This window comes from Vulpes lagopus, chromosome 2, assembly GCF_018345385.1.
Source record: "Vulpes lagopus strain Blue_001 chromosome 2, ASM1834538v1, whole genome shotgun sequence".
Taxonomy (NCBI): Eukaryota; Metazoa; Chordata; class Mammalia; order Carnivora; family Canidae; genus Vulpes; species Vulpes lagopus.
The window spans coordinates 112123468-112194986 of NC_054825.1; the positions used below are offsets into that span (position 1 = coordinate 112123468).

The 71519-nt window shown below is 48.2% G+C and overlaps 2 protein-coding genes across 3 annotated transcripts; one reads left to right on the plus strand and one right to left on the minus strand.

Moving 5' to 3' along the window:
* Positions 1-5238: 5238 nt before the first annotated feature.
* CCR6 (C-C motif chemokine receptor 6) lies at positions 5239-32677 on the plus strand. Of its 2 annotated transcripts, none has more exons than XM_041744587.1 (4): positions 5239-5391; positions 16444-16539; positions 29883-29983; positions 30082-32677. In XM_041744587.1, the coding sequence occupies exons 3-4, from the start codon at positions 29975-29977 to the stop codon at positions 31486-31488; spliced, it is 1416 nt and encodes a 471-aa protein (XP_041600521.1). In that variant the 5' UTR covers positions 5239-5391; positions 16444-16539; positions 29883-29974; the 3' UTR covers positions 31489-32677. The 2 variants fall into 2 exon arrangements, with proteins under 2 accessions (XP_041600521.1, XP_041600522.1); XM_041744588.1 differs by lacking the exon at positions 5239-5391 and adding an exon at positions 14172-14258.
* A 13740-nt stretch (positions 32678-46417) lies between these two features.
* Positions 46418-49046, minus strand: GPR31 (G protein-coupled receptor 31). Its single transcript, XM_041744832.1, has one exon. It carries the CDS (start codon positions 48957-48959, stop codon positions 48009-48011), a length of 951 nt encoding a protein of 316 aa, XP_041600766.1. The 5' UTR covers positions 48960-49046; the 3' UTR covers positions 46418-48008.
* Between the last annotated feature and the right edge of the window lie 22473 nt (positions 49047-71519).

Consider the following 71519-nt stretch of genomic DNA (forward strand, 5'->3'; position numbering starts at 1 on the left):
TTCGTTTCTTCCCGAGATTTAACTTTCTGTTCCATCGGACCCTGTATTGGTTCCAAGGCACTATGACAAACAGGAGACAGCGCCGAAAGGCTGAACGCCCAGGTGTGACACGTGTTTAGAGGTTTAATCTTGGCAGGTATGGAGGTGATGTTGGGGAATAGGATGGCAATGCTCAGCTTGTTCAGGGTTTAACTCAGACTTTGCATCAGCCCTTTTCTCTTAGGAGATGTGGGAGGGCAAAAGGGCACATGAAAGTTTGAGTCTTTTGGTTCTAATCACTGGAACTTTCTTTTAGGCAATAATTATGTCAACTCAATATGCAACGATGGGTGCTGGGAGGCAACAGTTCTAAATAATGAGACCTTAATGCACATGAAGGGAAGCTGTTACCTTGAGGATCAGAAGAGCCTTCATTCTTCACTCTCATGCTGAATCTCCAAATCCCCACACACAGCAGCACGCCCCTCTCCTTGCAACACAAGTGTTGTTTATCACTGATAGGGTTGTTGAAAAAGAGGTGGGTGGGACAATCGGGTAACTGGGTGACGGGCACTGAGGGGGGCACTTGATAGGATGGGCGCTGGGTGTTATACTATATGTTGGCAAATTGAATTTAAATAAAAAATGTAAAAAAAATAAAAATAATGGCATCCTACGACATTGCTCGGTTTGGCTGTAGGAGGCAGAAATTGGGCCCATTTTATTCTTTCAGAATAAATGGATGTTGTGACCAGCACTGGTCTCCTCAGAAACACTAAGGAAGCTCACTGCCACGGGGCTCTGTGGCTCACTCTGTCAGAGTCCCATTTGGCATCCTTATAGTTATGTATTTCAACAAAGCAAAACAAAATGTTTAACTGGAAATATTATTGTATGTATTGAAAAAAACAATGTAGATATTAAAGCAATAAAAGCATACATTTCTCAGGACATTGTTTATGAGTTTGTACGATCTTAGTCTGGGGTTTGCTAGAAGTGGGCTTTGGGTTTCGGGTGAGACTAGTTCTGCTAATTTCCATGTGCTCAGATAACCCTATTATTCCAGGCAGTAAAAAGTCAAGTAAGCCATCCCAGTGGAGAAGAACTCAAAATCACCTTCCAACTTCTCGCCTATCTGTAGCGCATGGTGGTTCTCACTGTGATGCGGGCCGTGGCAGGACACGTCCAGGGGATGCTCAGAGCCTTGCTGTGCTCATGTCTCTGGGTTTCTAATGTTGCTCTTGGCCCCCAGCCACAGTAATTTTGGTTTCAGTGCTGAATTCTCAAGACCATTTCTTTGCTTCATCTCCATCAAGCACTTTTAATGTATGTCTAATGTATCTAGCAATGTTATCCCTAAGGTTTGAGGATTCTGGAGTGCTGGCTACATCACAGAAAAAGCCAGGGCAACCTAAAATCAGATACTGGAAGTTTCTGCTCCCAAATTCATGTTATTTTATCAGAATAATGTCTCCCAAAGCCCAGCCCAGGTAAGTCTCTGGGCCTATATTTGAGGTCTAAAAGCGGCCATTAGCAAGCTTTCCATATCAATAAGGGCAGGCAACCCCAAGATTGCTAGTATAAGCAATCTATTTACTGCCTAAGAATGAATAAGCAATTTCAGATAGCTTTTGCTAAAGTAGCTTTTTTCCCCTTTCTGAAATATATATGCAGTATAAACTGTCTGACGGGTAATTATTATCATCAAGGATATCACTATATTGCACACAGGTTTGTTTGCTAAATATCAGAGTATTAGAATGTACTAGATGCATAAGAAAAGTAAGTTAGGGTGAAAAAAGGTGTTGCTTTTATAGATGACAGCAAAATTCAATAATCAGTGACCCTGAGAATTTTGGCAGGGCCAAAATTAATAAAAGGTAAAACAATATTGAAATGTTTTTGGTGTTAGAGCCCATCACAGATTTTTTTTAAAGATTTATTTATTTATTAGAGAGAGAGAGAGCACGAGCAGGAGGGAGAGGGAGAGAGAATCTCAAGCAGACTCCATGCTGAGCAAGGAGCCCGATGTCGGGGCTCGATCTCACACCCTGAGGTCGTGACCTGAGCTGAAACCAAGAGTCAGACGCTCAACCAAATGCACCGCCCAAGTGCCCCCATCATTGGTTTTTAAAGGAGCCAAGATGGAATTACCATGTTTTTCAACTAGTCTGTCTTTGGGCCGTCCCTAGGGTGTTCTGGGTGCAGTGGTTAGGAGGCAGTATAATAGTTTTATTGCACACATTCTCCACCAACTGGCACATTCTCTGTCTTACTCAGTTGGCTAAACCACAGCTCCACTTGAATTAAACTCTCCTCCCACATAACGGAATATGTCTAGAAAAAAGGTAGCAAACAATGGTGGTGGCTGGTGTCACTTCAAATGTATGACTGCAGGCTGGTGGTGCCTGGCAACAGAGGATCTTCTATCCTTTCCCCTAAATGGCTGCCTCATCCCTTTTCCTCTCTTGTCAAAGTCCTGACATCTCTTTTTCCATCTTTGTTCTCAGGGGATGACGTGGTTTCCTATTCACTGAGAACAGAGGAACAGTCAGGAAGAAGCCTGAACAAGCACGTCTGCACCCCCACCCCCACCTGCTCCCTGCCTTGTTGCCTGTGATTCCCGGGTGGGAAAGCTGCCCCCTCCCCCGCCCCAGTCCAGCCCCTCCCTCCACTCTTGCCCAGCTGCCTTGGTCTACTCGATGATGGAGAGCAAGCACTTCTCCCTCCCTCTCTCTTGCAGAGTCAACATTTTCTTCTCTACTGGGCTATTCCCACCAATATGCAAACCCATCCTGTATTTCTTGGATCTTAACAAATATTTTTGACTCTGATACCATCTCCAGCTACTGCCTAGCTCTTTCCCTCATGCAAATTTCCTGAGATAAATGTATTCTCTCCTGTCTTTAACTCTCTTATAGTCAGTTTTTTTTTTTTCTCTACACCACTCAACAAAAACTGTGTCAGGGCTGCAATGATTTGCATGCTGCTAAATGGTCTAGTGGTCAATTTTTTCAGTTTTGCGTTGCTTGATCTGCCAGCATTGACATGGTTGATTCTTCTCTCCTTCTTGAAACACATTTGCACTTGTCTTCCAGATCTCAGGCCCTGGGGCTCTTCTCCTGACCATCTACACCCACTCCTTGGGTGACCTCATAAGCTCATGACTGCCCCCCCCCCCAAAGTATACCTCCAGCCCAGTACTCTCTCTGAACTGCAGATTCAAATAAACACCTGTGTGCTAGATGTCGCCCCTGGGATGGTCTACTTGTTACCTAACTTCTCAAGTCCCTAACCAACTTTCTGATAGTCTCCCTTGCCCCTATCCTGCATTTTCTTCAACATTTCCCACTGTACTGATGAACGCCATCTCTCCATCGTTCCTATCAAGCACCTTGGAGTTATCCTTTGTGCTTTCCTTTCTCTCAAGACACTATGTCCAGTCTGTCAGAAAATCCCGTTGACTTTATCTCCAAAATAGACCCATCATATCTCACTGGGACAGTTGTCCTCATCCCTACGCCCCCCCACCCTCCTGCCCCGGTTGTCCCTCATCTATTTTTAACATGGCCACCAGAATAATCTCCTTACAATATAAGTGAGATCCTCTCACTCAGAATCTCCCACTAGCCTCCCATCTCACCCCGACAGGAAGGTAAAGTCATCACCATGAACCTCACAGCTCCATGACCTGTGTCCTATCACCGCTTTGCCTCTTTGACTCCATTCCCAGTGCCCTCTCCTGGCTCACTGAAGCTACACGAGCTCTGAACATGTCAAGTAGGTGTCTGCCTCAGGGGACACGACCCTTGCTGTTCTTTCATCCTGAAATCCTCCTTCCCCTGGTAAACACATGGCTCACTTGCACCCTTCTCAGAGCTCCGTTCAAGTGTTGTCTCATCAGTGAATCTTTCCCTGTTTATTCTACTTATAATTTCTCAGCCATATCTCTATCTGACCTCCCTCCTGGATGTGTCTCCAAGGCACTTGTAACCCTCTATCATACTATATATCTTTTTATTGATTTTGTTTATTGTCCAGCTCCCATGATTGGAATGTGAATCCCATGAGGTCAAGGATTTTGTCTGTTTTATTCACTGCTACAACTCTTTTGCCTATAAACTAAGTGCCAAGCACACAGTAGGTGCTCAGTGAGGGTTTGCTGAAGGAACAAATAAATTGGGGTCTGGTGTAAGGAGGACTTAGAAGAGCCAGGTCTTACGTTTTGAATCCACTATTTCTTACTTATATGCTCTCATGCAAATCACTTAACATTTCTATGTGCTAGTTTCTTTCCATCTGTGAAATATTTCTACTTGTAAAATACTTTACCAAAATGACTTCCCAGGATTAAACAAAATGATAAATGTGAAAATACCTTCTGATGTGTATTACACAAATGTTAATTAATATTAACAGTACTATTTATGATCCCATGAAAAAGAAAGGAAATGGACAAACCAGAGATGTATGTTGTCACTTTTCCCAACAGTCTTGTGTTTTGTATCAAGGGCCAATTTGAGACCTTTCTTGGGGCATTTGTAGCTTGAATATTGCTTATTTTAGAGAGGTGGAGAAGGTAACTCAGATTACCCCTCAAACAAGGGGCTATTCCCAAACTGAATTTTGACAGTTGCACTAGGGCTAAGAAAACCCAGGTTTCTGCTGCTCCTAAATAGGTCAGGTTATGATATAATAGCCACATGCTGTAGAAAAAAGGTTAGTGAAACAAATTGGGTGGGATTTCTCCTTTACAACTGGGTTATGCCTTCTTTCGGAGATGGTCACAGGCCCACAGTATTTGTGACATGCAGGTTCTCTAGTTATATTTTTACCATAAAAGCATTAGTCATTTTTTTTTTTGGGTTTTTTACTCTTTTAAGAATAGGAATGTGGGTAGTTGATCATAAAGTTCATTCAGTATTGTGTGGAGCTTTTCAGAGAACCTTAGAATCATTCTAATTGATTTGGAATTTCCGAGAAGAATAAAAAAATATTCCACAGACCAATAATTCTGAAACAAAAAGAATTTATATCTAAAATTGAAATTATCAAGTGACCTACTTGCATAAACTTGTCTTCCTTCCTCCACTTTATTTGTTACCCTTATACAATCTGAAGTATGTGCTGGAGGAATAAAACTTGTGGTGAGGCAGTTCACCACACCACCCAGCCTGTGGGCAAAGAATGAGAGAGCATTCACTTGAGAAGGTTCCTGAGCAATGAGCATAAGGACATCCAAAGTGCGGAGCCCTTGGAGTGGCACAGCATCTATCTACACTCTCACACAGCAAGGAGCAGGCCAGGGCATTTACACGGCTGAAGGGAAATCCAAAGATTTAGGAAATCTGAAAATTAAAGGAAAAACTCAGTGGCTGCTCATTTGTGGAACAAAAAGCTATTTCTTTATTGGTAAGTTTTTTTGTTTTGGAATTTAGAAAGCATTGTACCTGTGTGATCTTAATAACGGTTTCATGCCTTGAGGGTAAAAGAAATACTGCAATGTTCATATTATCAAGCCAGATGTTTATGGAACACTTATTTAGACAGCTCTGATCATGCCTTGGGGAGAGAGAAGAACGCTTTTATTGAGTCAGTTAGGTGCTGCATGCAGTTCTAGAGACTTCTCGTGTGTTATTTTAGGGGGTTCTGATGGCAGTCCTGGGAGGCAGGTGTGATTCAGGAGCTAGACAAAGTCACACCATCAGTGCATGGCAGGGGAGGGATGTGAGTTCCAGTTTTGTCTGATTCCAGAGTTTGTGCTCTTTCCGTCTCACACAGATGAGAGGACCTTCATCTAAATATGACCTTCAGGCTTGTGACCTGACGCATGGTGGCTCGTATGTTGAAAGGCCTGTAGCATTTGCAAGGAACCTAGTAAAGCATAGTAAAAATAGCCACCTTTGAAAGAGCAATCATCTGTATAGAGCAGTCATCTATAACTGTAATGGAGAGATCCGGATTCTCTAAACCCAAGCCAAGCACCGTCTGTCCACCTTACTGCACGTGCCATGGGATCAGCTGTGTTACAGGACAGTGTGCTGGTGCATCTACACATGGATGGGGTACAGAGGAGGTGGGGGGCTGAGTGAGAGAGGGGCTGATGTGGAAGTGCAGGGAAGGGTCAGGGGGCAGGGCAGGAGCAAGCCCATGTGGATGGAGAAGAGAGCCGGGTGCTGGCCAGCAGGGTGATGGTGGGCGAGCCTGGAGCCAGCTCCGGGGAGCTGAGCGTGTGAGGCTGTGTGTGAGCACGTATCCACAGTGCCGTACTCCTGGGTCTGGGTCAAGAGAACTCACCGTGCTGTAATTCATGGGAAGATGCTCTTGTGATAACATCATCTTCCAAGTGAAAGTGATAAATGGGTGGCAATGAGTTTCACTGCGCTGTGGGTTAATGAATCGAAGCCATTTAAAAAATAATGTTACCACATTTACGTGACAATATTGACACAGCTGTGACAGTACTGGAGATACTGGCTTTAGTCGTGTGTTATGTTTGCTGTTATTAAATATCTTACACCTTATGAGCCTTCCCTCATATGGAGGTTTCTTATCTAATAATACAAACTCTCTAAGATGCACTGAGAAAGGAAATGAACCCCAAAAGAGATTGCGACCAAAATAAAGACCACAAAGCCTATACCCTGAGCCTTGTGAGTTTTGCTCCCAGGGGAGACCCTCAGGTGCACACTCAGAGGTACTGGCTCTGATTTTGGGTGCGATTCTAATAAGTGGGGCTGCTTGGTTCCTCAGCCCAGAGCTTATTGGAAGCCGAAGCCTCACCTGCTGTTGTCTGACGCTGAGTGCACTAGGTGGATGGACAGGCTGCCATTAAAAGTTGGGATGGAAGGATAGAGTTAGGAGGACTCAATATGCTGGACCTGGGGTCACTTAATGCAGATGAGCAAGGGGCCCCAAGTATGTGAGCCATGCCCACTCCCCATCTGGGACATCACCGGTGCAGAGGAGAAATGCTCGCGTCTGTAGCTGGGACCACAGAGGGCATCAGAGGCAGGGCTGGACGATGGCGATTTCACCAGAAGGCCTGTTTGGGGATTTCATGGATTGGGTCTCAAACTTTAAAATATAAATCTGCACCCGATCACTCCTGGCTCTTAGCTGAAAATTGATGGAGAGTAGCTTTCCCTGGGCTGCCGAGCTGCGGGGTGAAGCAGGCTCAGCCTCCAGGGCCTCGTTCCGTGCTCAGGCCACTTGACCACCGGACACAGGCTGGAAGGGACTCCACACCGGAGGGGACCGAGGGTTCCTGAAATGGATACAATCCTTTTAACCTCTCCAGCTTTCTCTGTTTGGGAAGTAGAATGAGGAGATGGAAATATGAAGAGACAGAGAGAACCGCAAGAAGAGAGAGCGTGGGTGTGAAAGAGGGTGGGCAGGAGAGGGGACATTCAGGGAAGAAGTGCTGAGGTGACAAGCAGGGGCTGTGGCTGGGGAGGTGCAGCTGCCAGGGAGCTGGGTGATGGTTGCCCTGGGTGCCCTAGGGCCTCATCCAGCAAAGGGTCCCCGTCACAGAGCAGGGCTTGCCCATGTGGGGTCTGGGGTGTCCTGCATGGAGGTGGGTGTGGCCCCTGGGTCCCCCCTCCCCCAGCACCCCTCTCCTTCGACAGCTTCGGGATTGTGAGCCCTCCAGGCTCCTGCCAGCCCCGACCTGCGCCCCCCTCCTCCCTGTGCCCCACCATCTGAGACTCCAGAGGAGAGCGGACGGTGAGCAGATGGTGAGTTTCATGAACCTCGAACTCTGAGCATCGTTCGTGCTCAAGTGCAGTGCTGGGAATGCAGGATCCCAGGCCCCAGCCAGCCTGCCAGTCAGGATCCGCATTTTCACCCCTGGAGCTTCACAGGTGACAGTGCACAGGGAGTGGCAGGTGTCACGGGGTGGCTGCGGCTGCTGCCCACACTGTGAACACAAGGCAGAGATGAGCAAGGCCCTTGTCAGGCCCAAACCACCGAAGCAGCTGCCTGCTGTGCTCCCGGAGGGGCTGGGGTGTGTGTGTGTGGGGGGTGGTGTATTCATGTGAGGTGTGTGTGTGTGGGTGTCTGTGTGAAGTATGTGTGCAGGGCTGTGTGGGGGCATGTGGGCAACTGTCTGTGCAGTGTCTGTGGGGGTGTATGTGTAGAAGGTGAGTGTGGTAAATGGGTGTCTGTGCAGGATGTGTGTGTGGGGGGGGTGTATGTGTATGTGGTGTGTGTGGGGGGTATATGGGTGTGTCTGTGCAGGGTGTGTGTGTAGGGGGTGTCTGCAGGGTGTGTGTGGGGGGTATATGGGTGTGTCTGTGCAGGGTGTGTGTGTAGGGGGTGTCTGCAGGGTGTGTGTGTGGGGTATATGGGTGTGTCTGTGCAGGGTGTGTGTGTAGGGGGTGTCTGCAGGGTGTGTGTGGGGGGTGTATGTGTATGTGGTGTGTGTGTGGGGTATATGGGTGTGTCTGTGCAGGGTGTGTGTGTAGGGGGTGTCTGCAGGGTGTGTGTGTGGGTGGGTGTATGTGCAGGGCATGTGTGTGTGTGGGGTGTATATATGTATGTGGTGTGTGTGGGGGGTATATGGGGATGTCTGTGCAGGGTGTGTGTGTGGGGTATATGGGGGTGTCTGTGTAGGGTGTGTGTGTGGGGTATATGGGGGAGTGTCTGTATAGGGTGTGTGTGTAGGGGGTGTCTGTGCAGGGTCTGTGGGAGGGTATATGGGGGTGTGTGTGCAGGGTGTGTGTGTGTGTAGGGGGTGTCTGTGCAGGGTGTGTGTGGGTGTGGGGGGTGCAGGGAGCCACCTGTGACCATCTGTCCTGATGTCATCCTTTGTCATTTCTGTAGCTCCTTTATCTGTCAGCCTGGTGCTGCCCTCAGAGCGGGAATGCAGGCAGTGAATCTGGGGCACCGGGGAGCACACTGACTCCGTGAGGTCCCCAGGCCTGTGCTGGGCACCCGGCTCCTATCACACGCCGTGAGCGCCACGAGGAGCTGAGGCAGTGACGTCTTCCCAGGGTCAGGGAAGGCACCTTGAGAGTTGATGGGGGGCTTATCGAGCACCAAGATCATTTGAGCGGACGTCCCAATTTGCTTTCCCACGTTTCTTTCTGGGGATGCAGAGATGTTTGGGAAGTCACCGTCCACCGTTTTGTGTGTATAATTAAGTGCAAATACGGTAAAACCAGTCAGTCTTCTTCGGTCTTTTTGTCAGCTTGAGCTTTTTCAGATTCTGTGAACCCAGCTGAAATGAGTCACCACCCTCGGCCCCCAGTGCTTCTGGGCCCTGCGTGTCTTCCCCCGGGCTCGCGGGGTGGCTCGCGGGGTGGCTGGGGGATCGGAGCCGGGCCTCCCAGGCCTCGCCGTCCTTCCAGGCCTGGACCTGCTGGAGCAGGTGCTAGGAGGCCCTCTGTCATCCTCGCTCTGTATTTTGCTGAAACCAGCTGAGCCCTCCTGGAAGACGTTTGTGGTATTTTCAAGCCCGAGAGAGACCAGTGCTTAGAGTTGGAAGTTAGTTTTAGAGCTTCTTACAGCTATTTGGTTGATTGTCTCATTGGATCAAAAATCCAATGTTCTCTAGCTGCCCCGTGCTGAGCTGGGGGGGGCGGGGGGTTGGCCAGCCATCCCGGCATTTCCTGCGACTCGAAGCCAGGCAGCCCGTTCTCCGTCCTGGACACCGACAAAGAAACTAAGATGACAGGATCACTCACTCAGCGAGGATGGGCAGGAAATAGCTAGAAGGCGTGATTTTTCCAGCAGTGGTATCTGTAGTAGTTGCTACAATAGACATTTCCCTGTTCTTAGAAATTGTTTTATTTTTGTTAAATGTGTGGAAAGCACAAAGCGTCTGAAGCAAAATGACATTTCTTCTATTTCTAACTTTTCCAGCAACCAGTACCCCCATTTCAGTGTCTTCCATCCCAGGCTGTGTTCCCAACACAGTTTTGTCATAGTTTCTCACTTTTACTTATGAAAACTCATAACTTTTCACACTGAACTCTAGATGTTGTGGTTGGAGTCTGAGCTTTAAACCCCATTTTTTTTTAGGTCACATTAATCTTGTGAGTTTAGCCCTCCTTTTCTTAGGCACAGGATGCAGGAGACTCTTTCTGCCCAGTCTCCTGACTCCACTGCATGGGATGTCTGGGGATGTGCTCCGTGACCGGGCAGCCTGATAACCTCAGAACTGCTCCTGTTTCTCAGCAGAACCATCTTCATATCTTTTGGCCCAAGTTTTCCATTGGTAACTCTGAGGACGAGGCCAGCCATGAGTCCTTGGGGCTGTGACTTCAATCACACTTGGGATGACCACCCTTCCTGGTTTGCCTAGGACGGTGCTGGTCTCAGCACTGACATTTCCACTCCCTGGGAAACCAGGGTGGCCGGCCACCCCGATCCCAGTAGCCCCACAGGGAGAGCCAGGAGGTCGAGGCTGGTGTGAAAGGCTGAGCCCCATCCCTGTGGGCTCAGGGGTCCTCTGCTGGTTCACCCTGGCCTGGAGATCCTCTGCACTTGTGGGCTGTGCCTGACGGCTGAGCAGACAGTGACTTGAGTCAGAGCTGCGGGTGCTGGAGGGGGGAGCTGTGCCAGAGGCCTGTATCTGTACCCAGCGCTGCTGGGAACCCAGAACTGGGTCCCATGGGTCCCGTGTGGGGGTTAGAGGTGCTTGTCTGCTCACCACTAGGGTGAATAATGAAAACTTTTTAAAAAGACTTATTTATTTGAGAGAGAGAGAGAGAGAGAGAGAGAGAAAGCACATGGGGAGAAGGGCAGAGGGAGAGGGAGAGGGAATCTTAAGCAGACTCTCTATTGAGCATGGAGTCCAATGCAGGGCTCTATCCCACCACCTTGAGATCATGACCTGAGCCCAAACCAAGAGTTGGATGCTCAACCAACTCTTGCTCTGAGTTCAATTATAACCTCTCTGTGCAGAACTATCATTGCATCTGTGCTATAGCTCCTCATTTAGGACTCAACAACATCATCACCACCATCACCACCATCACCACCATCACCACCATCACCAACACCACCATCACCATCACCATCACCACCATCACCACCATCAGCTATTATTATGGGCCAAATACTGTAGGTGATATGCACTTTCTGTGCCTTCAGCTCGCAATAGTCCTTCATAAATCTCTGATCTTTATCTTATCACTGAAGAGACAGACCCCAGAGATTAACTTGAAAAACAGCTAATATGTGGCTGAGATGGATCTGAAGTCATGTCAAGAATCTCCAGTTACACAGGCCTTCATTTCCTCACATTCTGTGTACCTTAAGTGAAACTCCTTTCCTCGCCCTCAGCCAGTGTCTGTGACTTCTCCACAGGAGTATGTTAGAAACTTAGAAATAACCTTCCAGTTCTTATCTGTCCCATTGAGATGAAAAATTTGGCATCATTTTACTTCCTTCTTTGTCTTGTTTCTTACTAATTTTTCAAAACATCTCCCTGACATGCATGAACTTTGGGATCAGATGATATGACTTTGAGCCTTGACTCTCCAAGCGTATGAATTTGAGGAAGTTGCTTTATTTCTCTGAGTTTCAGTTTGACAACACCTCACCTATCTTTTGTGAGGATTAATTTCACAGAATAAGGGAAATGTCAAGGTATGTGCCAAAGCACCGAGGTACTCATCTTTAGACTACCATTCCTCCCTCTGCTCTGTGACTCTGGCATCGTATAGCTTCTTCTCCAGTCAATTCCGTGAACTTGCTCCTCCACAACTCACAAAGCTCCCCTGCTGTCCCATCCCTCCATTTATTCTCACGTTCCAACCCATGTCTGTGCTTTTCTTGCTGTTTGCCTCTTGAGGCTACCTGGCTACATATTCCTTATCCCTCCTGCTTGAGCACCAGCCCTCCCTTTTTCACAAAGACTGCTCAGACTGGTGCAGTAGCAGGAGCATGTGCTCCCTCCCTCCTCTGAACTCTCCACCTCTCAATACCATCTTCTCAGTGATGAATCACATTCAGCCTTGGCACACCCGTTAGTGCTGGTGTCACCAGGGATTTGTCTCTGCATTCCACCTGTGTAAGTTTCTTAAAAGCTGAAAATAAATTGCATCCTGTACCTGTACATAGTATCCCACATGTGGTAGTTATCTGAAAATATGAACTTATAAGAGGCAAATTAAGTTGGGGTGGCTTTAGGAGTATGATTTTCAGGCCAGATACTTCAGGGCATAGAGAGTAATAGAGTGTCAAAACTCTGCAGGCCCAAAGCTATAGCGGGCAGTGAACATGAAGGACATACAGCTTGAAATCTTTGTAAATTCTAAAATTTGAGATGTCAGCAAAGCTGGTAATTCCCCATATAAAATGCACTTTTATTCTAACTGGGGAACTTGCTGACCTAATTTGATGAGTAGCATTTTCTTATTTTTGTATGGAAGAAAAGAGGTATGTCAAGGTGGCTTGGATCAAACCACTGCCACGTTGGATGTCCTATTTTCAATGTCTCCCACTCCTACCTTTCCAACAACATTACCATTTTAGATTTCTCCCTCCCTCCCCTTCCCATCCCCCCACTTCCAACACCTGTTCTAACTGCTGCCTTTCTTGGGTATGGGAGTTTCTCTTTCTTTCTTTCTTTCTTTCTTTCTTTCTTTCTTTCTTTCTTTCTTTCTTTCTTTCTTTCTTTCTTTTCTTTCTTTCTTTCTTTCTTTCTTTCTTTCTTTCTTTCTTTCTTCTTTCAAATTGTATGTTTTGTTATAATTTTTAACCATTTTTAATATAACTTTATGATTTCAGAAGAGGTATAGGGTGATGAAAAGTAGTGAACCATTCCAGTTATTTGCTTATTTGCTAGTAAGCCATTTGCAGTTGTGGCTCAAACACAATGATTTATTACTATTATTACTATCATCATCATCCTCATCCTCATCAGCTTTTGTGGCCTGGGGGTTGACTGGCTCAGGTGAGTGGTTCTGGTGCAGTTTCTGTCAGAGGGTAGCTGCTACCCAATTCATCTGAAGGCTCCACCGGGCTGGCTGGTGTCAGAGATCCCTGCCAGAACTCTCTGCCAGGCTGTCTACATCTGGCCTCCTCTTTTGTGGTTTCCACTGGGTCCCCAAAGGAAGCATGCATCCCAGGAGGCCCAGTGGGGAGGTGCATTTCTGTGACTAGAATCAGATAAATTCTATTCTATCCTATTGGTCAAGCGAGCCACCAAGTCCAATCTAGTTTCAAGAAGATGGAAATTAGATTTTACCTTTTGACATGTGAACCGTATACCATATCAGGCGTAAACAAAAAGAAAGTGGCCTCCTTCCTGTCTAGCACCATCACAGGATGTACACCAGGACTGGCTAGATTTCAGACATTCCAGCACACTGGCCACCTGAAACAAGACTCAGGCGTGTTTCTCAGGAATATTGCAGATGCCTGTGTCGTGGACCTGCACAGTGGCTAGTGGAATGGTTTAATGGGAATTGCTAAATCAAAAAGGGCCAAGAGCCTCCCCAACTGTTGAAGGGGCATCAACTCTTACAGCCCCAGGGTCTTCGGCAGATGCTGACCGTCTGTGTGTCAATCATCTTTGGAAATTATCCACAAAGCTGAAAGCATACTGAATCCTGTGTCATCATTTTAAGGAAACACCATGAGGAACTCAATTTGACTAGGAAACTTCCTTTACCCAATTGTTGCTTGCCATTGCTGAGATGTTTATGATCTTATCGCTCCTCTAATTTAAGAAATTGTTTATTCATAATTAGACACATTTCCCAAGTACCTTTTTGTCCTTTTAACTTTTTCCTTCCTAAGGGAGCCAGTTTGTAGACTCTGCTGTGTCTGCCTGGCCAAAGCCTTGCTTCTGTATTTCATTTTGGGGCGGGGGTGGGGGGATCCTCCGGCCAAAACATCCAGCAGTTGGGACAAATCGTCCCCGGTCAGCTCAGACCTCACCCATCATCTTCATACCATGGCAGACAGAGCCCCACAATCGAACACAATTCTTTATGGACAGGATATTCATTTGCCAAACTGCAATCGGACTTTGTTCTCAATAAACTTTCACAGTTACTGACAAGATTGTTTCTATGGCCTGCATAACCGCATACTGTATTTTTTGCTTTTGCGTAGCTCACAATGTCTATGCAAATGAGCAACACAATTTTAAATTTGAAGATCACGTGAGGGTGAGACTCCACGGGGTTTTTGATAAGGGCCAGTTTCTAGAGAGATGAACACAAAATGGGTCTGAGCTGCCTAAGGACACCGTATCATTTGGATTTGCTCCGACATACGGAAGGAACACTGGGCAAGGAGCACAGCATGCACCGTGCAGGCCAGTGAGTTCCCCGGGCGGTGGCCCGAGAGCTGGAGTGGTTGAAGGAGAAGGTGACAGGCTGGGCCCCGAGCTGTTCAGCGGCTGCACCTAATGCTCTGCTGATCCGTGTCTCCTCGGGGGCAGAAGAGGAGGCCAGGGGAGGAGGCCAGGCCCCGGAGGCTTCTCCCACCTTGGCCTCCCTGCTCTCTGCTTCTGAAAGGTGCCCGTGCACTGGCCACAGGTGCACAAGGCTGCTTTCCTGGTTCCCGGCTCATTGCAGGGAGGGGGCATTCTTAGCACAGTCAGATCTGTTTTTTTTTTTTTTTTCCCTTTCTTTTCCTTTCCTTTCCTTTTTTTTTTTTTTTCCTTTTTTTTTTCTTTAGGGCAGACCAGGTCCAGGGCTGTAATCGCTACCAAAGGGCTTACTTTCCAACCTGCCTGTTGAACCAGACCATCAAAGGAGATGTTAGCGAGGTGGGGTGGTGAGGGCAGGATACATGCATTCCTCAGGTCCCCAGGGGGCCTGCATCTTCCCCTGTGAGGGTTTTGGGGCCCCCCAGTCTGCAGCCCTTCCAGCAGCTTCCACCCACCGCAAGAAGCAGAACCTCAGAGGTCGAGGAGGTGGTGAAGAGGGGGGATGATGATGAAGTGAGGGAGGGCAGACGCGGACGGAGGTGTTCCCCTTTTCTCTGCACCCAACCCTCCACCTGCCACAGGGCAGGGGTGATGGGGGAAGTCACACGGAGGTGTTCCCCTCAAACAGAACATGGGACAGGGCACCCTGCATCCATAGACACTGTGAGCTCTGCCAAAGAGCAATACCTCAGGATTAGTACAGAGGAGGGATTTTTATTCAAAAGGACTCTTGTCAGGTAGGGACCATGACGTGGGGATCCCTGTGACCACAAGGTCTGTGAGTGGCTCAGGATCACACAGAAAAAGACTTTTCTTCTATAGGCTAAGGGGAAAAAAAAAACAGAATAAGCAGATTGTTGGAGGAGGGGATGGAGCTGGACGAAGGGAATGAGCAGTTTTGCCAGGAAAAGACCTGCTGCGGCCGGCCTGTCCCCAAGGGAAGCCGCCAAGGGGACAGGCTCCATGTTTCATACTCACCCAGGCACAGGGACAGTCAGGGTTGGGGTCCAGAGGAAGGCATGAGGGCTGATGAGCATCTGTGCAGGCAGTGCAGGGTGAGGCCCGAGTGGCTGTGGGTGCCCAGGGAGCTCAGGAAGGAAGCAGAGATGCAGGCTCCACGGCCTGGCTGTGTCAGCTGTCCCGGGCCTGGGTGCTATGGATCTTTGGGTCCCTTTGCTATAAAGCCTTTGGTATTTCCTAAGACTAGATTCACAGCAACACACTGTATGATGATCAACATCTTTAACACCTTTAACACCTTTATGGTTCCAGAACTCTTTCTCCTTTTTAACTTTTTTTTTTTTTTTTTTTTTTTTGCAGTTTTTGCTGTTTTTTAAATCACCTGCACCTAAAAATGAGTTCCCCAAGTGAATCATCAGTTGTTACATCTAACATCAGGGCACTCAAATCTGTCACCTGCCATCTCATAAAGATCACTTGCCCAGCTATTAGGGACTTGTATTTTTTACCTCCAATCACATAATAATAGTTAATAATTGTCGAGAGCATGCTCTCTCTGCTTGAGCACTGTTCTCACTGCTTCACAGTGACGGACCCTGTATTTCTCAGGATATGCTGAGGCAAGAACCACGTGGCTGTTATCTTACAGAGGAAGGAACTGTGGCATCCCCACAGGGTCAAAAGCCTATCTGTGGGTGCACAGATTTTGGGGGAAATCCAGGCACAGGGGCTCCAGGGGCTGCCCTAACCACAGTCTCATGTACCTGCTCCCAAACATGTCCACGCGGTTTGCAAAGTGTCCTCATTCATGGGAAATGATTAGGCAAAGGAGTGAGAAGATTTGAGCACAAATCATTGCCACGAGTAGAAAAGCAGCTCAAAGTCACTCTGAGGAGCACTGCCACCCAGAATTCTGGCCTCTGCTCAGCTCCCCCATGGGTGTGACTCCGCTTCCAGGGAGTCATATGATTATTTTATACCCTACAGGATATATATAGTTAACCTTCTGCATTTGGACAAATAGGCGTTACTTTTAAGTAGGAAGTGGTAGTTCAGCAATTTGCGTCTGGCCAATTCTAGTCTCTCACTGCTTTTTTCTTAATGACTATCAGAAATTGCATCTTGTAAAGAGAATCACAGTAGTGACGTGAAGCATCTCCAGGAGGAGCACAGCAGGACAACTCCCGTCGGAGCACAACGTTTCTAAGGTGAGCATGGCCCAGCCCCTCGCTTCTTTCACAAGCATCTTCATTTCTGGGATACCCTTGTCCAAGGGGGTGTCAGAAGTAGAGGTGCTTGACTCTTAGGAATTCCAGAATGCAGGCCTGATGAATGCACTTGATAAAACAGTCTTGCTTCTGCAAAGACATTGTCCTTCTGGCTTTAGGAACAGGAACAGTACTGTGCTTTCAAGAATCTCGCTTTTCCTCCAAGTGTGCAGTGAGTGATTTTATCCTCACCATCTTGCACTAGAGCTTGGGGGATGGTTTTTGGGCATTGTCTCTTCATACAGTTAAATACCCACAGGGCAGTGGTCTTGAATGAAATGCAATCATTTATTTAACTAAGTATACATAATAAAAACTAGGCTGAGAAATGTTTTGAAACCAACGCAAAAAATGGTCTTGTGCAATGGTAGATAGCAAGTGCGCATCTTGAGTAGCTGGGGGTTGAATGGAAAGGAGCTTGTAAGGTGTTATTTAAGAGAAATTGATGAGGTGGAGATTTTTATGAGACTCAGGGCAATACAGAAAATGCTCTGATAATGGTTGCAAATGCCATAATGATCAGGATCTCATGGCCACAAAAGAAGACGTAATTATCTTAAGAGAGTCTGCAGTAGATTTCCCCCAAAGCAGAAACAGAGGTTGCGGAGATTAGCATCTTCAAGAGATAAATGCAAAGTCTGAATTAAAAATATGATTTCTGCAAACAAAAATAGAAAATGTAAAAGTGAGCTTCCAAAGAAGCAATAAAAACCAAAAGAAAAAAAAATTACAAACCTATATACAAATCACTGGAAAAAACCTTCTGGCTTCTCTCTTAACTGCTCTTATTCGAAAGCAGAAGGAAGCCAGCCTAGAGTTTCAGCTTGGCTGATGTATAGCTAAAAAAGGATAAAACACTGTGCGCCTATAATTCAAATGAACTGAGAAAACATCCATTTATTGAATGTCTGCCGTGGCAGTATAAGAGACTCTGATACCGATTATAAGGTTTTAATATGTGTATGTTATTTACGATCTTCTGGGAATTCACAGCCGCTTCAGGAAGATCCCACGGCGACAAAGTGAATTAGGATGGTAAGAGCGAACAGTCCTCTAGTCTTCCATCTGTGAAATGGGTAGAGCGTCTACTGTAACGGGTTTTTGTTAAGAGAGATAACAGATGTCAAGCAGCGACCTCGGTGTCCAGGAGGCAATGACAGCTTAATTTACAGCACACCCCCACAGTGCTCTCACACACGAGTGCATGCACACACGCCTATGTGCACACACCAATATACCAATATACCAATATACACACAAGCACATTTGCACACAACATACACACACACCACACACATTCATACAACACACACACACATAGCAATACATGCATGCACTGATACACACATAACCTATTTACACATACACGTATTCACACAGGTGTATATGCACACATGACACACATGAACACTCATATTTGTTCTTGTTCAGAATAGGGTTGTCACTATTTATGAAAGTAAGCACAGATCTAAAATCCTCTGCTTTCATTTAATTTTTAACAAACTGCTAAACTTGTTATCAACTTTAAAATTTTAACTGTTTTCCTTGCTGATAGTACTTTGGTAAGTCTTCTCAATGTTTTTGGCATACTTGGTTTTCTTGGGTAGAATCTGTTATTGGCCAAAGGACAAACGATTGAAGTTGGTCTGTTGGCCGCCCCTTCTGCTTTCTCAGCACCTCGTCTCTTCTCTAGGGGCTCCTACTTCCCTCTTGCTGCCCCTTTGGCTGACGCCACCCACTCCAGGTCCCGGCAGAGCACAGCTGGCCTGAGCCTGGATCAGTTAACTCTTCCCGGCTAGGACCCTTGCTCCTAAGAACTTGAAATGTTTCTCATCTGCCTCTGGTCAAGACTGAAGAATTCCCAAAGCCCTCAGAATTCAGAAACAGAGGTGCTGAACCCACTTGCATTTGGGGTGAATGGACCACTGTCTGGCTTCTCCTAAACTGTAGAGGGTGGGCTGGCACCCTTTCCATGGCTTCCTAGGCTGGGTCTGGTTTTTAGGGCATGTATTACCAGATGTTCATTTCATTTTTTTAAAGGAGTTATTTATTTATTTGAGAGACAGAGAGAGTGTGGAGGGGAGGGGCAGAATGAGAGAGACAGAGAGACAGACAGACAGACAGACAGACAGGATTTCAGGCTGACTTTGCACTGAGTACTGAGCCTGACATGGGGCTTGATCCCATGACCCCGAGATCATGACCTGAGCTGAAACCAAGAGTTGGGTACCCAACCAACTGAGCCACTCTGGTGCTCCTGTTCATTTCATTTTTGAATGACTCAATTGATAAGCTGTTAATTTCTGAGACTCTTTTGCCTGTGGTATCTAAGAAAAATTGTATTAGGAAATCACATTATTTCATTGCAATAAAAGTATAAGTGAACATTTTAAACACTATTTTAAAAGTGTCATTCTAAGTAATATTCATTTTTTTCTTAAAAGTAATGCTCTTATTTATGTGTGGCAACAACATCTTTGAAATGTTAACGAAAAGCAGGGTGTTCACATTTACCACATGTGCACATGTAATCTTGGGGTTTGGCACATTTGCTTTTCCTTTAGAAGCCTAATATGTTCATAAGGCTTCAAACTTTATTTATTGTTTTTTAAGATTTTATTTATTTATTCATGACAGGCACAGAGAGAGAGGCAGAGACACAGGCAGGGGGAGAAGCCAGTTCCCCTCAGCCTGATGCAAGACTTGGTCCCAGGACCCCAGAATTATGACCTGAGCCAAAGGCAGATGTTCAATCACTGAGTCATCCAGGTGCCCAGCTTCAAACCCTAAATGCAAAAGTCACAAGAGATTTAACTTATCATTAATGTGCCTCTAAAACAGGAAGGAAGCCCACGAAGGCATGATTGGACTTTCATTTCCAAGCATGCCTGCTATGAGAAGAGAATCACTCAGGAGTTAGTTGCAGGCCTGCATCCTTCTGTTTCCCGTCATTTCTGAGTGATTAGGTACACGCCAGGCTAGGCACTGAGGACACCAGCATGCGTGACTTCATCTTAAGATGGGTTACCCACTCACCTCAGGGCACCCTTGCATGCTGGCCCTGACCGGGACTGAGCTATCACAGGGAAGAGTGTCTGCACCTGGCACCTAGCCCTCTCTTGAGATGAATGAATTAATGGATATCTCCTCTGGGTCAGCTTTTCTAGAAGTGTTTTCCAAAGAACACCTTATTCTCTTATTCTGTGGGTGAATGGATCTGGGAAGTTGGGATTGCTCAAGCAAGCAGGGCTCCGAAGAGCCACTGTTAAGAAACTGCTGTGTCAGTATCCAAGAGGAGGATGCGGTAATGGCATTTCTCAAACATATGTAACCACGGAGCAATATCCCTCCCTTCTTTCTACCCAAAGCCTTCCTAGAAACTCACTTTTAAATGCTGGTCTATACCGATGCTCTGAGATTTGCTCAGGACAGCAGTTTCCACACATGAATGTGGGCCACAGTAATGTGGACAGTGTGTGGACTCCAAGAGCTGAGTGGTCAGAGCAGATGCCCACAGGACCTACACATCTCACTTGACATCAGACCTGTCTGAGGATTCAGAAGACGCAGGCGGGCACCAGGCACAGGGAAACATACCTCCCCTGGAGGAGCCCCAAACCACAAGACAGGGTTCACTGCCAGTGGGTTTTAGTTACAAATTAACACGAAGTGTTGTGGAGAGTGTATGTGAGAACGTTGTTCTCAAAGGTCCCCAGTTTATACCCACCCATCATAAAAGTAGAAGGTCCCTGGGTCCCTAATTCCTATCCGACAGTGGCCAGCGCTCCTACTCCATAAAATCCAGTTTCTATGCAGTTGATTGTGGGTGCATAGGTATAGTCTGCTGAAAAGCATGGTTAGACATTTACATAGGGACCTTCAGGTTTCCGTCCCACGGCAAATGCCATTAGCATCTTTCCAAGGAGGGCTGGTCCGGGGTTGAAGGTCCCTTGGGCCCCAGCTGGGAGGAGGGACGTGCAGCCTCCTGGTAAGCCTTCCTTTCCAAAGGGCTCTATTGCTAGAAATTCTGGTTCAGTGGGTCTGATCCACCTCACAGCCACATTTTCAGTAAAGACTCATCTACCCGTGCTTGACAGAGAAGCCTCTCCCAAGGGGAGGGGAGCCAGTGCCATTCTTGCTAAACGGTCCACTTGTTCTTCTGCTGTTAGGTCACAATCTGTCTATGTAAATTCTGCTCATGGGAGTGTAAGGCTAGACCCTTCATCACATGATAAACCTTGCAGGTTAGTTGATGACCTCATTCCTTCCTGACTTTCATTCTTTTTTAGGCAAGATGACTGGCAGTTGGATGCAAAGTGAGTAAGTGGTGGCTTCTCCACCTGGCCCTTGGGCCTCACCTGATTCCAGTTGCTCATGTTTCCCATAGCACAATCAACATTACTGAGTACGTCTGACCAGAGCAGAGTCAGTGGAACTACCATCTATCTCATTCTAAACCTTATGGTTTTACTGATTTGGCCTAAAAAGAAAGGAAGTTAATTTTGACAGGATGCATTTACCGAGCGCTGTTTGAGTTTTGCATTGCTGTCATAACAAAGTCAGCGGCTTCAATGACACAGACCGAGTGCCCTACAGCTCTGTAGGTCAGAAGTCCAGGCAGGTCTTGACCAGGCTGGAATGGGGGCTTTGGCAGGGCTGCGTTCCTTTTAGAGTTTCTGAAGGAGGATCCGTCTCCTTGCTCAAATTGTGGCCAGAATTCAGCTCTGGGGCTGTCGGGCTGAGATTCCCACTTTTCATGTTGGCTGTCTGTGGGGGCCATTCCCAGCTCGCAGAGGCCACCCACTGCTTGGTCTTCAAAGCAATGATGGACTGAGTCCATCCATGCTTCGAATCTCTTCCCTTCCCTCCTCCATCTCGACTGGGAAAGATCCCCCACTTGTAAGGACTCAGAGCTACACTAGACCCACCTGGATAATCCAGGGTTATCTCCCCATCTCAAGGTTCAGATGCTCAGTCCCATCTGCAGAGTCCCTTTTGGTGTGTAAAGGCATGTCTTCTCGGGTTCTGGGGCGAGGGTATGGACATCCCTGGGGCCCTGATTCTGCAGACTGCACGCTCTGACCCTGTCATGTACAGTGTGTCTGTTAGTAAGTGCGCAAACAATACGTGCTCCAGGTGGGGAGATATGACGTACATGAAGGGGACCTTTCATTAGACACTTGGTTAGCGGGTGCTGCACCTGCTGTAGAGATTCAGTCGTCTTTCAGTGAAATGACTATCAAATAAAACTCTTAACATCTATCCTGCTGCTAAGCTTTCATTTTGTATCTGTGTAACTGACCATTCAAATCCAGGTGTAGAACCTCCAATTTCCACACTGAATTCTATCGCATTACATTCGACCCATTGTTTCTGTCCAGAATTTTCTCATATTGATTCTGCTGTCCAGTATAATAATTATAGTTGTAGGCATCTTATCATCTTCAGACCTAATGAGCCTGCCTCCTCTATTTTTGTCCTTAACATTAATACAAATAACAGGTAGCACAGGGCTGAGGACAAAGCACAGCATGGTGCCAGTAAGCGTCTTCTACTGGGCTGTCACCCAACCAGTAAACCACCTAATTGTCTTTCCCCTCGATCATACTTGCACATCTTGATGACTTAAAAATCTCAGATTTAATCATAGATTTGCAATGTCTACAATGCCTTCCTGCTCTGCAGGCTAGTGACCGTGACAAACAGGCTTGGAGTGTTGGCGGGCCACGCCCACCGAGCGCTCAGCACTTCCATCTTGGGCTCTCCGAGCACCCTTCCTAACCCACGTCAGCATCCGGCTTGGCATCAACACCAGATGTGTGGCTCCACCAGAGGCCTCAATCTTCTCTCTTTCTGCAAACGAGTTCTGAGAGTTTTTACACAGTCTGTTCTCCGGTGGGACCCCACACACATCAGTCACCAGATCTGGGCCTCCTGGCTCCTGTGTCTCACTTGGTATAATGGCAAGTTGGGCTGTCTGCGAGACCCCATGGGCCCCAGGGGGCCAGAAGTCTATGAGGGTATAAAGCTCAGGCAGGCAGTGATCGTGGGGCCCTGAGGCAGCAACAGTCAACACTTGACTCAAGGCAGCTGAGTAGACGGAAAGAAGGCTCTTCTCTGCAAAACCAGGTTGAATAGAGCAGTATTTCTCAGCTGTCCTCATGGTTTCCCTTCAGAGGCTTCGACACTTCCTCCCCAGGACAATTCAGGACAGTTCGTCCCACAGATTCTCTTCATACCAACTGGTTCTGTAGACGTGTTTGTATTCCCGTCTGTGGGAAATAGTTGACTTTCAAAGATAAGCAAGTTCAATTTTAAGAATCAGTTGAGCCCAGTGCCTTTATATGTGATCGAATGACTGCAAAATAGGACCTGGTAAGATTGGTGGTGATAATAAAGATATAAGAGAGAGAGAGAGAGAGAGAGAGAGGAGGGAGATTGATGAGCTTTAAAAACAAGGTGGGGCAAGCTTCATGACTGTGGGTTTGTTGGCTTAGCCAGGAGCGGACAGGCTTGACGTTTCCCTGAGGCTCCTGCCAACTCTGGGAGATAAGACATAGCACATCTCACCTCTGTTCCATGAAGAAGGTCTTCAAAAATGCCTTCATGACTTTTCCATCTCAGTTTTTGTAGAAAAAAAAAAAAGTCCAGAATTTATTTTTTCTCCAAAAAGTGGTATTTGCTACTCAAGATCTGAGGTAATTTCTTTGAGCTAAACATGTACGGTTGTGGTGGCCCAGATGCCGATATAATTTCCTTAACACAATTGGGATGATTTTTGTGGTAACAGTGGTGGTCTGGGGCAGGTTGAATCACTTCCAATAACTGGTATCCACGTAAACTTGACAACAGTATTTTATATTGAGAACGCTGACTCTTAACCACAACAGCGTTAAGTTGACCACCATCCAGATTCGTAGATTGTTCATAGTGAGCAGGTGCAGAGACCATGTGCCTTCCAACCTGGCCAGTGTGCCCCGCCCCCACCCCTGCCCAGGGCTGCCCCCAGCTCCTCAGGCCAACACCTAATACGAAGCCTATCTGGACGCTGGTCTTCTCTTCGCCAGGAGCCAGTCACTTGCTTTTCTGGACCTCTCAGGATTGCTGCTCGCGTTACATGGTTTTATGACGATCGGTCTACCCGAGAGCTTCTTGATGCTGGAGCTTACATTTGACTCATCTTTGTACCCCCAGTGTCATCCTCAACAGACAGTTCGTAAATGCTTGTTGAACGGAATTAAATTTGAATTCAGAAGCCGTCATACGTCACAGGATGTCTAAAGAAATCATCTTTCTGAAGTGAGGTTCCAGCTGGGGGCTGAGGACACAGCTCACAGGGGTATCTCCTTTCCACAGCTGGGGCCAGCTCCTTCATCAGCCACCTGCCTCCGTGTGATCGAATGTCGCCGTGTCCCACACACCTAACTGTCTCTCACTGGGAAGCCCGTATGGCCCCCGAGGCTTGGCATGTGGTCCGTCCATCAGGAGCCACAGCCCCTGAGACATGTCTTCCCTGGCCACTCTGTTCCCACCCCCGCCCTTCACCTGCACCCCTCTTACCCCAGTCAGTGCCTTCCCTCCTTCAGAGGCTGTGCCAGGTCCTGCCCTCCTCATGAACCTGCCACAACCCCTCAGTCCCTGGTGAGGACTCTGACCTATGGCACCTGTTCTCTGAACCGGCACGTTCGTATGAACTGTATGCAGTCACTTCATTAACTCTAACAGGGTATGATTTACATACAATGGATGTCACCACCTTGAAGTGTACGATTCGATAGGTCTTGACCAATGCTCACCAATATCACAATCCTGTTATGGAACGTCTCCATCACCACGGAAACGTCCTCCTGTCCCCTTCAGCCAGACTCTTTTCATCCCTGACCCATGACGATCATTGACTTGATTTCCACCACTCTTGTTTTGCCTTTTCTAGAATTTCACATAAATGGAATAACGCAGTACATGGTCTTCTATGTCTGGATTCTTGACCCAGCAAAATGCTTTTGTGAATCACCCACACTGGAGTGCACATCTGTACTGTGTTCCTTTTGGTTGGCGGGCAGTGTTCTATCATACGGAGATGGTACAATTCGCTTATCTATTCACTGGCTAATAGAAGCTTCGGTCCTTTCCAATCCGGGGCCATTAAGTATAAACCTGCTGTGAACATTCAAGTACCAGTCTTTCAATCTCATTTCTCTTGGCTAAATACGTAAGAATCAGTTGCTGGTTCACATGGTTAAGTGCATGTTTGATGTAATACGACATCGCCCTGTTGTCTTCTCAACGTGGCTGCGTGACTGTATTCCCACCGTGGGAGCGTGAGTGCTTCGATGGTTCCAGTCTTCATCAGTGACTCTTGTCTGCCTCTGACTTTCAGCCATTGAGTGGGTGAGAAACAACATCTCACTGCAGTTTTAATTTGCATTTCCCTAATGACTAATCTCATTGAACATGTTTTTTTCTGCATAATTGCCACTCATGGATTTCCTTTGATGAACTGACCTCAGATTTTTTGCCTGTTTCTCACCGAGTTGTGTCTTCTTGACGTTGAATTGTAAGTTCTTTGTATAGTCTAGATACAATCAGGATTGGATTCAAGTTTTCAAAAAATTTCCCCCCTTCTATGGTCTGTTTTCCATTTTCTTAAGTGTCTTTCAAACAGCATAAGTTTATTCTGATCAATTACAATTTATCAATTTTTTATTGTTCTTTTTTACATGTTGCCTTTTGCAATTTAGATAAGAAATCTCTACCATTCAAAGGCACAATGATTTCCTCTTCTGTTCTCCTTAGACTGTTTTGGTTCTCATATTCAGATCTAGAATTCATTTCGAGGTTTTTTTTTTTTTTTTTTTTTGTCACATGAGTAAAAAGGATCAACTGTGAACATCCAGTTGTTCTGGCATCATTTATTGAACAGACTGTTTTTTCCCTATTGGACTACCCTAGCACCTGAGTTAAGAATCAGTTGGCCATTAATGTGTAGGTCTATTTTTGGACTCTACTCTTTTCCATTGATTTATGTATTTATTCCTTTACCAATACCACACCCTCATGATTCTGGTGGCTTCATAGTGTGTCTCTAAAATCAGATGGTACGAATCTTATAATTTGGTCTTCTTTTTCAAAATTGTTTTGGTTCTTCTAAATGCCTTGGATTTCTTTTTTTTTAAGCTTTATTTACTTATTTATTTATGATAGACACACAGAGAGAGAGAAAGGCAGAGACACAGGAGGAGGGAGAAGCAGGCTCCATGCCGGGAGCCCGATGTGGGACCCGATCCCGGGTCTCCAGGATCACGCCCTGGGCCAAAGGCAGGCGCTAAACCACTGAGCCACCCAGGGATCCCCATGCCTTGGATTTCTATATCAATTTCAGGATCAGTTTGTCAGTTTCTTCCAAAAATCCTGCCACAATTTTGATTTGGATCGTGTTGTATCTGTAGATCAATTTGGAGAGAACCAACATCTTAATGTTGAATTACCCTGAACCTGATATACCTTTGCTTTATTTTTAGACCCTAATTTCTCTTGGCAATGTTTTATACTTTTCAAGATTCATGGGAATCTTATATCGATTTTTTTTTTAGATTTTTAAAATTTATTTATTCATGAGAGACACACACAGAGAGAGAGAGAGAGAGAGAGAGAGGCAGAGACACAGGCAGAGGGAGAAGCAGGCTCCATGCAAGGAGCCCGATGCAGGACTCGATCCCGGGTCTCCAGGCTCACTCCTTGGGTGGAAGGTGGCGCTAAACCACTGAGCCACCTAGGCTGCCCTCTTGTATTGATTTTTAAGAGGTGGTTCTAAGTAGTTTGCTTCTTTTGTTTTTGATGCTATTATAATTTTTTTCCAGTTTCAATTCAAAATGTCCCAAATATTGCTAGAATGTAGAATTAAAATTGATGTGTGTATGTTAATCCTCATCAGTGTATTTTTCATCTTATGTATATTCTACATTTCATCTACAGAACATTTATTTGTCTTTATTATTATATCGTGCATCATTTTCTTCATTGTATTTATGCTTTCCTCTACCCTCTTGAGCATCTGGAGCATACTGATGGTAGCTACCAGGGCAGATTTTCTGTCATCTGCCATTCTTCTGTTTCTTTGTGTACATTATGGGTTATATTTTCCAGTTTCTTCAAACATCTGTATCATGGCCTGTGTGAGTGACCGTAGTAGATTACATCAAACAGGGGAGCTTGAACAGGACACATTTATGTCTCACAGTCCTGGAGGCTGGGAAGTACAAGATCTAGGTGCCAGCAGACCCAGTGTCTGGCAAGGACCCCTCCCCCCACCCGCCACAGTTCAGTCTTCTTGTCCTCAGGAGGGCAGGGGGCAGACAGAGAGGAAACAAGCTCTCCATGTCTCTTCTTATGAGAACATTTACAAGGGGAGGTGTCCCCACTTTGGGGATTAGGCTTTAGGATATGAATTTCAGGGAGACACATTCAGCCTCCAGTGTCTAGAAATTTTTGTTTGGGTGCCTGACATGAATTTTACATGGCTTAAGCCTGGATTTGGTTGCATGTCTTTGAATGATTTGGGGCTGGGATGCCTGGGTGGCTCAGGGGCTGAGTGTTTGCCTTTGGCTCAGGGCATGATCCTGGGGTCTTGGGATCAAGTCCTGTATCAGGCTCCCTGCAAGGAGCCTGCTTCTCCCTCTGCCTATGTCTCTGCCTCTCTCTCTGCATCTCTCATGAATAAATAAATAAAATCTTTAAAAAGAAATAAATAAATGATTTTGGGCTTTGTCCTGGAGTGTTAGTTATGTTATTGGAATCCAATGGAGCATCTGAAACTTCCTTTCAAGCTTATGGTGGGCCCAGAGTAGCATTTCGTGTAGGGTTATTTTAGGTGTATCACTCCCAAAATGATATTGTTCTAAGGATGCTGTCCAGTGTCCTGTGACTTAGAAGATGCTGCTGCTCTTTTTGTGGGAGGTAACTCTTTCTGTCTGTGCTTCCTTGCACTATTCCTGCATTGCCTCCACTCAAGGACACCTCTCTGCTGCTCCGCTCCTTTCTCTGTGTTTAGCCCCTCTTCTACCATATCTCACCTTGCCCTGACCTCCCTGGCCCTGTGTCCTTGTGGAAACTGCTTCCATGTAAGCTGGGGGCTTCCCAGAGCTCACGTGATAGCCCACATCACCTCATCTCTTATTGTCAGGGACCATAATTTTGTGACCTCTGTTGCCCAATATCTGAAAACTGTTATTTAATATATTCTGCAATTTTTCTGGTTATTAAGTGCGGCAGGGTACATTTGGTTTCTGTTAGTCTGTCATGGGTGGAATGGTAAATCTTATAGTCCTATTTTGATTGACATTTCATCTGATAATCTAATTGATATGTTTATCTCCTCGTATGATTTTGTAATACAAATCTTGGTTTGTATGCTATGGGTTTTCTGCACACCCTAAAGCCCTCAGTGAGGAGGTATACCTGCAGGTGACTGCACAAGTGCACAGGTGATTCCCCACTCCCCTGCCCCCAGTGTCATGTCTAGACTAGTGGCTGAGAGGCAGCAAAGACTCACTCTCTAAGTGATGGCTGCAGGCATCAGGGACGGAACGGGGTTGGGGCCACCTGACTCATGACTGTATAAACAACCAAATGAGAATCAAGTCATCTGAGAAGTATGTTCAAAAAATCCTCAGGGTGAGCTTCGTGTTATACTGACTTCCTCCCCAAAATGTCAGGTATCAAAATTGACTGTGTGGGGTAAGGATTGACTTTACGCAGCATGGTATATTCTCTGCCTGTGCCCCTGAGGCTTGTAATTCTACTGTCCCTCCCTCTTCTTGACCTTGCCAGCCCCGTGGTGGGGCTGAGGGGTAGGATGGGGGAGGAGAAAGAATAAATACACATTTAACATGATGATTAGAATTCTAGGCCAGGGATTTTATTGTGTGTGTGGAGGGGAAGGACAGATGATAAAGCAGGAAGCTAACACCAAATAACAAAGAATGCCTGAATACGAGAATAAGAGAATTCCTGACTGTTGGGTTTGTTTCCAATGCTAGCTTTCAGAGTCCTTTCCTCTGAGACTCAAGCTCCATCCTTACTTGTCTCCTGGAGAACTTTATGAGGCCCATGCATCACCCCTTCTTGACATTCCCAGCACATCACTTGTTACATGGGACTTGTCTGAAAACAGTCAAGTTGAACTAGAGGCGTTGGCCACACTGCTGCTTCACCAACACTCAGTACTCACTGTTCCTTTCCACCTGATCACCTTCTCTGCCATCCCTTTGTCTGCCACATGCCTGTTCTCCAGGGACCCAGGGTGCCTGTCCCCACAAAGCCATCCTGAACTATGCCAGTCCTGCCCTTTCTTCCCGCAGTCTGGTTTCTGATGATTATGATGTGTCTGCCCCAGCAGATTGGTGCTTGTTAACTTGAGTGCACGCTGGCAATATTTGCGATTTTTAAGAAATTCAAATATACATAAAATAATATATAATAATAAATATTATATTATTATATATATTAAAATTTAAGAAATATAATATACAACAATTATATATACTTATATAATTAAGATATATAATAACATACTATATATAATACAGAATCATATACTGTATAGTATATATTAATATAATATATGTATATATATGTGTATATATATATATATTCCTACTGCCTTTCGATCCAGAGAATCTTATTCAATGTATCTTGAGAATGTTCCAACATGTTCCAAGCATGTTCCAACTTTAAAAAATTCTACAAGAGATTCTCACATGCCCAGCTGGGTGAAAAACACTGAATCATAAACTACTTACAGGTGAGGACTATAAGTGGTAAGTGTTCTAGACACACCTACAGTTCTGTAGATTTTTCAGTGGGGTCTTGTTGAATGGAATTAAATTGAATTTTGTACCAAAATTTCTGTGCAGATTTGAATCTGTGGTTTTGCTGCTATCACCCATCTCTATGCTATAGATCAGAGATTGACAAATTATAGCCATGGCAACCAAGTCTGGTCAAGCCCACTCATTTGTGAAGTTGTCTATGGTTGCTTTCAAGCCACCACGGCAGATTTGAGTAGTCAGGACAGAGACTATATGGCCTGGAAAGCCTAAAATATTTGCTGTCTGGTCCTTTGCAGAAAGAGGCTGCTGACCCTTGTTCTAAATGAATTTTTCCATGTAAAATAGCACGCTGTGCATTTTCTGTGTCCAAGTGAAATGGAATGCTGGCAATGTGATTCTCCAGCTCCCTGGGAATACTTATCCACAGTGTATCTTGCTTTCTTTCCTCCTTAGACCCACGTTCCCCCTCCCCCTCTGCCAGAGGGCTTGAGTAACCACCCACTTCTGCACCAGGCCCGCCTTTTCTGCCGAGAACAGGCACCACGATGAGTGGGGTGAGCATCTATTTTATTTTGGCTGGGAGTGCGATTTCGGTCAATTGTGCTACTTGCAGATTATGCTACGACTAACTCTTCCTTTGTTCGCTTTCCAGGAAGCAATGGATGCCGTCAGTGTCTTCAGCATAAACGATGATGATCTGGGGTCGGGTAATAGCAGTTTGGATTATTTACTTGATGATGACAGCTTACTGTGTTCCTTGCAAGAGGTCAGAGAATTCTCTGAGCTGTTTGTGCCAATTGCTTACTCCTTGATATGTGTCTTTGGCCTCCTGGGCAATATTTTGGTGGTGGTCACCTTTGCTTTTTATAAGAAAGCCAAGTCCATGACAGATGTGTATCTCTTGAATATGGCCATCGCAGACATACTGTTTGTCCTCACTCTCCCATTCTGGGCCGTTAGCCACGCTACTGGCGAGTGGATTTTCAGCAACGCCACGTGCAAGCTGATGAAGGGCATCTACGCCATCAACTTCAACTGTGGGATGCTGCTCCTGACCTGCATCAGCATGGACCGCTACATCGCCATCGTGCAGGCCACCAAGTCCTTCCGGCTGCGGTCCAGAACGCTGGCGCACCGTGGGATAATCTGCTTGGTGGTGTGGGTGGTGTCGGTCCTCATCTCCGGCTGGACGTTCATGTTCAACCAGAAGTACAACGTGCAGGGCAGTGACGTGTGTGAGCCGCGGTACCACGAGGGCTCGAACCCCATCAAGTGGAAGCTGCTGATGCTGGGGCTGCAGCTCCTCTTTGGCTTCTTCATCCCGCTGGTGTTCATGATCTTCTGCTACATGTTTATCGTCAAGACCCTAGTGCAGGCTCAGAACTCCAAGCGGCACAAGGCCATCCGCGTGATCATCGCGGTGGTGCTGGTGTTTCTGGCTTGCCAGATCCCCCACAACATGGTGCTCCTCGTAACAGCTGTCCAGCTGGGCAGGATGAACCGCCTCTGCCACAACCAGAAGCTGCTGGCCTATGCCACCAACGTCACCGAGGTCCTGGCTTTCCTGCACTGCTGTCTCAACCCCGTGCTGTACGCCTTCATCGGACAGAAGTTCAGGAGCTACTTTCTGAAGATTGTGAAGGACCTGTGGTGCGTGCGGCGAAGGCAGAAGGCGCCGGGCTTCTCGTGCTCCAGGCTGCACTCGGAAACTTTCATCTCCAGGCAGAACAGTGAGACCGTGGACAACGACAACGCGTCGTCTTCACCATGTGACCGGGCCGGGACGGAGCCCGTGGCCCCCGATCGGACTCAGGGGCCCTGTCCTCCCGCAGGCCAGAGCCCCCGGGGTGCCCTCCGCCTGGCCCCCAGAGCAGGCCCCCCGGGAACGGCCCGATCACAGCCAACTGCGGACACCCGTGGACATTTTCAGGAATCTTCACGAAGCAGCCCGAGAGCACGATTTCTCCTGCCCGCCGCAGAACTCGCAGGGTTTAGAAAACCAGGACAGAAAAGGAGTCACGTAGGAGCCCCCACTCAGCTCATTTTCGGCAGAAGGTGAGACATTTCACCCAAGCTGGAAAAGCAACCCGGGGGGATGGGGGACAGACAGGAGGACGCTGGCTAAGCACTGGTGTCGACCGTCCCCGTGGATAAGGCAGATGGGGCAGCACCAGGCCATCGGGATTTGCTGTTTGCTTTATTTCCTTGAGAAAATGTTCTCTGCAAGCAATACTTCTCCAAAAATCAGGCAGACAAGAGTTCCACGAAGATGCACACAAACAGCAAACATGCAGCACACACAGGGGCTTAATAAACATCTGTTAGACAAATATAGTGAAATTGGGGGTTATGGTGCAGTTTAGCGTGTAAGCTGTTCAAATTACCTTCTTTAAAAAGTGCAAAGAGGCTTCCCTGAGGCAATACAGCAAGAGCAGCGAGAGCTTCTGTTCCGCTTCCAGAGGAGAGCAGTGGCAGCACAGAGTGGACCCGGTGCCAAGGGCTTCAGGCGGCGGCAAGGACCTAGGACCATCCCCTCCTGCTGCTGATTTTAAAGTGGTTTTACCCAAAGTCTGAGGTTAATCACGGAATCAGATTTTAACAACTCTCTTCAGCTTCTAGAAAGTTCCTAGGACTCAAGTTTTGAGAGTGCTTTGTAAACATATGAACATAAGTAGGAAAAAAAGGAAAAAAAGAAACCCAGACATTACAAAAATGCAAGCATGTATTAGGAAGGTACTAATGTGAGTTACAAAGATACTGACATGCCTAACCCTGAGGAATGCGTTCTCGAAACTTTCCATTGTTCTTGTAAGCTTTAACTGCATCTCTCTATGAAATTCAAAGTGGTATCTTAGGATTCCAAGTCTGTATGTTTGAAACATAGTTTTGGCTTTGCAAAATGAAACTATTTTGGGTATGAAGTAGGAACTGTCATCCAGAATCAGTGCCCTGACCCGGAAGACCGAGGTGTCCAGAGGTGGCGCATCCCGAACACACCTGTGAGCATTGGACTCCAGCAACCAGAGCACAAGGACGTTACCCAGATGCTCCTTGCAGGGTCGCTGATGCGCTGAGAGGACCTATGGAGATAAGTTTGTGTTTCTAAGCTGGCACGGAAACATGTCGCTTATTGTGGCTGGAAATAAGCTCTCTGTACAATTTGAATTTTCAGATAAGTGAAGCTTACTTCTTTATGCAATAACACATTTAAAATTTCAGCCATAATGAATAAAAGTGTTTCTAAAATATGATACGCACTTTATTTCATTCAATATCATCGTTGTTTCTTGCTGCCTTGGGCATCAGAACAGGCACATCTGCGACTAGTGCAGCGATGCATTGATGCCCTCAGGAGACACAGAGCTACGTGGGGTTTGTCTCTTTATTAAGGGGGCTCTAGATTGTTCTTTAACAGTTTGTTATCTACTTTTCATTGGTTTCCCCAAATTCCTTCCCACCATCAGGCTCTGGCTGGACCTTGCCTGTATCTGCCATTAACCCATCCTCTGCACCTCTGCAAATGCCATCCTACTATGGGTGGGGAATCAGCTATCTGCTCCGGTCACAGCTGTCTCCCTAGGGGCAGTCACGTAGGACTTGTCTGTTATTAATAAATTAATTGTATACATGTGCTTACATTTATTACCTACATACCTGTGTGTGTTTATATATGATCACAACTATTTATGCTGACCAGAAGACAATTTCTTTTGGTTCCTGTTACAAAGCAGCTGAGGTGGTCTTTCTTGCTCAATTATTTCTGGATAAATGAGATTTTGTTATATGCAAATCTCAACAAAGGTGAAAATTTAGGCATTGAAACATCACCTTGCAAATGACTCACCTAGATGACAGGTGCTTAAGAATCGCCTTGCAGACTGCGTTCTTATTTGCTTCTGAACAGTCTAGTTTTATTATTTATTATTTTTTAATTTTTAAAAATATTTATTTATTCATGAGAGACACAGAGAGAGAGAGAGAGAGAAAGAGAGAGAGAGAGAGGCAGAGACACAGGCAGAGGGAGAAGCAGGCTCCATGCAGGGAGCCTGATGTGGGACTGGATCCCGGGTCTCCAGGATCAGGCCCTGGGCTGAAGGTGGCGCTAAACCGCTGAGCCACCCGGGCTGCCCCCGTTTTAAAAGGAGGCCAGAAAAGTACACTATTTTCAAATCCTTTTAAGATTTCTGACAATGTGTGCAGATTCCAGGGACTCTGGAGGTAGGTGTATGTACAGAGAATCTGGTCTAACTGACTATGGAGTATACGCTAATAGTGTACCAGTGCATGACTTTGGGAAGGTGCCGTAACAAGATCTCACAGAGCAGCAGCTCGCACGACAGATAGTCCCTGTCTTGCAGCCCCGGAGGCTGAAAGTCTGAGGTCCAGGTGTGGGCAGGTGTGGCCTCTCTCCTGGGTGTGCAGACAGCCACCTCTCCCTCTGTCCTCGCAGGGTCTTCCCTCTGTGCTTCGTCTCAGTGTGTGTGTGTCCTGACCTCCTTGTCTTATAAAGACACCAGTCTTACAAGGACACCTTGTCTTATAAGGACACCCACATGACCTCATTTCCCTTCCCCTGTAAAGGCCTTCTCTCCAAATGCAATCTCAGTCTAAGGAACTGAAGGCCAGGATGCCAACATGTGAATCTGGAGGACACACTCCAGTCCATAACCACGTTTTCTGCAGGTGGAGCAAGTTTTCATGTTAAATTTTCCAGGCAATTTCCTCCTTTCTAAGGAGATATATTCCAAATATCCACTCCCATCCCAGTTTCTCAGGTTCTTGGATGCACATCCTCATGGAGTGAAGCTGGGAAAAGACTGCGGCTGTCTGGGGTCAGACCACACCTGCTGCTGAACCTGTACAGTGGCTGAGGCCCAGCACCCACCCACCCACCCACCCACCAGGGGCAGCCCTGCCTCTGAGGAAGTCTCAGCACCACGATTCTGGAGGCCAGGACTCTAGAGGCCAGTCTGAGGCCCTCGGTCCCAGCCTCCTGAAGCCCAGCCTCTGGCTCTGCAGCAGTGTGGTGGGATTTGCCCTAACCCACTGCTCCCTCTTCTCCGGGTATTTGGTGTGGTGGTGGCAGCTGTGGCAGCAAAAGGCGGTGGTGGCGGTGCCTGTGCAACCCCATTCTGCCCACATGTGTGTACAAGCAGGGTTCCTGCACTCAGGGTGGCCTCTGCTGTGGTGACCCAGTTCTGGGAGACCTCACATCCTCCATCACGATGCTGGGAAAAGTGAGCATGCTCCACATTTACTGTTAGATATTTGGAGGGTCTTGCCCCACAAAGTATAACTGCTGTGACATGGTCTACACTCCGCTCCTTGCCCTACAGGGACCCTGTCTTCGTGCTCAGAGATTGTACAGCAGGGGAGGCTGCAGATGCCCCACTCAGAATGACCCGCACTTTGCACATTTCACAATTCGGTACATACACCTGTCACACTGCTGCAAATTGCCAGCTTGCATTCTTACGTTCTTCCTTTGGTTGCATTTGCTAATATAAAAATTTTCCTGATGTTTTATTTATGGAACTCCATAAGGTAGCTGGAGGCCAGAGCTGTACCTCCCTAATCCTTGGTTGATTTCTTTTTCGAGTCCAGGTAGACAATCCAAGATGATCAGTAGGAGGCTATTGTCCTCAACTGCAGGCTGTCCTCTTGGTGCATGGGGGCTGCTCTAGCTCCCTCCATCGCATTTCTATCCCAGCCAACAGAAAGAGGGGAAGGGGAAAGCAGGTGGCAGGGAGCCTTGCCGTTAATGGGACAACCTGAAAGTTGTGGGAATCCCTTCTTCCAGCCATTTGGCCTTAACTTAGCCATGTGGTTACAAGCAGGTGGAAGAAAGCTGGGGAAAAGCCCTTCACTGGCTGTCCACGTCACCTCCCTGTGGAAACTGTGAAGCACAGTAACTCTGTTACTAGGTAAGGAGGGAGCAGGGGTGCTGGGAAAGGAACTTCAGGGGAGTGAGGACCTTTGGATGCTCACCAGGAGGCAGGAGGCAGGGTGCAGGGAGAGGCTGGATGTCAGCTGAGGCCCCAGCTGAGGCCAGAGGCCGGCCAGGGAGGCAGGCCAGGCCGCAGCTTCCCCCCCTGCATCCCACCCAGGAGCCCCCCAACCCCCGGGGGTGCTGGTCCATCCACAGTTTCAGAGCACTGTGTTTGGAAAGAGGGTTACTAGATTGCATAAGGGATTTTCATTCCTCTGCTCCCTTTTGAGAGAAAAAACTGGGTTCCTGAGTCCAACCTGACCCTGGGGGGATCCCTCTCCGGAGCCTGGCCTGTAGGCAGGTGAGCCTGCAAGGCTGCGGCCGGCTCCTCGGCGGGGCGCTGCCGTCCCCTGGTGGCCGCATGAGGCACGCGCAGGCTCCGACCGCTCCCAGCATCTCCCGGGGGTGCAGCGAGCCTGCGTGGGGCACTTCAAGGTCACGCTCAAACACAAACGGACGAAGTGGGAAATAGTAAGTGCCTGAAAGTCTGTAGGCACCGAGGTGCCTCTGACCTCAGCGTGGTGTACTTTGTGTTTCTACCCTGTGTTCGACGTCATTACGATAACACAATAGTATATGACGTCCGACTCATGCATGCTGCATAGGTGCACACATATAGTAGCATTTGCTGAATGATTATTTTGTTTTGCGCTTTGATGAGATGGTGTTGGAACAAGGTGGGAATCGAAGAAAGTTCTCCAGCGAAAGGAACTGACTGTGCGGCGCATACACGTTGGAAGCACCCCTCGCCCCCAAACCTGCACCCAAAGTAAGAAACCAGCTTTAGGATGTCCAAGGATGGAAAACATGGGGATAGCATGTTAGCAAAACATGGGGATAGACTTTCTGGTTTAGGAAATAAACGAAAGGAAAAGTATCAAAATGGGCAATGAGGAATCTAGGAGTTAAAATGAGCATTCTTATGGGAAAGAGGCATATAATAAAAAAGGAGATTCTAGATGGTCTCATTTCACCCTTTAACTGGAGATATAAAAAAAAATAAGTGCCTTCAGATTTTGCATTTTTAGTGGAGAAATTTTATTTGTAGTGAATAAATCTATTCTATAGGAAGAACCCAACATACAAAATATGCAATATACAAAATGAGTCTTCTACTGTAACTTCTAGAATTGGTATAAAATTCTCATGTGGGGCATCTGGGTGGCTCAGGGGTTAAGCGCCTGCCTTCGGCCCAGGGCGTGATCCCGGGGTCCTGGGATCGAGTCCCGCATCGGGCTCCCTGCATGGAGTTGCTTCTTCCTCTGCCTGTCTCTGCCTCTGTGTCTCTCATGAATGAATAAATTCCTTAAAACCCCTCATGATAATTATTAAATTTAAATCAGATTGCAGCATTGCTACAATTTTCTAAATTGTCTTTAATTTCATGTAATAGTAGACTGGCTCTTATTTACTTATTTTTTTTGCTACATGACTGCTTTTATTTTGGTTTTCAGGAGTTTGCTTGTTTGTTTTGGTCATAGTGTACACATGTGTTTATAAATGTGCACATATTTTATAAATGATTTTGAAATACAGTATCTATCTATCTACATGTCCTTTATACATTTTAGGACAGTTTTTAGGGTGTTCTAAAGTAATAAGAATAGATTTGTTTGAAGATTTTATTTATTTATTTATGAAAGAGAGAGAGAGAGAGAGAGAGAGAGGCAGAGACCCAGGCAGAGGGAGAAGCAGGCTTCCTATAGGGAGCCTGATGCGGGGCTCGATCCCAGGACCCGGGGATCAGGAGCTGAGCCAAAGGCAGAGATGCTCAACCTGCTGAGCCACCCAGGTGTCCCAAGAATATGTTTTTTTAAAAGAAGACGTTGTAATTTCCTACTCATCAGAAATTAATTCTAAAATCAAACACTCATTTTCTTAGCTTTCTACATTCTGCGTCTATCTGCTTTGTTTCCCCCTAAGTATTAGGACAGCAGGGGAGCAGCGTGGCATTTGGGTGGGTCAGCATGCATGGAGAATCATTACGGCTTCTGGTCTGTGCAGAGTGACGGGAGGTGCACAGGGGTCCTCTCTGGAGACCCCTTGTCAAAGGTTGCCAGTGCCACAGAGAGGGGAGTTCAAGACTGTAGCCTCACCTTTGGGAAGAGCCTCTCAATGGAGGCGTCCCTCAGTCACATGGAGCGAGTCACACAGTAGCCACCACCGGATCCGGGAGCCGAGGCTCTGGGGTCCCAACTATGGAAATGTGTGTGGCCCTGAGAACTATGTCCTCAGCTGTTGGTCCCTTCCTATCGAAGTCCTCGGTTGGCTACGGGTGATCTCTCACTGCGGCATAGACACCGCACACCTCACTGCCTTCAGCCTGTGACTCTGTTGTAGCCAGACCTACTGGGTACCAGTGTGTCCCTCTTCCTGGGAAACCTGGGATCCAGCTCCCACTGGCCGGCCCACCCCCGGGGCTCCAGTGTGGACGAGAAATTAGGTATGTTTGAGCCCACCTGCCTTCTACCGTTACCATCGCAGGGCCGAGCCCGTCTACGTGGGGCATCACCTGGGCCTGGCGGGTCTCCTCCTGCGAAGGATGCATCCCACCCTGCAGGCTCCACCTTCCTCCCACGCTCTCCTCCACCTCCCCCCCCCCCCACCAACTTTGGCAGGCACTAACCCGAGGGGGTTGCCTTCAGAGGAAGCCCTGCCATCCTCCACAAAGTGGCAAAGGCGTCTGCAGTAGGTTCATTTTGGTCTGAGTGCTTCTCTCCTCTGCATCCCATAGCTGCCCCTGGCCGTGGCTCCTCGTGGGTCCAGCACAGTCTTGACCCCCTGATTTTTAAGCCATGGTTAAAAATAATAAGCTGAGCACAGATGTGGGATATAAAGGATACAGTCGACCTGTTTTGAACACCACATTTCACAGAGAAGCAAACTCAGAACCCTCTTTTCAGGTTTGATGTGGATCCTCCTGGGAAGTCACAGCTTTGGTTTCCTGCCCCTCCCCGGGATGCTCACACCCGGTGCACCCACCCTTGGTTGTTAAGGAATCGGTCAGTATCTGCCAACTGAGGGAGACGCAGCCACTCAGCAGGCAGCTCCAGCACCTGAGGCTTCTCCAGGCTGTTCACGGTTACCATGGTTACCAGGGCAGCCAGGCAGCGGGATCTGGAGGGAGGTGGGCAGCACCAGGAGGGGAGCATCTGCCCATGGGCAGTTCTGTCAGCCCCTGGGAGGCCCCTTCCCACCAGGAGATGCTAAGTTCCCATCCTCATGGGAATGGGGGGCCCTGGTCTCCCCCACGGAGGATGCCAGACTCTAGCTCCCTCTCTGCTAAAGACCCTGTTTGTTTTCATCGCCCCCACCCCCGCCCCAAACCCCTTAGACATCAGGATGGGAGTTTAATTTTCAAGTAATGTGATTACTGAGTTACCATGGCTTCCAGTGAATTTCATCACATCCTTTTTATAAGTCTCCTTCCTTTACTTTCAGAGTGTTTACCTTTCTATTAGCAGAAGAAATAAGCAGTGCATTTTTCTAGGCGGCTAGCTCTTATATTGTCTTATGCTGGTGATTGAAATCAAAGCAACACCATGTTCTATTATTTTTTTAACACCATGTTTTAGACCAAAATAAAAGCTCTAGTTGCTTTTAATGTGTTGTGGGTAAAAGAATAGAATCACAGAAGTGTTTCAGGCATATTAATCATACTAACAGGTTGGGTATTATGCAACTGATTGGAGCCTTCAAACTTAGAAGTGCGATCACACCAAAGTTCTAGTAAAAATGAGAACCGTGAGTCATGACAGGGTTGGGGAGTTTCCTCCACCTGACAGCGACACGCACGCTAGAAGCCAGAGCCCCACGTCACAGGGCCTCCACCTGAGCCGCGCTCTTGGCGGTTGAGGAATCACTTTTCAGAAGTGTATTTTCTCTAGAATGTGAATGTGCACTGCATTTGCACCCCCCAGTTCCTGCTCAGGCTTAGAGATTTTTTTTTTTTTGCCTGTGTCTTTTAAGTTTAGAAATAGTTCTGATGTTTGAATATGTCTTTGTTGGGTGTTAACTGAGTAAATCACTTGGCTCAGAATCGGTGATGCTACTCCAGGCAGGTTTGAGATGCTGATGGGTTGTGGGGAGGCTGGGCTGTTTCTTCTGGCCAAATATGAAAAGTGTCACACAAGTGTAATGATCACAGAGCAGTGTGAGCGGTCGTCCAGAGGTTGACGACACACCGGCGCCGGTGCTGCATCCCCATGTTTAGCAGTGCTGGGCGAGCAGTGCCGCCCCATGTGGTGTGGTCGTGACAGGAGGACACTGGCTTGATGACAAACAGAAACCAAGTGACGAGCTTTGCAGATTTCGGATTGTCCTCCAAATAGCAGAGTTGGAGGTCAGTGTGCTGCGTGTGTTGGGAGGGAGAGGCTCCAAGGACGGGGGCGGGGGCCGCTGGATGCCAAGGGGACCGAGCCCAGGTGGAGGTGTGGAGAACAGGAAGGGGACGTCAGTGGGGAGCTGGAAGAGACAGCAAAGACAACCTGAAAATCTGCCCTGACAGGTGTCGCTGACATCCGGGCTCTGCTCCATGGGAGCGTGGGGCAGCAGGCCATACAGTCCGTCTTCCTCTTGTTGCTCAGAGCCCGCGGCGTAACACACACAGATACAGGGATTGACATAAAGGACGTGGCTCGGGTGGCTGTGGGGTGAGCAAGTCTGAGGCTCAGAGGGCAGGCTGCAAGCCCAGGTAGGGTTTCCACTCTCAGTCTGGGGCACCCTCAGAGTTTGGGCGCTTAGGGCCCTCACCTGATTGGACGAGGCCCACCACGGTAGTGAGGACCATCTTCTCTACTCACAGACAACTGACTGTAGATGTTAATCACAACCATAAAGCACCTTCCCACGACACCTGGACTAGCATCTCAGGACCCACTGGCCACCATGGTGGACACATGAAGTGGAACCATCGCACTTACTGAGGAAGGGGCACTGGAAAAATGTGCTTGAAACTCGGAAGGGTATAGAAGGGAGGCTACAAGGTAAAGGCCCTCAGGGGCCAGGATAGGACACTGATTGGTGGACGTGGGAGGGGCGAGGCTGCACCTCATGGGGGCAGGGCTGTTACTAATAGGGCGGGGCTCCACCAGCCTACACAGCAGGCACAGCCCAAGACCCTCTGGGCCCTCTGCTGCCAGATCTGTCGGTGACGCCTGTGCTGGGCCCCCAGATCTGGGTCCTCTGCTTCTCCCTCCCTCTTTCTCCCCCTCCATCCCTCTCCCTCCCGGTCTCTACCTCTCCCATCCTGTCCCATCCTCTCTCTCTCTCCCCCTCCCTCTCCCATCCTCTCCCTCCCTCCTCCTCCCTCTCCTGACCTTTGCACATGCTGGCTGTGTCCCCTCACCCCCACCCTGGGCCTGTCTGGCCCTGAGACACACTGGGCCATACCCCAGACCGTCCCCTGGACCACAGTCTCCCCAACGCACTGCCTCTCAGCAGCTGCTGCAGATGCATAGTAGGAATGACAGCAGGAATGTCACAGGGCTCAGCTCCCTGGATTCAAAGTGACCCATTAGACTGACTGTTCTTTGCCAATGAAAATGCAGAAAGCATTCTGGGCTCCTTCCCTGGACAGACAGACAGACGCCTGGAGGGAAGATTGCTGGGTTTTCCCTACTGCCACAGCCCGCGGCCAGGACCGCTCCTGGAGAGGGGGGCCTGCGGGGCCCCTGGGTCTCCCCAGCAGGTGGGAGAGAGACCAGAACCCCCAGGGTGCGTGTGTGGGGAGGGGAACGGGCAGATGGACGGAAAGAAGGAACCTGGTAACCGTCCTGCTTGTGATGCCCTGAACCCAATTCCTACTGTGTGGTATTCAGTCCATTTAGCTTAGAAAGTAAGATTATAGTTCGGGCCCAGTATTCCTGCTGTTATCCTTGACTAGAATATTAAATAAATCATTCCTTGTTATGGTCCTTTTTGAAAAAAAATACATAAAAGGGAAGCCCAGCACGAGTTTTTGGTTAATATCTCTAGCACTGGCAAGATTCCTTTTCACTTAATATTCTTCTACTATTTAACTGTAATCATCTTAATTCCCCCATGGAGGCAGCTGCTGTCTCCATCACCCCTCTCAGGAAGGCAGGGTGAGCCCACCAGCTGCGACCTGGCAGCCTTGGGCATGCGCAGGAAGAAGGGGCTGCTCAGCCTGGGGCCCAGGACACGTCCTCAGCGAGCAGCCGCTGGAGGAGCACCATGTGCCAGAGCTCATCCCTTTGCCTTCTTAGAAATCCAGGGGCTTGGCCTCTGGACTTACCAAAGCTCATCCCCCTTGGCCTCTGGATTTACCAAAGCTCATCCCTCTTGACCTCTAGATTTACCAAAGCTCATCCCTCGTGGCCTCTGGATTTATCAAGCCCATTCCTCTTGGCCTCTGGATTCACCAAGCTCATCCCTCTTGGCCTCTGGACTTACCAAGATCATCCCTCTTGGCCTCTGGATTTACCAAAGCTCATCCCTCTTGGCCTCTTTATTTACCAAAGCTCATCCCTCTTGGCCTCTGGATTCACCAAGCTCATCCCTCTTGGCCTCTGGACTTACCAAGCTCATTCCTCAGAGCATCTCACTAACTTTCTCCCGGGTGCCTGGATCTGGCCTGCCTTTTGGAAGCCTTTAGCGAATGCTTCCATTGCAGGACGTTCCCACCAGTTCCTACCAGTTCCCACAGGGTGCACACAGGCTTTGCTGACCACCAGTGGGTGTGCAGGAGCGCAGTGTCTTCCCATGCCCAGCTCCGCCTGCGCTCCCTCTGTTTCCTCTATGTGCACCTGCGGGGAATTCTGTGCGCCCCGAGGGCATCTCCGTCCTGCCTGTGGGGGACCCATGGGGCCGTAGGGTACCGCAGTTCTCAGGGATGGTGCCTGCTCGCAAGGGGACACAGGGGGTACTGCAGGGCCGCACTGGTGACTCAGCCCGGGATGTGCTGGCCTCGGCGAGCCCGCCACGGTGGGCATGGACCCCGTGGTGCTTAGCAGATGCCGCATCTCTGTCACAGAGGGCCAGTTGCAGGGATGCCCCGGGTGTGAGGAGAATAAAGATGTAAGTCAGCAGTGAAAGCACACAGAGAAAGGCACAAGGCTGAGAATGTACTGGGGAGACCCCCGACTGGTCCCCAGAGGCCCAGGCTCCTGTCACAGTCTTGCCAGCTGGCGACCTGAGGTCCCGGCCACACTCCTAAGCCTGCAGAGAGGTGGGCTTACCTGTAAATGGGGAAATAGTACTTTCTTCGCTTACCCCACAGGTTTTGCAAACGGACAGTACTTATTATTGAGTCTCCATTGGTGTGTTTACTATTTTGGAACCCGTTGTGCTACGGAAGCCCGGCGTGCCCTGTGTGGAGTGTAGACTATCTATACCCTTACACTACTCACGTGGAGGATGGAAGGGAGGTGGACAGCCAGGGTTGTGCAGGAGCAGCTGCAGCCTCCAGGAGGGGGCACCCCTGAGGCCGGGCCTGGGAATGTCCAGGAGGGCAGGGTGCAGACGCCCCATGTGGAGGGGGCACAGGCTCCGGCCTGGCCAGCCGGGGCAGTGGGCCCGGGGCCCCTCAGCAGCCCCCTTGAGAGTGGAAGGGACTGGGCTTGCCAGCCATGTAAAGGCTCCTCGGACAGAATTTGAAGGTACACTGGTCCTCTGGCTGATGCTTCTGGTGAAAAGGAAATTGTGTGAGATCTGGGGCCACACAGCAAACGCCCCGCTGGCCTGGCCCTTGTGTCTGGAAACTTGGGGCAGGATTTCCCCTTCTTTTCAAAGAGGTATTTGTTGGCCTCACACCCATGAGGGTGGCTGCTGCAGAACTGGTTGAGACACAGGTATTGGGGAGGAGATAGCGGTACTGGGGCCCTTGAGCACTGCTGGTGGGAACGTGCAGTGGGGAACCCGCATGTGGAGAAGAGCGTGGTGAGTCCTCATGGAATGCAAACTACAGTTCTGGACGACCCAGCAGTCCTGGAACCCGCATACTCAGAAGGATTGAGAACAAGATCTTGAAGATGCGTCTGCACACCCATGTTCACAGCAGCACGATGTACAGCAGCCAAAAGGTGGAAACAACACAGGTATCTACCCACAAATAGATGGATAAACAACACGTGGTCTATCCACCATAGGGAGTATTATTCGGCCTTGGAGGAAGGAAATTCTGGCCATGCTGCAGCCTTGGAAGCATCTGGAAGACACTGGGGTGGGGGTGTGGGAATAAACCAGCTACAGAAAGACAAACACTGGACAGTCCCACCTACGTGAGGTCCCTCAGGCAGTCCAACCCCCCAGAGACATAAAAGAGATCAGTAGGCACCAGGGTTAGGGTAGGAGGGTGGGGATTAATGTTTGATGGGACAGAGCTTCAGTTTGGGAAGATGGAAAGTTCTGGAGATGGATGGTAGTGACGGCTGCGTAACAGTGTGAATATACCTACTGCCACTGGACTGTGCATACGGAAAATGGTTAAATGGGCAGATTTTATGTGATGTGTCTTTTGCCACAACTTAAAAAGGGAGACCTGGGCAGCCAGGGTGTCTCAGTGGTTTAGCACTGCCTTCAGCCCATGGCCTGATCCTGGAGTCCCGGGATCAAGTCTTACGTCGGGCTCCCTGCAGGGAGCCTGCTTCTCCCTCTGCCTGTGTCTCTGCCTCTCTCTCTCTTTCTCTCTCTCTGTGTCTCTCATGAATAAATAAATAAAATCTTAATAAAATAAAATAAAATAAAATAAAATAAAATAAAATAAAATAAAATAAAATAAAATAAAAAGGGAGACCTTCCAAGGATGACATTGCTTGAGGAGTCCATGAGCAGTAGCGGTGTGTTCCAGAAGCTTCGGAGAGTCACCGACACACTTCACAGCTCCTGGTCCAGCCCGCAGGCAGATCCTGACCTTAAGTCAATCAAAATCATTGGCTTGATTAGCAGTAGGAGTGACTTGAAAATACAGAGGAAAAGCTTACTCTAATATAGATGAAAAATGATCTCGTTTTCATTTGTATTTGTGTCTTCCTAGAATATCTTTAGGATGTTTTAAGTTTGCCTCTGGATCCGGAATATCAAAGTAGATTTTAAGAAACCTATTAAGTAATCAATACAGTTAATTTATTAACTTTAAACCAGGCTAGTTTGTTCATGTATTTATTATTGACTCCACAAATGTAGCCCGTGTCTGCTGTGTGCCAGGCCCTGTGCTCAGTGTGGGAATGCAGAGATGGCCATTTTTCAAGCTTTAGGGAGGGGACGCAGAGGGGAAAGCACATGTGAGCACCAGAGGGCGGCCTGTGGCAGGGAGAATGTGTTGGGGGTACAAGTGGGGTGTTGTCAGGGGGCTTTATTAAAGGGGTGGGTCTCAGGGGCTCGACCAGAAAGGGTGGGTAGGAAGTCATAAGACAGCGACTCGAATGATCTGTGCAGGATGCTTGGCACCCGGAGGACTTACGTTTATCCAAGGAGGCATCAGTGGCCTGCTGGATTTTGGAAAAAGAAATGACAACATTAGCAGTATTAAAAAACACTGGCAGTCTCCCCTGAAAAGGGAAAGAAATTCATCACTCTGATTGAAATTCCGGCTCTTGGCCATCCTTCCAGATGACGCTGAGATTTGCAAGACTCGCAGATGAGACCGTGTACCTGCTGTATTCTAAGAAGTGAGTCAAAAGAGAAAAGAAAGTAAAACTTGCTACCGACAGCAAAGTTGTTGTGGTTCTGAGGCCTAGTGCTTGCTGCCTACTGACACTTTCCTTCTGACTCACTTCCTTACTCAGAGAAAATAGTTTGGAGAAGGACAAGAACCACCTCGCTCCCTGGTACGTCTTCAAAGAGGACAACCGTCTGAGTGCAGAATTTGCGGGGCTTCGGTGGTAGGACTGAGAGGATGCGATGCAGAGAGACATCTTCGGAGGTGGGTGCTTGACCCCTCCAGAACCTTCCAATGTACAGAAAAGTCGTCCTTTTGCACAGGTGTGCAGAATGAAGCTTGAGGCCTACAGAATGCTCATAGAAGATCTGGAAAGGATTCACCAGGAAGAAAGAATCGAAGCAGACCTCTGAGTTAGCAGAATGTTGTGACCTCTGCTCCACTGAACACCTGTCCTGCTCTGGGCCCCGTGTTGGGGGCGCACAGGTAAAAAGCTGTGTCCCTGAAGCCTGCACAGTCTGCTCAGGGTGTAAATAAAGTTAATGGAGTAAACCGATCATTTGCAAACAGCAGAGTAACACCTGCGGGATGCTGATCATGTGTCAGGCTCCGTGCTCAACAGTTCTTGTGTTATTTTCCTTAAACTGTATAATAATCCCACAGGTTGGATTGTGTCATCCCCATTTCACAGACAAGGGAAGTTCAGAGCAGCGGGGTGGTTTGTCCCAGGTCACAGAGCTAGGAAGTGACACAGCAGGAGGCTGACCCCAGGGCCCTGACCGTGGCCACTCAGCCAGGGACGGCCAGCTCAGGCTGCACGTTAGCAGAGTGCCCTGAGACTCCCCAGACCTACCGAGTTAGAATTTCAGAGTTGGCCAAGGCATCAGGGTTTCCTGAAAAGATCCTGGTCCCCGCCCCCTCACCCCCGATGCTGTGCAGGCTGGAGCAGAGAGGAGGGCTGGGCTTTGCCCAGGACCCCGGTGTAGCACTGTGATGAGACTCCCAGTCGCCAGGCTAACCACATGAGCAGGGATTGGTAGGAAGTGCAGCCAGCTGCTGAGCTCCTGCAGAAAGCTGGCTCGCCCAGCAAGGAGCCGGGAGACAGCTCTGCTGGGAAGGTTTGCAGAGCCTGGTGCTGGGCTGAAAGCCTGTTCAAGTGGCCCAGGTAGGCCCACCTGTGAGGGCAGAGACGCAGCCAGGTCTGTTGGGGGTCTGTGTGAGTTTATTTTATTTTATTTTATTTTATTTTATTTTATTTTATTTTATTTTATTATTTTTTTGGCTGTGTGAGTTCAAAGTGTGATTTACCTGTGCAGAGGGTAGCTGGAATATCTAGCCTGAGAGAAATGGTAAGAAACATCTGGACAGATTATTGGGTGATCAAGTAGAGAATGCCTACAGAGAATTCATCATGATATGAAAAACGTTAGATTTTTAGAAAGCAGCATGTACAATTGCACATGCAGTAAGCCCAGGGCAAGAAAACAGGCACGGTGTAGAATGTGTTCACAGCAGAGAATTTTATTCAAACCTCTTACATTATCATCTGGTCACATCTCCCTTCCAGGCCCCTGTAATTCCACTCGCTTGAGAGGACATAAACCCTGCAAAAAGTAGCACACCATCACTGAGAGCATTTTTGATCCTCGGAGGACTTCGTTAGGCAGAGCATCGTAATAGGAACACACTCACATTTTAAATTTGGCTCTCAGAAGGAGCCTACCTGCTAGGAACAGATCCTGGAGGTAGTATTGCCATTTCCTGTTGCCTAATGTCACCATTTTTAACCCTAAATATTACAGAGAGCATGGGGCAGCCCTGGGAAAAGCAGCGGTCTGTCCGTGTGGGCACAGCAGGTGCAGCTACGGGTAAGGCGACAGGTGTGTACCTCCTCACAAAGCAGACCCTGTGCCTCTTGAGCATACTGGGGAGTCCCTTTTGGAGACCATAGCACCAGCGTTGAACAGAGGATGAGACAAGGGCATCAGGAAGGCGTCTTCCAAACTCTGTTGTCACCATCATGAGCTCCAGATGTGGGACATAATTTAAGACCATGCAGGGGAGCTGGGGCTGGGCTCGGGGGAGCGCACAGGCTCTGAGTGCTCCCCCACTCTCTGCCCACCAGTCCGGGAAGGTCCCCAGGGGCCCCTCTGTCCCAGTTAGGCTCCAGTGTCAGGGGAAACCACTGACTCACACGCAGCTTGGTGCCTTGCACGGTGCATTTCTCCACGAGGCATTCACTACAGTGACTTCTCAGAGCAGGAAAGCAAAGTGCGTTTCAAAAGCATTTAGACATTCACACCTGAGGAAGAAATTCTGGAGGCAATTTTGAGAAATTTAGAAGGAATGTGTTTCTTATAATAAACTAGAGAACTCTGTTGTCTTTGACGGAAGGTACCATCTATGCAAATGACGCAGGATTGTATAAACTGGAAAGCACTGTGTTGCAGACAGAGCCCGGCATGGCACACAATAAGGCACCCCCCAGAACCTGCCTTGCAGCCCCCCGGGCCCGCTTTCCCAGGTTGGTGATCACAAGTCTGCGCAGCAGGTGGGGAGAAAGCAGACTTTCCGCATTTGCCAGCTGAAGCAGAGTGAAAGCAGACGGCTCACCACAACCAGACAGCGAGAGCAGTACAGTGCCCCTCTCAGCCTTCACCTCCCGGACTGACGGGCCCATGAGGTCACCTTCCTTCTGGGGTGAGGGGGGTCAGTAGCTGCCTGCTTCCAGGTCAGCCGTTCAGCCTGCATGGTCGTGGGTGGGGAGGGGGCTCTGTTGCTAATCTCATCTGCTGTCCGATCCCATAGAGCAGCTGAAGGAAATCTGCAGACCATCTTCGCCGCAGGGGTGCCCAGGTGTGGGTCCTGATCCGGGTGGCGCAGCCCTGGAGTGTCCTCCCCCCGCGACCCTCGGGGGTGCTCGCTAGCGCTCAGCTCCCGGCCCTTCCTGTGCTCCGGGGCCCCAACGGCCTCAGGAGTAGGAGTCTCTGATGTCCCCTGGGGCCTCGGTGTCCCTCCCCCGGCCTCTGAGCGTGTTGAAGACCTTGCGGTAGGAGTGTCTGAACGCGGGGTTGGAGAAGCAGTATAGCACCGGGTTCAGGACGCTCTGCAGGTAGGTGAGGCTGCTGGCCACGTCGGACACGTGCACCATCGGCCCCAGGGCCCTGCAGCCGCCGGCCCCCTGGAAGATGGCCATCAAGATCCGCACCAGGAAGCTGGGCAGAAAGCACACGGCGAACAGGACCACGACCACCGTCACCAGCGCCCGGGTTCTCTGCAGCTTGGGCTGTTTGTCTGGGTCTCGAAGGCGCTTCTGGAGGGTCCTGATGATCCTGGCGTTGCAGAACAGGAGGAGGCCGAAGGGAAAGATAAACTGCAGGAAGAACAGTGCTTCCTGCCAAACGATGCTGAAGGAGAGGTCCACCCCGGGGTCCGGGTTGGGGCAGGCCGCCTCCGAGACGAACAGGCTCTGGTGGGTGAGGCCGAGCAGCAGCAGCCAGATGAAGCCTGACACCCCCCAGGCGGCCCGGCAGGACAGGAGGTTGACCTTCAGCCGAGGGTGGACCACTCGGAAGTACCGGTCTAAAGCCACGGCCGTGAGGAAGGCGATGCCCACCCCGCGGCTGAGGACCTGCAGGAAATGCAGGGTCTGGCAAGACACGTGCCCAAAGCTCCACGTCTTGCGTCTCAGATAGAAGGCGGCGTGGAAGGGCAAGCAGAAGGTCAGCAGGAGGTCGGCCACGACCAGGTGCAGCAGGTAGACGGCGTAGGGCTTCCACACCTTCAGGCGGAAGAAGAAGGTCCACAGCGCCACGACGTTGCCCAGAAGGCCCAGGACGCACTCCAGCACCAGCAGCGTGGCCACCGACACCTCCACCGCCCTGCTGCGCGCGGAGCAGTTGGCGGGGACCACGACGCCCATTCTGCTGCCGGAGTCGTCTTGAACGTAGCAAAGCACAGAGAACCCGGGCTTCTGGCTGGGCTCCTTCCCACAAAATGAAAGAAACAGATGTTTTCCTGCCACAGGACGAACGAGTTCTGCATTTTCTCAATAAGAAAAAGTACTGAACCAGCATCAGCATCAAGTCAAAAGCAAACTAAAATTTGTTTGGGGAAAGAGGATCAGTGGGGGAGGGGAAAACCCTTGCAGTTCATTCTGTTTTGTTTTGCCCTGAAAAGGGGAAATTGCGTTTCGCTTCCCATCATCTGGCGTTTTGCTGGAACGATGATGTTCTGGGTGAGCACAGGTATGCCTCTGCGGCGGGCGCCCTGGAACCTGAGAGGCTCCATCGCACCAGGACTTTCTGGCTTTATACAGTGAAGATAATGATGAAAACCAAAGGGTTCTCTAGCTTGACTATGCCCCGTGGGAGGTGCTCCTCTTCCAGGGGAAGGACACTTGCTGAGACTCCTCTGCATCGGGCTCCATGTCACACATGGGTGCACTGATCTGCTCCCTGACATCACAGAGGATGCTCCGGGTGGCCCAGTCATCTCACTCATGGTTGACCATTTTCAATTGTCTTCTTATTTTGTCAAATTTTATCTTCTGTGGAGGAGACCTTCCCTTCCCTCTTACATGACCTGGTTGTGATCTAGACCTATGGGCCTCTGTTGACCCTGAGAGCAGAGTGAAACTGATGGCTGGTCAAGATGCATAGAGTCCACCAGAAAGGTCATGAGATAGTAAATGAATTCAATCATTCCTTCCCATTGTGGACTATGCTTGACCTTATTTCTGGCCTATCTCGGCCTTGACTCATCTGGGTCCTTACTCATTCTCAACTCTGACTCACCTGAGTCCTGACCCACTGTCAAGCCTCACTCACCTAGGTCCTGACCCACTGTTGACCTTCACTCACCTGGGTCCTGACCCACTGTTGACATTCACTCACCTGGGTCCTGACCCACTGTTGATCTTCACTCCCCTGAGTCCTGCCCCAATATTGACCTTCACTCATCTGGGTCCTGACCAACTGTTGACCCTCATGTATCTCAGTTCTGTTTAGTGTGGTTTGAGCTCTGGAGTCAAATATATTTTACTTCTAACTCTGGTTTCTCTACTTAGCAGCAGTGTGATTTGGGGGAAGCAGAAGAATGTCTGTGTACCATCCTCAACAGTGAGAAGTGAAGGTGATAGTACCTCCTTGCAGGGTCACGACCAGTGTCTGAGGTTCTATGACAGGTGGAGTCCCTTCACGCCATACCTAGGGCATCATGGATGCTGGATCCACTTGCAGTTGTCATCGTCAACCTCATGTGATGCTTAGACTTTCAAAAAAGCTCCTCTTGCTCCCAATGTGGTGCTTCACCTTTGCGCCGACCATCAGTTCTAGGGTGCTCTGATGCCTCCCCTTCTGAGACATGACCTTAGACCTAGAAATGTCTCAGGAATAATACTTACTAAGGTTTGCGCTCACCATGTTATCACAGTGAACTGTGCAATAATGAAGTGTGGTAGATATAATTCTAAGCTCTATTTTATGGATGAAGAAGTGGAGGCCCAGAAATGTTAGGTAATTTTTCAAGGTCACAGGTCAATAAATGGCAGGACCAGGATCCTCCCAGCCCAGATTCTAACCAGAGCCCGAGGTGTTGACCACACTGCTCTGCTGCCTCCCGAACGGCTGCAGCTCATTCCCGTGTCATAAAAAGTCCATGTTTCTGGAAGCCCACCAAGGCCATTGATTTACCTGATGTTTCAGGTGATTTGACTTCTTGCTTTAATTTTATCAGTTTTCCCTTCCAGCTGGACCACCAGCCCACATATCACCCATCTCTGCTTCATGCAGGTTCACCTGTGTCTTTGTTTCCCAAGAAGGTACATTTGGAGAGGCCTCCAAGCATTCAGACTGTGGGAAGGTCCCAACTGGCACCTTCATAGTGATGCCTTCTATGGACGAGGACTGGCCTTTGGCATGCCCGTTGTGAATGGCTCATCGAGAGCAACAGAGAATGCAATACAGCTAGTTCCAGACAAAGGGTGCCCAGAGGCCACGTGCCCCATCTCTGTGAATGACACCCAGAAAATCTAACTCTTTAAAAAAAAAAAAAAGCAACTAACTCTTCAGGAATGCAAATTATTCAAATATATTTCTCACAACACACTGAAGACTTTGACAGATTTTAAAAGTTACCCCTTAAGTGAAGATTTCAGCTTATACCAAAAACCTTCTAAATTATAGATTTTTTAACTCAATAGGTAACAGAAACATTAATAATTACATATTTTCCTTTTTCAGTATAAGAAATAAAAATATCAGAATTTAAAATTCTGCTTCTTTTCTTCAATAGGCACTTATCTTCCTTCTTTCTAGAAGATTGAATTGTTCTTTACTTCTTGTCTTTTAAAGTTTTAATATTTGAGCTTCTCCCTAAGGGATATCGTCTTGTTCAATTTTATTATCCCCAGAAAAACTCTATATTCAATCACTCTTACTATTTCTTCAATGCTCTGCCAATTAAGGAAGCTCCTCTGTTCTTACAGGGAAGTTTTTATGCTTTATTTACATGCCTTTTCTTGAATTTAAATGAAAACTGAATCACTGCTTCAAACCAACACACATATTTAATTCTATTTTTCCTTTCCAGTTTTTCTTTTATGTCTGAAGATAACCAGATGGAAGACTTTATAAAGACTGAATAATTACTCTGAATTAGATTTTCCTATCACTTGCTGTGAGGTTAGCCAGTGGTAGGTTTCAGAGTGACAGGGAAGTCCCCCCAAGACTGCTTCCTCTCAGACTCCAACTGTAAGTCAAGGGCCTCCAAGACCACCCCCAGGTTTTATAATTCTCTAGAAGGACCCATTGTTCTTCTCAAAGTCCATTTTGTTACAGAGAAAGGACACAGGTTGAGATCCACCGAGGGAAGGAGCAGGTGCTTGGGACAGGGTCCAGGGAAGTAATAAGTGTAGAGAGGTTCCTTTGTCATCCCCACTGAGTCAGGATAGGGTGGCTTTCCCAGAATCCATATGTGACAACACACACCCAACATTGTCAACTGGGGGAGCCCCCAGCCTTGTTGAGGTCCGACACATCAGTGTGCCTGACTTTCCATGAGGCCCATGTCAGGCTCTTCCCTCTGGGGGGGCCACCTGATGTGTGTGGCCCAAAGTCCCTGCCCCTCATCACAGTACTACTATGTGGCTGGCCCAGAGCTCTTGAGGAAAAGACATCTCTAGCCAGCATGACCTTCCAAGGGCTCAGAGACTACCTCCCACCAGCTGAGGCAAAGGTCATAGCTATTTTGGGCAAAGTTAAACACTTTACTACACATTTCTTTATTCAAAAAAATTTAGAATGTGTCATGTGTTGTTCCTTTTGTGCTAGGGATACAAATATTTATAATGTTAATAATATTTCCTAACTTTAAGGACTTATATCTGGCAGGGAAGGCCAAGGAATACACACAGATTTGTAAGGAATGCATGATGAAATTAAATAGTAGGTACAACTGAAATGGGATGGGGACAATAGGGTCAGGGAAGGAGAAGAAATATTATAGTCAGGGATGCTGGGATGAGGCCTGGGGCAGGGACAGTGTGGCGGGGGGCACGGGGCCCATGGCTGGGGTTGTTTTCTTAACCTTGGCTACTGGCTGTCTTAGAGACTCTCAAAAGTTCACTATATCTTGCTTTCTTTTCTTGCTGCCATATCCAATTGCCAGTCCCTGCAACCCTGCTTCCCCTCCTCCTGAAGAATATCTACCTTACCCCAGTGGGGTATGGCTCCTGGTCTAAGACTTGGTGACTCCTCACTTCTCTTATTTTCACCTCCCACTCCGGGGAGGGTGAGCCTTCATTAGGGGAAGGGACCAATGGTCATTTCCTAGAAAAATGGTATTGTTTTAGAAAAAGGAGCTGGAAGTGCAATCTTAGAGCACGAAGTCACATGAATGTGACTGTGATAATCCTGGAGTACACATCTGAATGTAGGGTTTCCGTAAAAGAATTTTAGCAACCGCAGAATATCTCTATAATGAGAATATCACCAAAGGAGTGAAGGACAAATGTAACCAGTACTTCAGGCATAAGAAATCGCTACGAACACAAGTTACTGTTGTAGAAAAATGTTAGTCCTACAAAAATAAAATTTTGAGTTATTATACTCAAACTCTAACACCGGTCAAGTATAGAAAGATGCTTCGTAGCAAACAAACTAACAAAAAAACCCTGCCACTTTTTCTTTGGCCCATGTTAAAATTAAACAGAGTTTCAAGTTCAGAATAATGGAAAACCCCTAACTCTTCCAAAGTGGATGCCCAAGAGGAAGATGTGGATGGAAGCAAAACTGACAGCAGCCTTGATGAATGGGACCAGGTTTTCAGAAGTGTTGTTTCATTGCTGCTGGAGAAATGGATTGAACATATCAAGATATGGAATTTTTAAATAGTTTTTTGTGAACCTGATGATTTTAAGTATGCTATTCATTTGTTTGTTCATTCAATAAATCTGTGGCACATAGACCATGGTCCAGTCCATTTATGAGCCTTGAAGAATCTTTACAGAATGATTTTGAATGTTATTTGATTATATGTCTGATAGATTCTCAATGCATAAAAATGGAAAACATGGAAATGCACAATGAAAACGGAAGACACGAGCTGTGACATCCCCAGTGGGGACACACATGCATTTTTAAATATAAATGGTGTTGGGGTGTCTGGGTGGCTCATTAAGTTAAGTGTCCAACTCCTAGTTTTGGCTCAGGTAATGATCTCAGGGTTCTGGGATTGAGCTCTGCATTGAGCTCAGTGCTCAGCACAGAGTCTCCTTGAGATTATTTCTCCCTCTGCCTGCCCCCACCCCCCACCACAGCTCACATGCTCTCTCTCTCTCTCAAATAAATAAATCTTTAAAAAAAAAAATGGTGCCAAACATAGCTATCGTTTGTGCTTGTTCCCTATCCACAAACTGAGAACTTCCCAGATCAGGGTGGGGACCCCAGAAAGGTTGGTGGCCATCCCCACCCCCCTTCCCCAGCTGGTTTTTCCTCTACTTTCTGTTCTTTCCCTTGACATTCTTTTTTCTCTTAGATTTAAAAGTTAGTTTTATTTATTTATTCATTATTTGTTTAACTTATTTAATTTAAATTCAATTTGCCAAACTCAATAGTATAATATCCAGTGCTCATCACATCACATGTCTTCCTTAGTGCCTGTCACCCAGTTACCCCATCCCCCACCCACCTCCCCTTCTGCAACCCTTTTTTGTTTCCTAGAGTTGAGAGTCTCCTAACTCCCCTGACATTCAAATGGGCCAATGCCATTTCCGTAGCTGCAAGACTTCTTGGAAGGGATCTTTAAATTCTCGTTCTCAGGAAGCCAGTGGCAAGATTCTAATCACACACACGTCCTCTCCCTCTCCTCCCCAGGAGAGCTTCTGAAGTCTGAGTGAGCATAGTGGACATCGGGACTGGTTCCCTCATTGGGATTGGTTCTCCCCAACATGATGCAAACTCACAACCTAATAATTGAATTCTTAAATTTATAATTATTTTTGGATTACAGAAGTGACCTCTTCTATATGGAAGATATAGGCAACTATAGCGTGAATAGGAATAACATCACTTACAATCCAGCCGTGCAGAGAATTTCCTTTTTTTTTAATAAAATAATTTTTTATTGGTGTCCAATTTACCAACATACAGAATAACACCCAGTGCTCATCCCGTCAAGTGCCCCCCTCAGTGCCCATCACCCATTCACCCCCACCCCCCCGCCCTCCTCCCCTTCCATCACCCCTAGTTCGTTTCCCAGAGTTAGGAGTCTCTATGTTCTGTCTCCCTTTCTGATATTTCCCAACATTTCTTCTCCCTTCCCTTATATTCCCTTTCACTATTATTTATATTCCCCAAATGAATGAGAACATACAATGTTTGTCCTTCTCCGATTGACTTACTTCACTCAGCATAATACCCTCCAGTTCCATCCACGTTGAAGCAAATGGTGGGTATTTGTCGTTTCTAATGGCTGAGTAATATTCCATTGTATACATAGACCACATCTTCTTTATCCATTCATCTTTCGATGGACACCGAGGCTCCTTCCACAGTTTGGCTATTGTGGACATTGCTGCTAGAAACATCGGGGTGCAGGTGTCCCAGCGTTTCATTGCTTCTGAATCTTTGGGGTAAATCCCCAACAGTGCAATTGCTGGGTCGTAGGGCAGGTCTATTTTTAACTCTTTGAGGAACCTCCACACAGATTTCCAGAGTGGCTGCACCAGTTCACATTCCCACCAACAGAGTAAGAGGGTTCCCTTTTTCCTTCTGGGATTTCATGGGAACAAGCTGCATGCAGCTTACAATACAGCTTTTCCCTCCATTCAATCTGTTATTTATTTATTTATTTATTTATTTATTTATTTATTTATTTATATTTTAGAGAGACACCAGGCAGCTCCTCTGGCGGACTCATGGAGGACAGGTTATCCCACCAAATGCATGGGCCTCGTGCTTTGTTAGCAAGCTGAGGAGCTGACACATGGATGGGAGTGTTTTTAATTCTGATTAAAATGCACTTCTAGGAGCCTGATCCCCTCGAAGCGCCACCCCCCCGCTCTTCCCTTCTCTGTCCTCACACTCTGGCTACTGAGGTGTGAGTTTGGGGAGAAGCCCTCATTTTCCTGTTTCTCGGGCTGGAGGTCATGACAAGCTTGACATTTCCACAGCTGTGCTGCCAGATGAACCGATCCTCCTCTGGGCGAGTGCTGATCCCCACGGAGCTTGGAGGGGAGGGAATCCATAGAGAAATCACATTTTATCACCCAGTACCCTTCTCTCTTTATTATACTCAAATGAAAACTGAAACCACATTCACACTGAAGTTCTCACAGTTTGGGGAACATAGGGAGCAAAAGGTCTTTTGACCTGATACTCAGAAGGCTGAGAGGGAACTTCCACGGGACGAGGGATCTGCCCACAGCAGGGAGAGAAGAGGAGCTGATGTTCACAGAGGACCCCACTCAGGACCAGCTGGGCTTCTCAACCTGAAGCTTTCAGTGGAGTGGGGGGACAATTATGCCCAAGACATCCAAGACAGTCAAGACATCTTGGCTACAGTTAACTAGACATTTTCCAGAACTTGGAGAATATTATAATCTGGGCAGTCCAATTGTTCTTTCTTGGGGATTATTTTAGGCAGTTACTAGTGTATTTTCAAACTCTTTTTTCAGTGGGCGTCATCAGCTCTGAATGGTCTTTCTGTCAAATCACAGAATCACAGTATTGTTTTGGAGCAAATGAGCTCTTAGACATTAACCCCAATTTCTCATTTTGCAGATGTGGAAACTGAACCCCCTGGAGATTTATTGCCTTGGCTTGGACCAAGTTCCCCCAATTAATGACTTTGTCCTTCCTACATATGCCCAGAACCACCAGCCACAGCCGACACTGTTGACAAAACGCTTCCAACGACGCTTGTGCCCCGAAAGCCTGTGTCTCTGGGTCTCTCCTGCTCCCACTGTTTTCTTAGCCAGGTCATCTCTCTCCTCCTGTCACTGGTCTGTAGTCCTGGGGGCAAAGCCTGCCCTGCTCTTCCCTCCTCGAGCCTCCAACAGCCAGATCTGGTTTTTACCCCGTGACCTCACTGGTCTGTGGTGCGCCGTGACCCCCTGGGGCTCAGCTGGGGACCCACAGACCTCAAGGCCTCCAGCATTTAGGTATCTGGTCGACCACACTGCAGAGTGCCACATCTGAGACTCTCTACCTTCTAGCAGGAAGATGACACTCTTGCTCCTTCCTCTGGTTGGAAATCAGAGCATCTGGCACAGCCCCTCCTCCCTTCTCAGAACCTTGTTATCTGTGCCACATGGGTCCTATCGTTCATGGACCTAGAGTGTTTGATTTTCTTCATTTCAATTACTTCCCAACTTCTGTGGGTAAGGCTCAGACACACACATTTTAAACAGTGTCCTCTTACTCTTTCTATTTGCTTCCTATGGCTGTTGCAACAGATCACCGCTCTTAGAGGCTCAAACCAACATGTAATTCTCATGGAGGCAGAGGCCAGAAGTCCAACTTGTGACTCTCAGGACTAAGGCCAGGGTGTCAGCAGGCCTGTGCTCCTCCGGAGGCTCCATGGAAAACACACTTTCCTGCCTCCTCCAGTTTCCAGAGGCACCTGTGTTCCTTGGCACGTGGCCTCTCCTCTGCCTTCAAAGGGGAGCATCACTTCCTCAAACCTCTCCCTCTTCCTCCTACTCTGGGGTCACATCCTCCCCCAGACTCTGGCCTTAGAGGACACAAGTGATTTGCGGGGACCCACGCAGGTGGCCCAGGGTAATTGCCCACCTCAAGAGCCCTGACTTAATTTAAATATGCCCTGCCAGGGGAGGTAATATACTCACGGGTTTCAGGGCTCGGGCTGTGGGGCGTCCGTGGGGCCCCTTCCTCTGCTGATGACCATTTTTATGCACGCTGATGACATAAACACAGGGACATAGACTTCACTCTGTGTCATTGGGCTACTAATTCTTTCTTTCTTTCTTTCTTTCTTTCTTTCTTTCTTTCTTTCTTTCTTTCTTTTTCTCTTTCTTTCTTCTCTTTCTTCTCTTTCTTCTTTCTTTCTTTTTTTTTTAGATTTTTTTTTTTTTTATTTATTCGTGAGAGACAGAGAGAGAGGCACAGAGAAACAGGCAGAGGGAGAAGCAGGCTCCATGCAGGGAGCCCGATGTGGGACTCAATCCCAGATCTCCGGGATCACGCCCTGGGCCGAAGGCAGGTGCTCAACCGCTGAGCCACCCAGGCTGCCCTACTAATGCTTTCTTAATATTTATATGCTCTTGCCAGAATCAGCTCTCACAATCCAGGCGTTCCGTCCTGGGAAACCTGGACGGCTACCCTTTTTTCTCACACCAAGTCCAACCAGGCCCATGTGTCTGGATCTGGAAAGCCCTGCAGTCAGAGCCCACCCCATACATTCAGCTTCCTGCCACATGCTCCTGGAGAACGCTCTGTCCTTCGGGCTGCCCTCCACACAGCTCCCCTGCTCGATGCTTTGTCTGGAGAGGCCCTCTTTCTCTCACCCTGCAGGAGCACGCCTCAGCTCAAGGTGTCCTTGGGGTCTCCTCCCAGAGGAAGTACTCTGGTCAGCACCGAGCCATCCACACGCTGGCGATCCCTTTGCAGCTGAGACTTGACGGCTCAGGTGTGCCCGAGGTTCCGAGAGCCCGGGGACTGCATCTTCTGTCTGTCCTTGCCCTCAGTGACCTGCTCATTAGCAGCCCATGAGACTGCTGATCCGCTCATATCTGAGGAGTTAGAGAATAAAGATGAGCAGAATAGAAGCATCCTGCATTTTCCCTTCACGAGGCCATGAATGTGTTCATAAGGTTACCGTTGATGAAGGGTCCCTATTTTGCTATCAGGAAAAGTGTGACACTTCTGTTTATTGCGAGAATATTTCTGAATGCATTTATTGGCCTTGCATATAAATAGTAGGTGAAGTAATTACATTTTATTTGAAAATGTTGTGGTTTAAAATCTCATTGGAAAAATATTTAAATTTAATAAGCTCCATGGAGTCCAAGTGAACATATAGATGACTTTATGTTGACATATTTCTCATTCTTTATTTCATAGGTATGCTCTCAAAACTGAGAGCAAATATTTTTTTTATTTTCTTAAATATAATTTTTATTTCTTTTTTTAACCATAATAAAGAAATTTAAAGTCCCATCTACTATAATTTTTTGAAGTTCTCTTTTTATCAAATTATAGTGCACATAACTTACAGAAGCAAGAGGTTCTGTGGGATCCGTAATAAAAATCAGCAGTGCCTTCCCTGTGCATCTTTCCCTCCCCCCAAGAAATCCTTTTACTTTCTTTAAATCTAAGCTGTTGTTGTTTGGTATTTACAAAGCCTGTGTTGATGCTTTTTTTCCTCTACCCCTTATTTTGAAATATTTCAAACCCACAGAGAAGATTGAGGATAATGGAAGCAGCGCCCATGGACCTTCACCTCACTGCATCTCTGCTCACACCTGGGCCAGTTGCCTTCTCTCTACACACGTGTACGTGTGCAGGTCCGTGTGGTGCGTGTGAATTGCTGTAGAGGTGATTCCAGACCCCGTGGTGCCTCGGCCCTCATGCCTTTAAGGACAAGGACCTTCTCCTGCATGACCCATGGCAGTATCACACTCAGGGAGGCTGAGCAGACACAAGTCAGTGCCTTCAGGTGCAGCCCATGCTCACCTCCCACCCCGGGCCCCAGTGACCTCTTCCTTCTCTGCCTTTGTGTTTACTCTGGGTCCAGGATCCGCCAGGTCCTGCACCTCACAGGCACAGCTCTGGGGTCTGCTTCTCTTCTGCTGTAGGACTGGTCACGACATCAGCTCCTCTCTCCCCTTCCTGTCTTCCCCATATTCACGTGTTGTTTTGCAGAAAGGTCCTCTGTGTTAATCTGTCTTATTGTTTTCTCATGACAAAGATAAAATTTTGGATCCTGTTTTCTACTAAGTTGGGAAATCCAGAGATTGGTTCCCCACGTCAGCTACTCTTCCCTTAAAAATAGGGAAGACATTCTCTGTGTTTGTGTCATAGATTTTATTTAATGTTGAATCTTTATAATATTCTTTATAAGAATAAAAATAAAAATATAAATAACCTTTTTAATAATAATAAAATATTCGGCTATCCAATAGGTACAATATCAAAAATATAGTTCAGTTCCTCCTTCAAGGAGACCCTGCTGTGTTTAGTTAGAGACTTTCCACGTGATGGAGTAAGAAATTTGTGCAGGGGAGGCAGGTCAGTAGGCCTTGTCATACATGATCCTAGACGGACATTTGTGGGTACCTTTGGTGTTCATCATTGGAGAAATGGACTAAATTTGCAAGGCACCCAGGGTTTCTACTAGCCTTGTACCAGGACTTTCCGTAGCTGCTTTCAGGTCAACAGTAGCCAGAAATCTCAGCTAGACCCCTACAGCTCTGCACACAAGTATTATCTAAGATGAATAGCTCCTGCTGGGGACATGCGGCTCTGCCCCTGTCCCCTGTCCCCGTCCCTCCCTGCGATGGCTCTGCTCTTCTGCAGCATGTCAGCTCCACTTGGACCCCTTGCTGCTCCGCGGGCTGTGGGACTTGGAATGAGGAGATGCTTGCTCTCCCGGTGACTATGCTGTTTTTCAGGCATGAAAGACGGAGTTGTTTGCTAAAAGGCTGGGTGATTTCACGAACCAACAAGCAGTGAATTGAAAATGGGGATCAGTCACTGTGGTTTAGAAATGGCAGAAAGCCATGGACAGCTGTGTCCACGCGACACAGGATTGCAAAGAAGTAAGACTCAGTCTCAGAGTGAGGCCGCCTGCTTCCATGTCCCGGGCAGTCCTCGCCCCACATGGTCATCTCTCCATCCAAGAACCTTCGGGTTTGAGAAGCCTGCTCCGGGCTCCCCGCTGGAAGTCGTGCAGCCGCCACTCATCTGGACAGGGGTGTCCCATCCAGACCTGGTTAGGTGGAGACACCTCCCTCCTGTTCTCCAGGCTGCATACTCTGCCTGCAGTCTTCCTCTTCGTTTCATGACCCTCTGCAAAAATAGAGCAAGTCAAACTAGGATAAAGTATGGTGACAATTTTCTCTGTTGAGAATCACTGGACTTGCAATCATTGGACAATTTTCTCTGTTGAGAAAAGACAAAGTTACCATGAAAAGCATCCTCTACTCCCCCAGGTGCTTTTCAACAATCAAATCTTCGGGGTGCAGTGGATGTGCTCTTTGACTGCAGATCTGACCGGTTTGTCCGGGCTCCTCACCTCTCAGCTGGGAGGGCATCGCCTTTCCCCACGTTCACCTCTCACAGAGCATTGGACAGAGGATGCGGCAAGCAGCTGACCACTCATGACATTCAGACCCAGCTCCTGAAACCAAAGGAAGCGTGGAGTTTCCAGTTCACTAAGATGTGCCACATCGCCCCAACACCACCTGCCTGGACTGAGTGGACACCTGGAAAACTGGCAAACAATCAGCATTTCCCCTTCTGTGTTCCCACCATACAGTACGGGAATGCGGATGATATTTAGAAGTGTTTAAAAATCCATTTTGGAGGTTCTGTCTTGGGACTCATGTTCCCTTTATCCCCACAAATCACAAGTTTCACCACAATGATTCTGCAGTTGTTTTAGGAACTCAAGACAGTCGTGCGTGTTTCCCTAGAATGCGGCGCATCTGCGCAGACAGAGGAGAGGGCGCCCAGGCCCGGGCCCTTCCCGGATGGCACTCGATCCACGTACTGCTCCGACACGTCACCACGCGTACTCACGCAGCTGCCTTACTTAGGCAAGATAAAGGTTAGTAAACTTCAGTGTAGGGGATCGCAGTCTCGATTTTACCTTGGGAATTCACACACCACATTTCCTGTCTGCAGTGAGAAGGACCCAGAAACCTCATGCCCAGCAGGGTCCTCCTTGACTAGTGGCCTCAGCTGCATTTGCCCCAGGAGGAGAATCCAGGGCATCTTCAGGGAAGACAGTGGCGTGGCTGGCCCAGGGGGGGGGCGCAGTGCCACGAGGAGACCCTTGGTGAAGAGATGGAGCAGCTGAGATCCCTACCCCCACCCTGGGGAGGACACCCCTGCAGCCGAGGAGAGCCTGGGATACCACCATGAGGGGGGCTCCCAGGTGTACCTGCTTCCACGGCCGGGTGGGCAGGTCTGAGCGCACACAGCCTCAGGAGGTGAATAAAACTCCGAGCAGAGGAGACCCGGGATGTGGGGTCCTCCTACCACCTCCAGCTGGTGCAGACAATGGAGGAAGACCCCCAAAGTGCCTTAAAGTACAGAAAAACTTGATGGCACTCATACTTCATAGGTCGAGGTGAGGCCCACCTGGACACTCAGGGGCTGGCCCTGGGTCTCCGGTGGGGTCAGGGAGACAGAAGCCACCCTCCCCATGCAGAAGGCAGGAGGTCAGCCCGGGCTCACCTCCCAGACAAGACACCATACCATGCCCCACCCCTAGCACCCCTCAGGGAGCACTCAGCACCTCACACGGCGCCTAAGTGTATGCTGGGGAGTGCTCGGGGAACAGGTTCCAGCAGGAGAAAGTTAACAACAAAATGATGACAACCCCACATTGTTTGACCCAGAATGCATGCACTAAAAGGTTAACTAGATGCTGACTGCCCAAGAGAGCCACAGAGGAGGAACAAGGCAGCCCCAGGAGGACCAGCCACCTCTCTGAGTGAGCCACGTGGGCTCCTGGCCCCAAGTCTTGGGGTGTTCCTGGTCCAAGGGGCTGACTTCTCCCGCAGTGGGCCAGGCTGACTCCTGCAGTGCTGAGGAGAGGTCTTGAGGAGGCCTGGATGCCCTCTGGGGCAGCGGAGGCCTGTGGAGCCACTGACCGGCAGCGTCTCCCCCACACAGGCAGCAGTGGGGCAGGAAAGACATAGCACTTCCTCCTCGTCAGCCAGGAACCCCAACCCCCCTAAAGGACACCAACCAGTTCTGGAAGGGACATGGGGTGCTAATGGAAAGCACTTCAGTATCAACCCACCACCAACCTGAGGCCTCACGACTGGGTCAAGTCCTGACTGGAGGCTGAGAAAACCCTCTGGGCATGAGAAAGAAACTTCTAGAATGTTCCATGAAGTTTCGGTAAATGAAGTTTGATCTTAGAGATGCCCTTTGGCTGTGGTCAGAGCAGGAGGTTGGAGGGCAGTTGGTGACTTAGAATGGAACGGTTTTTATAAACATTCCTTCAAGAAAAAAAGCATTGTCCTTTATTTTTTTAAAAAAAAAATCCATACTTTTAAAATTATTTTATTTTATTTTATTTTATTTTATTTTATTTTATTTTATTTTATTTTATTTTACCATCACTTATTTCAACCAGCCCCCCACCTGCCTCCCCTCTGGTGACCATCAGTTTATTCTCTATAGTCAAGAATCTGTTACTTGGTTTGTCACTCTTTATCCTTTGCTTGTTTGTTTTGTTTCTCAAATTTCACATCTAAGTGAAATTTCACATCATATGGTATTTGTATCTTACTGACATTTTGCTTAGCATTATACTCTCTGGCTCCATCCCTGTTGTTGCAAATGGCAAGATTTCATTCTTTTTTATGGCTGAGTAATTTTCCATTATGTATATATACCTCACCTTCTTTACCTGTTCATCAGTCGATGGACTCCTGAGCTGATTCCATAGTTTGGCTACTGTCAATAATGCTGATATAAACATCAGGATGTGTGTATCCCTTTAAATTAGTATTTCCATATTCTTTGGATAAATACCCAGTAGTACAATTCCCAGATCACATGGTAATTCTATTTTTAACTTCTTGAGGACGCTCCATACTGTTCTTCACAGTGTCTGCACCAGTTTGCATTCCCATCAACAGTGTACGAGGGTTCCCCTTTCTCATCTTACCAACATCCTCACCAACACCTGTTGTGTCTTCTGTTGTTGATTTTAGCCATTCTGACATGTGTGATGTGATATCTCATTGTAATTTTGATTTGTATTTCCCTGAAGATGGCAATAAATATGTATCTATTAATAATGACCTTGAATTTAAATGACTAGATGCTCCAATCAAAAGACATAGAGTGACAGAGTGGATAAAAAAACAAGACCCATCTATATGCTGCCTCAAGAGACTCATTTCAGACTGAAACACATCTACAGATTGAAAGTGAGGGGTTGGAGAAACATCTATCATGCACATGGATGCCAAAAGAAAGCTAGGGTAGCAATACTTACATTGGGCAAAGTAGACTTTAAAACAAACAAAAATCCATAGCCTTAAACAGTTCTCAGAAGAACGCTATTATGTTTTGTACCTTTTGGGCTTTTTCAGCCAAAGTGCCTATGAAAGCATTTATAGCACAGTCTTAGTGATTCAACTACATAAGAATTGGAATGATTTTGTTTTAAAATTTAACTGTGGAGGGATCCCTGGGTGGCGCAGCGGTTTGGCGCCTGCCTTTGGCCCAGGGCGCGATCCTGGAGACCCGGGATCAAATCCCACGTCGGGCTCCTGGTGCATGGAGCCTGCTTCTCCCTCTGCCTATGTCTCTGCCTCTCTCTCTCTCTCTCTCTGTGACTATCATAAAATTAAAAATAAATAAAAATTAAAAAATAAATAAATAAAATTTAACTGTGGAAAACCAAAAACACAGAAGTAGACATAACACCATGAATAACCACCATGTACAGATAACTCAGCTTCAGCAAATATCAATGAGAGCCAATCTTAAATCAAGAGCTGGTGTCTGGAAATTTCACCTCTCACTGGTCAAGGCAATATTTATAGAAACATATTCAAAGAAGTGCAAAATCATAGGGGGGTATAGGAAGTAAAAGCTATGTTTATTTGTAGCATTGCCTTGGATGTGTTTTTCTATCATGCTCTGGCTTTTGAAACTGATGATACACGTGTATGTATACACATGTGTGTGTGCGTGACATCATGCTTGGATGATCCTCAGACTGTTATGTCAAATGTTCAGTCAGCATCGCTCTGCCCTGTGCTTGCCGCGGATGCTTGGGAAAGGCAGCTTTGTGTGTCATGAAGTGGAGCCTGGCTGCCTCTTCAATGTGTCCACACAGGCTCTAGGGCAAAGCCCACGCCACAGACCTGAGTGTGGTAGCATGCACTCCTGGATGGGGGCAAAAGGGCAGGTGGCTGTGTTTGGTCCCACTTGGAGATTGAAGCAGTGCCTTCTCTGAAGAGAGCCACCCAGGCTTTGGCTGGAAGCCCCAGCTTCCCAACACACCTCAATACACTGGCACAAATCACTTCTCTATTAGTTTATGCTATCTTTTGCATGGAAATACAATAAGAAATTAGACAGTTTCTGCACATGTGGGGCTGGGACTGTAGGAATGGACAAGACGTGCTGGTTCTCTCACTTCATCCTGTGGTGTCACAATTCTCTCTGTGGCAACCCCAGGGGTTTGGGGCAAGTCCCAGCTTACATTTTCCCAGTCCCAGGGTCAAGGACACATTATATAGTTACTTCTACATAATTTAAATTCTGTAACTCCCTTTTTTTTTTTTTTACCACAAATCCTCACATTATTTTTTTTTTATTAATGTGTTTTTTGATTGAAGAAACTGACAAAAGAAAGGAGATTTTCAGCTTTAATGTCTGTGGGCCCTGCTCCCAGGCTCTCAGGGAAGCTGTCCTTTAACTTTTCCCAAGGTTAGAATGACTTGACCCAACTTCAAAGCATGGGTTCTGTTTCTGCCCTGAGCACATGTTGTATATCTCTTTAGTTGACAAATAATCTTTAAAAAAGACCGTTTCAAACATAAAGATAAGACAGCTTTAAGTTCCCATGAGATCAGAGCCAGGCAGCCTTGCACACACTAAAAGCATAAAATAAAGTCTGTAACTTTCTGGAATGTCCTCGTCATGATTATTTGTAACTCTTCAGGTGAAAAAAACACATATAACCCTGTACTGCATGTTCTTTGCAGGGAGATCTCTCTTCTTCTGAAGGTGCTATACCCTCAGCCACTATCCTCACTCGAGCTTGCATAAAACTCTCTTTCCTTCTTTTAGAAATTCTAACAGGTTTGGTCAATTTGCATTGACAAAACTAAAATGATACTGAGAAAGTTTAGGAATCTGAAGGAGAATAGGATGTGATCCATGAAGAAGGCCTTCCACTCTCCCAAGGAAAAAACATAGGTGGTAAGACAACACACACATGAGACTCACCATCTGGAGCCTAGAGAAGAAAAAGCCCATAGCTTTGCTATTGGGAATCAGTGCTCTTTTCCACAGATGTGTGCCTGTGTCTGGCAGCACCCCCACCTCCATTCTCCCCAGAAACCCCCTGAATCTCACACACACACCTGGCCTTCTCAGGGAGATGCCTCCCATGTGGAGGCACAGGACAGGATCACCCCATGCCTTTAGTTGACTATTTTATTGAAGAACATGCATATATAGAATCTACTGTTGTTTAGTGTTGGTTGGGAATTAAATATATTTGTCATTCAAGCCCCGACAATTCTTATTTTGAAACCACATATCCTTAAGCTAAGATCAGAACATAAAAAATAAAGGCAATTAGGCATTCTGCCTTTGAATTTGGGGAAGTATCTTGGGGCAGCATAGCCTACAGGGCGTAACCAAGTCAGGTTTAGAGCGGGCGGGGGCTTAACACCACCTTGTATTGGAATAACTTGGGACAACCTACAAGATATGCTCCATTCATTTAAGATATCAATACTTATTGCCTGTTGCATGCATGTGCCTGGCAGAGCTAGTCAACTGACCTATGTCACGGCAGGTTCACTGACCGAGACCAAGTTGGACACATTTGAGGGTAACATAAAGGCCTCTGTGCATCTGAAAGATGAGGAGGATGAGGACCGGAGTCTCTGGGGACAGCATGCTGCTGAGCTCCAGGGCTCCTCCAGTGCAGTGGGCTTCCTGGCCAGCATACAGAGCTGCAGGTGCATCCAAAACCACTGAGCAAAAGTGTGTCCTCCTCCGGGACCTCCTCTGCATGTCCTGCTTTATGTGGCTGGAAATATTCTGCAGGGGACTCTTCACCTGGGTCAGGTATCCCAGGGGTCCCAGGGCTATGCCATGGACAGCATGAAGACCAGAGAGAGCATGGACACTTGGCCACCCCGGCTAACAATGTTGGGTCCCAGGAGATCAAGGGCTGGTTCACAGACATCTGGGGAGCAGATCCCAGTGCAGCGGGATCCCCATCTGCAGCACGGCTGTGGCCCTAGGGTCACATCTTCCACAGTGTAGAAGCAAGTGTGGGCAGACTTCCTAAATGTGTGATTACGGTGTCCACAGGACCATTGATGAGAAAGGACAGTTGACATGTAACACTGGCCATTGATTTTCCCACTTCTTCATCGTCTTCATTATCACAAAATCATGCAGACGACTTACAAGGAGAGGCATTTTACAGTTGATGTTTCTTCAAGAACATGGGTGAGGAGAAAGGAGTTCTTACTATATATGTTCTATTGGAAACTTGCTGTTAGGCCTCCTTTTTTCTGGTCAGTTGGGAGGGGGCTTTGCCATTTCCAATTGCCTGGGTAGATAATTTCCACCCACAATGAGCTTTACTGTATTCAGATCACATACTGGCAAATATGTCATGGGGCTGGCTGGTGTTGGGGGAGAGTGGAAGGGCATGCCCCTTTAAGGCTGGGGGTCCGTTTAGAACCAGATGGGGTAGGGGCCACACTGGACAGGCAGGACCTCCCCCCGGGGGACCACTGCACACTGGTGATGTGACGGTCCGGTTGAGGTGGCTGAGAGAGGGTCTTCCTTACACCGAAGGGCTGAAGAATGCAGGGCTGAGGACCCAGCATGGACTCCCCAGTGTCAGAGAAATGGGGGAGACGTGAGAATGGTGAAGTCAGGCTGGCTTCGAGACCATGGTAAGACCTGGTAAGACCGGAGGATGGATTCGGGTGTCCTGGTCACTCACTTGTCTTCCCTGTTGGTACCTCTCATCTCTTTCATCAAGAGACACAGGTTTTCAACCAGCCGGCCTCCTGTCGTTACATCGCTCATCTTCCTGCCCTGGAGCCTGAAGTTCAGGAACAGGTACATTTCCTGCTCACACGCACGTGATGTTTTGTCATAACCTGACTTGTGTTTGTAAGTTCAGCCCCACCCCAGAGTGGTCCGCATGCCAGGAGGTCTTTGATCTGCTTCTGGGTCAGCCCTCAACCTCTTTTCGATGAAGACCCCGTTCCCCTAGTGCGGAGAGGAAGAGGGAGACCGTGAACCTCCTGGCACCAATAGACAGGCTGTCCTCCCAACAAGGTTCCCTGGCCCATGTCTCCGGCGAAGCCCTGAGCAGACGTGAGAGCAAGGAAATGAGCGCTTCCACAGATGTCCTGGAAGGTGTGGGGGCACAGTGGGGGCGTCTCCCCACCTCTCTGGGAGCCGGGCCTGCAGGTGGCCCTGCTCCACCTCGGGAGCTGTTAGGACAGCGATACCTTTAGCACAGGACATGGGTCTGTTCGGGGTTTAGGGGGAAGGTTGGGGTTAGTCAGCCAGGCCGGTGAAGGAGCTGAGTCCCCAGGTCTCCCTGTGAGACCACCCTGATCACATCTGCCACTCCTGGGGGCCCATTTTCCAGGAGTTAGAGTGGTTTCTCTCATTGCCAACGAGAGGTCATGCATGGTCTGGTCGGGCCCCTCTGTCTGGGGCTCCTGACACTGAGATGGCCTTCACGTGGGGTCAGGTCTGTAACTGTAGGGACAGAGGGCTGCGACAGAGAGGTGTGTATCTCCTAGGCTCACCTCACAGTGGAGGGTGGGGACTCCTGACGGCCGGCTCCTTCCCCAGCAGGATGCTGGCGGCCAAGGAGCTCGAGGGGCTGGCAGAGATGGGGTGCCCGGAGGATGGGGGTGCTGGGGCCGACCTTGAGGACACAACAGTGCTCCCGCTCTCTGGGAAGGACGGCCAGGTGGAACAGATGCTGGTGAGTGGCCGTGCTGGGACGGGCAGTGGGGCTTCTTGGCCCCCCTGCCGCTGGCCCATCCTGCACCTTAGACCGGCGTTCAGACCACCCTGGTTTCCTCCTCCGGGGAGATGCTTTAACCCAGATAATGATTCTTGTCACCCCTCCAGGAGGGCCATGCGGTTTATAAGAGTCTTTTCTTTCTGCAACTCTGTGTCTCAGTAGATGAGAGACAGGGCGGGGGTGTAAGGAGACCTCAGTGTCTCCGTTAACTACCCCGATCCAAGAGAAGCTATGAGACCGTATAAACTTGGTTCAAAGAAAATGAGAAAGTGGGATCCCTGGGTGGCGCAGCGGTTTAGCGCCTGCCTTTGGCCCAGGGCGTGATCCTGGAGACCCGGGATCAAATCCCACGTCGGGCTCCCGGTGCATGGAGTCTGCTTCTCCCTCTGCCTATGTCTCTGCCTCTCTCTCCTCTCTCTCTGTGTGACTATCATAAATAAATAAAAAAAAAAAATTAAAAAAAAAAAACCACATTGCAGAGCATGGAATTATTTAAAAAAAAAAAAAAAGAAAGAAAATGAGAAAGTGCCAGTGACTTCAAGTGTGCGCCTCAGCCTCCTCGCCTGTCCCCGGAGGGGGTTCCGTTTCTCCCCACCCTGCTTCCATTAGGCCTCTGCGTGTCTCCCTCCCATGGTGCCATGTGTCCAGCGGCCGTGGTCACACAACACAAGACCAGACCTCCCACAACAACCCCATTTATCCTAGAAGAAGTGTCACCTAAAGGGTCCCGTGGGAAAGCTGGTACACTGCATTTAAAATGCTGTGGCTTCTGCCAATTTCTGAACAGTTGACAAAATATCCATGTCAATACAACACAGGTTTTTGCTTGTGTTTTTGGGAATTCAGAGGAATTAGCTGCAGAAGTAAGGGGAGTACCTGGATTTTCTGAGTCCCAGGCTCACCCCAAGGGTGGGAGGCATCACATGGCCTGGGGTCCTCTGGAATCTGCGAGAGGTGTGGTGATTCCATACTAACAATCGAGAGAAGGGGTATCCCTAACACCACGGGGCAGATGGGGCCCCTGGTCTCGGGTTGGCTGACCCTCCGAGCAGGCAATGAGCTCAGAGGCTCCTGGACAAGACACGAGGACGAGTGACAGATGCTCGATGGAGTCTCAGGCTGACCCCACGGGGTGGAGGGGGAGTGCCCCTGGCGACCCCACGATGCTGCGTGGTGGGGGACAGAGGACCATTTCCAGTTAGCTCACAGAGCCTGCAAACAGCCGTCTGACAGCCTGTCCGCCCTTCTCTCCCCCTCGCACTCTTCCCCGACGGCAGTGGCTGCAGCAGCAGGTGGTGGGGCTGCACGAGGCAGTCAGGAGCCAGGAGTCCCGGTGGGTCGCTGCCCAGCGCCAGCTGCAGAGCCAGATAGACGCTCTGGCACAACAGAACCTGGAGCTTCAGGCCGGGCTGAAGACCTCAGGGCCCCCGCGGCTGGGAGCCGGGGAGGCAGTCACGGGCACCCTCGGCCCGAGAAGGAAGTCGGACCCTCTGGTCTCAGACGGCATTCTTGCTGTACCTCGAGGCAGCATCTCGGTAAAGGTGGACACACGGTCGCCAGTGCCCGTGGTGACCTTCAGCCTCCAGGAGGTGAGAGGGCTTGCTGTCTGTTCTCCTGCTGCACCCCCATCAGTGGCGGCCAACAAGCACCAGAGCCCCAGCACAGGCCTGCTCCCCACGGACAGCTGACAACCTGTTGGGGCCACTGCCGGCACTTCCCGGGCGTCTTTGCCTACTGCATTGACCCCAGCCCTAACCCCACCGATGGACATGTGGCTGGTGAACTGGAGCACCTGGATTTGGGCCCCCTCTTGCTGTCACCAGAGCCAGCACACAGGCCCCCAGGGGTGCTCTGTTCGTGCACCAGGACACTGTGTGGGGACAAGATCCAGACCCCCCAGCCCCACCTCAGAGTGAGGGTCCTATGCTTAGAACCAAGTGGCAGGACCACTGGCTTCCATGTCTGGACTGTGGGGCCAGCTGCAGGGCTGAGGGACCGAGCGGCTGTGCTGGAGAGGCTGTGGCCCAGGCTCCACTGCCATGTCTGTCCTCTGGTTCCTCAGTATGTGTCACGGTTACTCAGATCATCACAATTGTGCACAGATGTTGACATGAAATCATGTAAATTCTGGCAAAATAAAAGTGGGCTATTTTTCAGTGGATTCGGGGAAGTGCCAATATTCTTATCTGCACTTATAGTGTGAACTTTTAAGTCTTACAGTTCAAGGAGTTAGGATATTTCAGCTGTGACTCAACAATTCACACTAATACACACAGATACTCTCATTCTGAGCCCACGTGCTTATGAATTTCCAAACATCTGCTGACTCTGCGCACCGCGCTGGTGGGGTTATTCATGAGGAGAGCATCTGCTCTGAGAAGGACACTCCCGATTCGAAGAAAACAGCATGGCTCTGTGAGCCTCACGTCAGGTACACACAGGCACAGAGGTAGGGACAGCGGATCAGTTGGGGATGCAGGAGAGCACAGGCCTGAGGATTAGTCGCTCTGGAAATGGGACCATAGGCTGTTCCAGCCCTCTCCCCTACCCACCTCCTGTCCTCATCAGAGGGCTGGGCGGTGAATAACAAAACCCCACATTCCACCACAATTCTCATGCTGGTTCTGGAGTTTGCTTTAGAGCAGAGAAGCTTGAAATTTTGCATTTCAAATCTTTGGTAAATTGTGAGAGACAACACTAAAAATAGGTCACATTTTCTTTTTTCTTTAATACTTTCCCAGTTGAAGACAGATAATCCAAGGAAATAAATGTGGGTGTTCTTTATCTTGTATTTTTTAGGAACCTGGGGTATTTTGACATAGTGAGCAACTATGAGAAACAAGCCATGTTTGCAATGTGCTGTGTTCTGTGAACATCTTCAACAGGTTGGGGGGAGAATCCAGCCTAAGACCCCTCTCCTTCCATGCCTATTTTTTCCTAGCACCTTGCAATTGTTGAATGGTTACATTTTGAATTTGCCTTACAGGTACTCGATGTAAACGTTTCCTCTGAATTTTCT

What these genes read in the sequence shown, in the direction of transcription:
- GPR31 (XM_041744832.1), bottom strand. Translation starts at nt 48,959, where the DNA reads ATGGGCGTCGTGGTCCCCGCCAACTGCTCCGCGCGCAGCAGGGCGGTG.